This window comes from Saccopteryx leptura, chromosome 9, assembly GCF_036850995.1.
Source record: "Saccopteryx leptura isolate mSacLep1 chromosome 9, mSacLep1_pri_phased_curated, whole genome shotgun sequence".
NCBI classification, from domain to species: Eukaryota; Metazoa; Chordata; class Mammalia; order Chiroptera; family Emballonuridae; genus Saccopteryx; species Saccopteryx leptura.
Window position 1 is genome coordinate 86,795,960 of NC_089511.1, and position 72,089 is coordinate 86,868,048.

The following is a 72,089-nucleotide window of genomic DNA, read 5'->3' on the forward strand; positions in this document are numbered from 1 at the left end:
CCTAAGATTCCACCTCCCCTTAAAAAACTACCAGAACTGATAAATAAATTCAGTAGTGTAATAGGATACTAAATAAATATCCAGAAATTGGTTTTATTTTTATGCATTAATAATAAATTATTAGAAAGGGAAATCAAGAAAATAATCCCATTTGTTAACATATTAAAAAGTAAAACAAACTACACAGGAGTAAATTTAAGGATGTAAAAGATCTGTACTCAGAAAATTATAAGATGCTGAATAAAGAAATTGAAAAAGATACAAAGAAGTGGAAACATATACCATGTTCATGGATAGGAAAAATTGACCTTTATGGTCAATTAATATTTGACAAAGGTGGGGTAAAGATGGTTCATTTTATAAATGATGTTGGGAAAACTGGACAGATACATGCAAAAAGAAAAGAAAAGAAAAGAAACCAGACCATCTTCTTACACTATACACAAGAATAAACTCGAATCATTTAAAGACTTAAATATTAGAGTTGGAACCATAAAAATCCCAGAAGAAAACAGGCAGTAAAATTTCTGACATTTCTTAAAGCAATATTTTTTCTGATGTAGCTTTCTGGACAGGGAAATAAAAGAAAAAATAAGCAAGTAAGATGACATCAAACTATAAAGTTTTTTTGTACAGCAAAGGAAATCATCAGCAAAATGAAAAGAAAGCTCACTGAATGAGAGAACATATTCACTAATAATACACCTGATAAGGGATTAAGATCCAAAATTTATAAAGAACTTAAATAACTCAATTCCAAAAAAACAAACAACCCAACTAAAAAATGGGCAAAGGACCTGAATAGACATTTCTTCAAATAGGTCATGCAGATGGCCAATAGATATATGGAAAAATGTTCAACATCACTAATCATCAGAGGAAGACAAATTAAATCCACATTGAGATATCATCTCATACCTATCAGAATAGCTATCTTTAATTAATCACCAAACAAGAGGATGGAGAGAAAAAGGAGCACTTGCAACTTGTTGGTGGGAATGCAGATTGGTACAGCCACTGTGGAAAATAGTGTGAAATTTCCTCAAAAAATGAAAAATGGAACTGTCTTATGACCCAGCAAATCTACTTCTGGGACTATATTCGAAGAAATCCAAAACACTAATTTGAAAGCATACATTAACCCCTATATTAATTGAAGCACTATTTATAATAGCCAAGTTTTGGAAGCAGCCCAAGTGCCTATCAATAGATGAATGGATTAAAAAAACCACTGTGGTACGTTTACACAATGGAATACCACTTGGCCATAAAAAAGAAGGTACTTTTTACCTTTTGCAACAGCATAGATGAAACTGAAGAGTCTTACACTAAGTGATGTAAACCAGTTAGAGAAAGAGAAATACCATATGTTCTCACCTACATGTAGAGTCCAATGAACAAAATAAACAAATAAAATAGAAATAGATTTATAGATACAGAGAACACGCTTGACAGCTGTCAAAGGGGAAGGGGTTTGGAGGTCTGGATGAAAAAGGTGTAGGGATTAAGCAGTAAAACAAAACAAAACAAAGAACCTCACAGACACAGACAACAGCATGGTGATTACCAGAGATTAATGGGATTGGAGGAGCTAGGAGAAGATAATGGAGATAAATGATGATGGAAGGAGACTTGGATTTGGTTGATAAGCACATAGTTCATTGTACAGTTGATGCATTATAAAATTGTACATTTGATACCTATATAATTTTATTAAATGTCACCCCAATAAATTCAATAAAAGATGATTGCCTCACAAAAGACATATACAGGTGGCAACTAAGCATATGAAAAGATGCTCGATATCATATATCACCTTGGATATGCAAATTAAAACAATGATATACCACTATGCCCCTATTAGAATGGCTCAAATCCAAAACACTTACAACACAAAATGCTGATGAGGATGTGGAACAGTGGAAGCACTCATCTATTATGATAGAAATGGAAAAATAGTGTAGCCATTTTGGAAGACAGTTTGGTCATTTCTTAACCAAAAGAAAAAAAATCCCAGTAAATATACTCTTACCATATGGTCTACTAATCATGATTCTTGGTGTTTACCAAAAGAATTTGAAAACTTATATCTACCCAAAGATTTGTACACTGATGTTTATAGTAACTTTATTCCTAATTGCCAAAACTTGGAAGCGACTGAGATGCCTTTTAGTAGGTGAGTGAGTAAATAAATGGGTACCTCCAGACCAAAATTTTAAAAAAAGCTATAAGCTATGAAAAAAGAGGAAATTTAAATGTATATTATTAGGTGAAAGAAGCCAGTCTGAAAAGCTACATAGTCTGTGATTCCAACTCTATGACATTCTAGAAAAGGCAAACCTGTGGAGACAGTTAAAAGATCAGGGGTTGTGGAAGGGGGAGTGTGTGTGTGAGAAGGGCAGTGAAACCATTTTGTATGCACTATGAGAATGAAAACATGACATGACATAATCATTTGTCCAAATTCATAGAATGGGCAATATCAAGACTGAACCCTAATGTCAGCGCTGGCCTTCAGGTGGTTATGATGTGTCAGTGCAACTTTGTCAGTTGCAGCAGCACGTGACCCCTCTGGTGGGATGTTGATAACAAGAGAGGCTGTGCGTGTGTTACAGGAGAGTGTGTATGGGTATCTTTGTATCTTCCTGTCAGTTTTTCTGTGAACATAAAACTGCTCTAAAAAATAAGTCTTAAAATAAAAAAAAAAAAAGTTGGTTGCCAGACTGCTGTACATAAGACGAGGATAGGACTGAGGCGGAGACAGAGCCCAGGGTCTGAGAATGAGAGGCTGGGTGGAGTAGGTGCAGTGGATGTGGGCCTAGGGTTAAAGCAAGTCAGAAACGGGAGTACAGACACAGCCCGGAGGCGTTTGAAGCCTTTTGCTGTGTAGTCTTGTGATGTAAGCCTGCCCGTCTCTCTCCTCCAGGCTAACCGCGGGTACACTCATCCACTGTACAAATTCTTCTGTGTGAGTAAATTCTTTAGGAAGGGGCTCAAAAGTTGCTGAATTCAATCAGTGGGTTGTCGTAGGTGAGAACTGGTAGTTTTATGAGACATAGGAGCCAGAGAAAGTGATGGTACGGGCTCCTGGGTTATAGTAAGAAACACATCTTATATGTCCTCTGATACTGCCTTGTCCCAGCCAGCTTGGGAACTGTGCACATGGGGGCTCTGCTGTCCTCTTGAGGACAGGTGCTCAGCCATGCTCACATGTTCTGTTTGGCGTTTGGTCAAGTTAGTTTCCAGTAAAGCAAGTGCACCCTCCCTACACCAACTCTCTGCAGATGGTTGTAATAGGTTGAAATGAGGTAATCTTCAGAATTGTATTCTTAAGGATTTTCATTGAGGTCCATGCTCTGGTTAGTTTAGAACAAAATCTTTTACAAGGAAGACCTAAAATTAGTTATTTGTATCATATTATTGCAGTGTTGGGTCCTAGCCATTCATGTTGAATGTTACCCAGCTAATTGTACCCAGTCATCCCCAGGTGACTCAACTGGGGCTGGTCCTGTGACCTAGTAGGGATGCAGTAAGCCTGTGGAAGGACAGTATGTTCAGATTATAGACTCAGCCCACTTTTCTGATTGATGGTGCATCACTGAATAAACAGTATTCTTAAAGAGCACTGAGATTTTTTTGTATTCTGACATTCCTAAGAACCTTGGGCTAAAATAGATACAGTTGTCCACTCTTGCCACAAGATCTCTGGTGACTTCCAGCTAGTACATGGCATACAGGCACACTTCTAGGTCTCGAGATTTATCTGAGGCCTGGAGAATTTTGTTCTTGGCTACTGACTGTCCTGTTGTCTGTCATGATTGATATTTTTCTAGAATCAAGCTCAAAATCATGATGGAAGGACACCATGTGTTGGGCAGATAAAATATATTATGCTTACTTTGTTAAAGATGGTGCTGCCCACGTGGAAGCCTATCACCCAGGTGATAATATTAATTGCCCTTCTTGCTTGAGATGGGCGTGATTATACTAATGTGTGTTGGGGGCGGGCTGTGGGCAGGCAGGATCCTTGTAGCCTGGGGCTTGGTTTTGGGACTAAGCCTTTCCCACCTTTTTTGATGTGGTGTGGTGCACTCTCATGAGGAATCCCATTATGCCTCAGATAAGTGACTTTGTATCAGAGACTTCCTTGTTTGTATATTAGATTAAAGGTTTTGGTTTCTACACTATAAAGTGGGGCATACCGGGAGCTTGCTCTCTCTTGGTTCCTGAGATTAGCATTAGAGAGGAGAGCAGAGAAAGACCACTTGGAGGAGGCCAGGAGAAGCAGCCAAGATGGTGGAGTGCTGAGTGAGAAGCCAGTTTATGCATAGTTTGTGCAGGGATTAGGAAGGAGATGGGGAACAGAGGTGAATAAGTCTGGTGAGCTAAAAATCTTTGATTTTAGGAAACTCGGATAAGTCAGTAGCTTTGTGAGCACTGAATGAGTGGATTTTTGAGCCCAGTGCGTGTTTTTACTTGTCCGCTGGGTATAAACTAGGATTAAAGGTAATGGCCTACCAGTTCTTGGCTCCATTGTTTCATTACCATCTGTCCGAATCTAATGCGAACCTGCATGGGCCAGGAGGTTGTGATGGTGGCTGTGGCTACTGGCTTTACACCATGGTTATAGGAAACCCTCCATTTCTCATCCAGCTATCATGTGGACTTTCTGCTCAGCTGGGCTCTTAGCAGCTCAGGCAAAAAGACTGGGACTTGGGCATTTAACAGCATTGGAGAAATTTCTGATCTCTCCTTTCCTGGAGCTCTTCCTTGCTCTGGTTTCTGGGATATTACACTCTCTGGCTTCCTCCCACTTTATTAATGTTTATTCACTTTCCTTTTGCTGGGACTTCTTCATTCTCTTAATCCCTAAATGCTGGATGCCCCAGGGCATAATCCCTGCCTATTTCTCTTACCATCAAAATGTGCATGCTGGGTGCCTTTATCTAGTCCTGTAACTTTAAATAATATTATCTATATACAAATGACTCTCATATTTTTGCTTCTCCTCTTGGAATGCTAGACATATATCCAACTGCATAGTTCACATTTCCACTTACATGCATCTTAGTATATCTCCAACTATACATGTTCTCAAACTGGACACTTGCTTTTCCTCTCCTGCCCTCCCTCCCCAAATTATAGCTCCCCAGTGTTCTCTAAATTAAAACACATTGCCTCAGTTTATCTGCTGGGTCAGGCTCTTTTATTTCTTCTCACACTGCACATTCAGTTGATCAGAATCACTCCAGAGTCTGACCACTGCTTACCAGGTCATCTGCTACCATCTTCCCTAAGACATTATGGCCTCTCACCTGGTCACTAGCCACAAACTCCACTGATCTTCCTGCCTTTATGCATTCTCTCTGCAGCCAAGGGGACCATTATAAGGTGTGAACTGGACTGTGGCACTCCCACTCGATAACTTGATATTACTCTTTGAGTAAAATTCCAAATATATATGAAGATTTCCAAGGCCTTAAATTATCTGGTACATGCTTTGACCAACAGTGTTGGCCTCCTCACTGTTTGTTCCCTGAACACAGAAAGCATTCTTCTGCCTTGGGGACTTTGCATGGGAGCTTTTCTCTGATGGCTTTGATCTTCTCAGATATACCCGTAGTTCAGCCCCTCACTTCTTTTAGGCTTCTGCTTAAATGCCCATCTTCAAAGAGCTGTCATCTGCAATAGCACCTCCCTTTGCTATCCATCCTTTTTTTCAGAGCAATTATTACCATCTGTGTTTATATTAAATATTGATCTATTCAGTTGTTTATACTGTATCTCCCTTTACTAGATTATATATCTGTTTTTTTTTTCATGCTTATATTTTCAAAACCTAGAGTAGTGTTAAAGTAGACTCTCCATAAATGTTCATTGAATAACTGAAAGTATAAGTATATTAGGGAGTCAAAAAGCATGTGGGCTTCCAGTATAAAGAACATACATACTCAACAGAATTGGATTCATTTAACATTTCTAAAAGCCAATCAATCTTTTGGGCAAGAGTTCCCTTTAATACTTGACAATTTCGCTGCATCTGAAATTATAGACTTTTGTAGTAGTGGAGACTTGTGGACAAGATGCCATAGAGAGGATCACACTTTTTCCTTTTTTTTTTAAGCTCATTCTAGAGTCTTTGGGGTAGAAAAGATTTAATGAGTATGATGCTTGACTCTGAAATGCAGCAGCTGTTTGTTCTCAAGATAGTCATGTAATCTTTCAGATTGTTTCTCTTGGTTGTGCAAAACTTAGCTTATGAATAGGGCACCCATCACACAGTTACTGTGTGGATCAGATGTTGCATACATAATATACTTAGTACTATGCCTGGCCCATGGTAAACACTCAATAAAAAGTAGCTTCTCAGAAGAAGAAGATGAAGGTGATGATGATGAAGCAGAAGAAGGAGGAGGAACAGAAAGAGAAAGAGGAAGAGGAGGAAGAGGGATCGTGATGGTGCCAATTGGTAGGCAGTATGGCTTGGAAAAAGATGGGAGTCTGAGGTCAGGAGACTGAGAGTTCAAGGAATAAATATATATTGGATAAATGATTTTCATAGTTAATGGTCTTTTTCTGTAAGGAGCTTTTCATAGCCTGACCAAGCATGGTGAGTACATGACTTTGCGTCACTCATAATTCCTGTCTGCAGAACCACTATCGGTGTTAATAAACAGCTCTGATTGTTTGATTCAAGGAAGGAAAGTATGTTAGACTCCCTCTCAGCTCATTCTCCTCTGTAAAAGTCTGTTGGCATCATTATCCTGGTCAATCATAAACCCAGACCCTTGTTCTCAATAGGGTCAGTGATTCTATAACTCATATTCTTTCTTGCCTCTTACTCACTGTCACCATTGGTCTCTTTCTCTGTGTGTGACCAACCATGTCTCTGTCTCTCCCTGCCTTTCCTTTTCTTTCTCCTTTCCTTCCTTACACTCTGTCTCCCTCCTTTTCCCTTCCTATATTTTCTTCCTCTTTTCTTTTCCTCTCACTCTCTTTCTACCCCACCTTCATTATCTCCACTGTACAGGGATAGTCCCCGAGATGTCCAGACTGAGTGTCTAGGTGGCTGGTCACTATCTGGGGCTTCCCAGGAGAACAGATGGCTCCACATATTCTGAAGGGAACAGCAGAATTCATCTCCTCTCTCCCTCTTTTCCATGCATACTATAAGCAGGCTATGGTCAGGGCTTACCAACCCTGGAAAATTCCAGGTGGTTAAGAGGGAAGGAGGGTTACTAATTTTCCTACTTGGTTTTATCTCAGGGGATTGAAAAGAAACATCCAATGTTGGTAGCCAATAGTAACAGACCTTCATGGGGAGAAACTCTAGTGAAAGGACACATATCTGGGCTCTGGAAATGATAATTTCCAGTGTTAAGCCTTCCAAATAATTATTCGTGCATTTTTGACAAGTCACTTTCCCTGTTTGGGTCTCAGCTCCTGCACCTGAGAAAGAGAGATTTCCAAATCTTTTCCAAGACAACTCTGCCTCTAGAACCCCAATAAGTTTAAATTAAGAAATGAAATTCTGTTTTACCCATGGTACCTAACACTTCACCCCATCCAGTATGGATCCTAGCACAGTCCTGGCCTCACCTCTTGTATCTGTGTTCATGTGGATACACCTCAGGGTACTGAGCACCTATTTTAGTGTGAACATTTGACCTTTGACCTCTCACCAGCACATGCACATATATTTTTGGCAAATAAACCTTCAGATTGGTCTTTGGATGGTTGTGCATGAACAAGGCCCATTCTTCCCTGTTACCATCACAGTTGAGGCTCCGTCTGCATGCACACGGCACAGGTAAAGCAGTGAAGAGTGTCCTTTCTGACCAATATCTTGCGGTTTTGGAGGGGTTGCTTTTCTCACTCCTATGATGTAGCTTTAATGAAGGGTGCCTATTAATATTCCCACCCCCATTCACACAGGACTGGGAATGTGACACAAAAATCAGCCAATATCCTTTCCTGGGCAGGGCTGTGGAAAAGACTTGCTTGTTTTGGCACAATTGTGGGACTGCCAGCAGCCATGTCCCTGTTCCAATGTAGAAATAAGTTCTGAAAAAGAGTGAGTCAAACAAGTTCTCAGAAAGAAGCAGGAACATTGGACGGGAAAAGGAATCCTGGTGACATATGAATCCTTGGTTCTGCATCTAAGGCCCAGATGATCCAGGTTTCGCCTCTCTGAAGCTTGGTTGTTGGTTTTTGTTGTTTGTTTGTTTGTTTTGTTTTGTTTGCCTTGTGAGAAAGAGAGACAGAGACAGACAGGAAGAGAGAAGCATCAACTCATAGTTGCGGCACTTTAGTTGTTTATTGATTGCTTCTCATATGTACCTTGACCAGGGGTCTCCAGGCAAGTCAGTGACACCTTGCTCAAGCTAGTGACCTTAGGGTTCAAGCCAGTAACCTTTGGGCTCAATCTACTGACCGTGGGGTCATGTCAATGATCTCTTGCTTAAGCCGGCAACCCTACACTCAAGCTGGTGACCTCATGGTTTCGAACCTGGGTCCTCAGCTTCCTAGGTCAATGCTCTATTCATTGCACCACTACTGGTCCTGTGGGTTCGTCTTTTGGTTCAGCTTGGCATACCCCTGAGAGAGCCCAGCAAATCTCCATTCATGCTTGAGCCATTGTGGTGGGGTCTCAGGTGTGCCCCAGTACAGCGGGAAGGCAATGAAGTTTGCTATACTAGCCAGAGTTCTCCAGGCAAGAGAACCAATAGGAGATCATTCCAGTTGGTGAAACTTATAAGAAATTGGCTCATACAGTTATGGCGGCTGAGAAGTCCCATGATCTCCCACCTGCAGATAGGAGACCCAGGAAGGCTGATGTGTAGTTTAATGGCTTAGAGCCAGAGAGCTGATGTGGGGTTCCAGTACTGTCTGAAGACCAGATAGGCAGGACTGCCAAGGGCAGGAGAAACTTGAGGTCCCATCTCAAGCAGTAAGACAGAGAAGGAACAAGCCTTCTTCCTTTGCGTTCTTCTCAGGGCCTCAGCATATTGGAAGATTTCCACCCATGTTGAAGAGGGGAGATGCTTTGCTCAGGCCTCCAATGCACATGCTAGTCTCTTTAGAAACACGCTCACAGACACACCCAGAAATGACGTTTAACCAGGGAAGACTGAGGATCCCGGGAATTGTGGAAATAACAAATTGGCATATTTCTCTCTCAGAAATATAATGTACAGTCCCTGTTTCATGTAACAGTTTCATTAGGCCAGGAAACAGAGTGAGGGGCATTAGATAGATAAGTGGTTGGGCCTGAGCAAGCAATATCTGCCCCTCCATTTGTGCACTGAAGGCATCTATGGTGCTACTTCAAGTATAAGAGTGTGATTTATGGCTTAGACTCTGGGCCAGATGGTCCTGGGTTTCAGCACCAACAAATTCTGTTCTCTGGTCCTTGAGCAAATTATTCAACCTCAGTTTCTCCATCTATAAAATGGGGATAATTATATGTACTTACCTCCCAGGGTTGCTATGAGAATGAAGTAAGTTAAAACACAGTGCCCAGTCCATGGCAAAGACTTAACATAAATGCACTTTAATATTTGTGCCAACCAATTTTACTTTGAAGCAATTATATAAAAGATGGATGAATCAGAGAATCTGAAGTGTGGTTTCAACTTAAGTTTCCAATTCTGACTATATTTTGTAGATATGAGCATCCTTTTTTCCCACTATATTGACATAAAGGGAATATGTACAAAAAAGACAAACAAACAAGCCAAACCACCCCTGGGTTTTAATATCATGTCTTGGAGCACTTTTTAAAATAACTTTAATGTAGGCCATTCTGTTGTTATGAAGAATCCTTGTAGAATTAGACCCTCCCTCTCTAAGTCCCTAAATAGGCATTTTAATAATTACCTACAGACTTTTTGGGAGACAAATTTCTCCAATAAATATTTTAAATAATTTCCATTAAGAACAGATGTCATGAGCTATTTTTAATGGAAATAGGAATATAGTCATAGCACTCACTCTCTCTGCTTGGCATCTGACGGGAAAATGGGCTGCCTGTTGGAGCAAACTAAATAAACATAACAGTGGTTTCTATGCAATGTTTCTATTATTTCTCTTTTACATAAAATCCTATAAAACAACCTTTTCTTGAGTGGGTACAGCAATTTAAAAGAAGAAAATAAAAAAGGTTTCAGAGGATGCAGCTATCTCACCAAATGAGAAACAACTTTTCTACTCTCCAATTATTTCTTTCACCCTAGTCTCCTCCTGTGTCAGGAAACTGTGAGGTAAAATACTCCTTACTTCAGCCTATTGTGGTGATTTGGATAATGACAACAATTATAAGAAAGAAGAAGATTTGACAAAGCAGCGCTTTTCTAATTGCCTGCTGTAGGAGTGATCAGAGAGAGTGAGGGAGAATGAGGACAAATGATTCCCACTAGGGTCAGTCTGTCACAGTAGCCTTTATCTAAAATCCTAGTAACCCAGTAAATAACAACCACTACAAATGAACTCATGCCCAAACACCGTGCTCACACATACAGGAAAATGCATGCACGTAAGTGTATGTGCATGTTGACAGTTATGTTGGGAGTTCTGAAGATTGTCCAGCCATGGCCAAAGGGAGACAACCCACAGTAGAAGGTCTCTGGACTGGAGCATGGAAGAGGTCGCCACCTGTGTGGACTAGTCCTACCCAGCTGGATTTTCACATCAGTGAATGGAGAAGTTGGGTGGGATCCAATCACATCTCTTCCTCTTTTAATCTTGCTACTGAAATGGAAGGTTGCTTTGGGAAGTTTGGCATGGCTAGGGCAGTGATGGCCCCAGGCTGGACTGATCTGCAGCAAGATGCTGCCCCTGGTGTTGGGGGGCATCACTGATAATACCCAAAGCCAGGAAACGGGGTGGCTTTCAGCCCCAGCGCTCCTCCTGGGGAAGGATGGCAGAAGGTTGTTCCCTTCAACTTCGATTCAGCAGAGAGAAGAAAAGCCTGTGTTTAAATTACACATTGGAGATAAGGCCAAGAAACACACTCAGGAGTTCGCACATGGATAATTGCAGGAGCCACTTCCAGGATCACAGCTTTCCTCAGAGCCTTGGGGGAATGAGACCCCAAACAGCTCTGGCCTTGCTCGCGGGGAGGTGACCAGTCACTGTCAGAGGGTTGGCTACAGGGAAATCTGGGATGGGTTGGGGCACTATGTCACAGCCTCTGCAAGGAGCAGTAAGTAGTAAGCAGTGGGGGCAGCCATTGCCTCAGACTCCTACTGTGAGTAGCGCTGTCATCCCACAGCCTCCCCAGGAGGGCCTCTCAAGGCATGGAGAGCATCTCTCGTATGATGTGCTCTGTGTCTGGGGCTACCTTGCTCCCCTTGGCACAGAGGTATGTGTGTTCCTCTGGGGTACAAACTGCTCACTGGAGATGATACAGTTTCTTTTTTAGAGTAGAAAGGATGAGTGGGAGCCCAGCTAACAGGTGAGACTCTATAGGCTCCTCCAGCTCCCTGGGGAAGGACCCATAGCTTTGAGAGACAATGAGAAGAGGGACATGGAGGAGGTCAGAGACATATAGAGCCAGGGAGAAAAAGAGTAAATGCAATGGGGGCAGCATGGGAAGAAATGAGGGAGAGAGAGATGGCAGGAGGGAAAGAAAGATGGTAAGAGAGAAAAAGAGAGAAGAAACAGAAGCAGGATTAAAGGAAAGAAGAAAGAAAGAAATTAGAGAAACCCAGAAAAACAGTATAAGAAAGTAGAAAGAGGCCTGAGAACTCACTTTGGGTGGCCACCAGTTGCCAGTGACAGCCATGTCTGTTCTTCTACCCATTGAAGGAAAGGGCACATGACATCACATCTATGCCCTTTCTTCCAGTTTTCTGGACCTAGCTCCTCCAGTACCAGGAGGAACTAGAATGCAGTCTGTGACTTGACTCATGGATGGGAACCCAATGATGTCCATCAGTGAGGACTTGTTTCTGTGAAACAGCCCTGCAAGCTGCTGTTCTGCTTTAGGTGTCCGAACAGGAGTAGGTGGGGCCAATGATGCTGCTGCAATTATAAGGCTCCTCACTGGTTAGCCTTAGGGAAGGTTCAAGGCCTATAGAGCAGATAGTGACATCTAAGTCAACTGGTTTGCTAGAAGAGGTAAGGCTCCAGGGGTTCTAGGCATTGTGAGTCAGTCATGGGTCAAGAACCCAGCAGATGACCCAAGGGACCCCCAGGAAGAGAACCCCAGGGAGAGAACACTACTCAAGTCTGACCACCTTGCTCAAATGGGTCTCTTCCCCCTTATGCTGAGCAGTTCTTTTTCCCAACCAGTAAATGAAAGAGCTGCAGTTTGAACCTAGAGCTGCCTGAAGCCAAAGCTTGCAATCTCCTTGTTGGACAGTGAAGTGTCCCAATGCTGGTGAAATCTGACAACAGAGAGATGAACAATGGGGACAATGAGGCAATGGGTCACCCTGGTGATTGTGCCTTGTGCCAGGTGAATGGCACTTGCAGAGAGAGCACATACTCAGCCTTGAGTGTATGAGGGTGAGGGGGGAAGCACAGTGGAAACCAGATTCCAAGGTTCCAGGGCGTGCAAGTCTGTAAGCCACCATGGCAACCCCAGCCGGGGGAACTGGAGGAGCGCACACTCACTGGGTGCTCCTCACTCGCGCTCCTCAAGGTGGAGGCACATCCCTGTTGAATTCCGCTCAGCACTTTCTCAGTTAGGATGCTTGCTCCTGACTCCACTGCCCCACAGTGCCTGATTTGGCTACCAGACAGGAGGGAATCCTTGAGCCTGCACTTCTCCGCCTGCCTGCTTAGGTGCTGAGGCTTTGTCCTGCAGATCCAGTCAGGACGTTCGCTTTCTCAGAGCACCAGCTCTCAGTTGCCATGGAAACATGTACTCTGGGTGGGGGCCGGGGCTAAGAAGGGCATTTAGGTGCTGTAGTCTTGGAAAGAAACCAGTGGATATTCCTCATTTTGTTTAGTGTGCTCCCCCACTTCACAGTGTGCATTAAACATCTCAGCACGCACTACTAGTTTGAACTAGGAGTCATGCAGGGCGGCTCCAGCAGCCTGGGCCCAGGCAGTACCAGCAGGGATAAAAGCTGTCTTCCCAGGAAGATTCTGTGAGTAATCCATGGTTACCCCTATCCTTCTGGTCCATGGGGAACCTGGGAGCTGTCCTTGCTGAGGTGGTCTAGTGAGCTGAGATGTGGGGCAGGGGCAGTTGGAGGAGGAAAGCCTACATTCGGGCTCCAGACAGGCACGGCTTCTGCTCACACCCCCGCCATTCAGCACCTGGCGCTTTTGTACCCTCATTTCTAAAGTGGGGTCCACAGCACTCTATCACACTACATGACTTCAGGAATTGGTGAGTATTTGCAGTTCTTTTGACAACTTGCTTTATTGGAATTCTCTGAGTCCAGGTTTATTTTTTTTAGTTAATTAAAAAAAAAAATTACTGGGTTGACATGGTTTGCCAAACTATACAGTTTGCAAGTGTACAACTCAATATAATACCATCTGCACCCCACACCATGCCCCTTGCTTGCCCCAAGTAGTCTCTTTAAGCCCCCTTTCCTGCCACCCATTGCCCTCCTCCCCTACCTCTACTCCTCTTTCCCCTGGCTATTGTTACTTATTGTCTGTATCTATGTGTTAAGTGCATATGTTTTTGGTTAATCTCTTCACTTTCTTTTTTTTTTTTTTTTGTATTTTTCTGAAGCTGGAAATGGGGAGAGACAGTCAGACAGACTCCCGCATGCGCCCGACCGGGATCCACCCGACACGCCCACCAGGGGCGACGCTCTGCCCACCAGGGGGCGATGCTCTGCCCCTCCGGGGTGTCGCTCTGCCGCGACCAGAGCCACTCCAGCGCCTGGGGCAGAGGCCAAGGAGCCATCCCCAGCGCCCGGGCCATCTTTGCTCCAATGGAGCCTTGGCTGCGGGAGGGGAAGAGAGAGACAGAGAGGAAGGAGGGGGTGGGGGTGGAGAAGCAAATGGGCGCTTCTCCTATGTGCCCTGGCCGGGAATCGAACCCGGGTCCCCCGCACGCCAGGCCCACGCTCTACCACTGAGCCAACCGGCCAGGGCCTCTTCACTTTCTTTAATGCAGCCCCCTCTCCCCTTCCCTCTGACAGCTGTCCATCTCTTCCCTATGTCTGTGCCTCTGTTTCTTTCTTGTTCCTCAGTTTATTGTGTTCATTAGATTCCACATATAAGTGAGATCATGTGGTATTTGTCTTTTCTTTGCCTGGCTTATTTCACTTAGCATAATACTCTCCAGGTCCATACTGACTATTTTGTAATTACCAATTTGTGCTTCTTAGTCCCTTTACCTGGTCCTGTTTCCACAGTTCAGTGGTTACCATGTTTGCCTCACACACAAAAAGTCCCTGGCCCCTTTTCTTCTAACCTTTGGTCACTTCCATATTGTCAAATGATTATTCCTTTAGATTAGAAGAGTACAGTAAGATTCCTGGCATTTCTGGCCCATTTAAATATCCTTTCTGGAGGACTGTCTGATGGATGGATAGGAAGAGGCAACCTTACAGGTTATATGATTTTTTAGACTTCCAGAAATGTTTGAATCAGGGTTCACGCTGGACTGGAGCTTGGCCAAACAGAATCTTGCTTCCAGTATATTAGCTAAGGTTACTGTGGTTCACAGTAGAATCAAAGCAAGATTAATTAACTGTCCCTTCTTACCCTCATGCAAAAGAAATCATGTACAACCATAATTTGAGAAAAAAACAACAGAGTTTTGAGATATTCCCTGTAGAACAGGGTTTTTCTACACTTTTAGACCTAAAATTTTACACTTGCCCCAGAAGGCACACATATACAATAAAACAAAAGTTCTATGAAACAATATTTATCCTTACTATGTAAAATATGCTATAATATTTTATGATATCATATATTTTATCCTATTTAAATTTTTGTGAAATGTTCTAGTCATCACACACTATTTCTATTCATGATCTATTAATGGGTTTTGTTCCACAATTTGGAAAATACTGCTAGTCTGGAATGCTTAGTTTAGTTTTAATTTAATGCATTGTTTAGTTTTAATTTTTTGTTCTAGATCTGAATTTACATTACAGAATTCTCAAGAAAAAGAATATGTTTAGTTCTTTTTGGATCCAGGGTCTTCCCTTATCCTACTGGTTGGATTCTAAACATGGCTTTTGATGCCCATGCATGTCAATCAGGAGGCATATTCAGTGTCTGGAAGCTGGACGGACACTTCAGATGGTATCTGCTACATGCAAATACTGGGACTTGAGACAGACCCTAAGCCAGTCATGTGATAATCAGGACCATAGCTCTAAGATCAGGTACAGCTGGGTCTAGACTTGAAGCCACAACAATCTAGACAGATACACATGCAAGAGGACTTTAAAGGGGAAGCGGAGATGTTAGAAATATTTACAGAACTGTTCAACAAAGAGGAAGGGAATAGAGGACAACCATGTGACTTTTCAGCTTGGCTGGAGAGTGGGATTTACTAACTGGGGCTGAATTCTGGATTTCTCTGTTAAGTGAGAAGTCACTCAGGGTGTTAGTTCTGATTGCCTCTCTTAATACTTGTAGAATTTTGAATTGCACCATAGACAAGAAAGGGAGCTTAAAACATTTTTTTGTCATAAATATTGAGTGAATAATTTCTCTAATTTTAATTAACCAATCTTTTCTCCCATAAGGTGGGAGTAAAGGACTCTGTGTCTGTGTAAGACAGAGTGTGAGAATGCACATTTTTTATGATCTTGGCTCAGTGATCCTCAGTGTCATTTTTTTTTTTGCAACTACATCTGTGGCAAGGTATAACAGTAGCCAGGCGTGCCCAGAAGACAGTCAGGTTGCCTTAGTATCAAGATCCCCCAGGGTAAACAAAACAAAATACTCCAAAGTCCTTTAGTGGTGGTAGTGAGGGCACAATGAAAAACAGTTGGCATGGTTTGGAAATCATAGTGTAGGCAATGAAATACTATGCAGCAATAAAAGGGGATGAACTATGAAGCCATGGAAAAGCATGAGTGGATCTGAAATGCATGAAGAAAGAATGAAGTGAAAGAAGCCAATCAGAAAAAGCTCCATATTGAATGAGTTCATATTGAGATAACATCCTGGGAAAGGTAAACTACAGAAGAGTTTTAGGAGAGAGATGATCAAAGTATATGGCTTTCAATTTGGAGAACTTTAAAATATGAACTCATTCTTAAAATATTAGAGATATACTCATGTTTAAGAAAAATAGATAAGAACTAGCATAGTGATTGTATAAGGCAGGGGTCGGGAATCTATGGCTTGCGAGCCAGATATGGCTCTTTTGATGGCTGTATCTGGCTTTCAGACAAATATTTAATAAAAAATAATAATAACGTTAAAAATATAAAACATTCTCATGTATTACAATCCATTCATTTCCTACCGCTCATGTTCATGGTTGCGGGTGGCTGGAGCCAATCACAGCTGTCCCCCGGGACAACACCAAATTTTTATTGGATAATGCTTAATGTACACAGGTTGTTGTATAATCTCTATAGACAATGAGGCTCAGAGAAGCTTTTAGTTTCAAGGTAGGTCTTTGAGGCTAGAGAAAGTATCTCAGTGAAAAAGAGAACATCTGAAGTATCCTCAACAGAACTCTTTTATGCCAATTGTAGAACACTCACATCTTGAGCAGAAGAGCAAAATGCCCATAGGTTCTCTGTCTCACTTCTCTTTGTTGTCTGAGAATATCTTAGTATCTTAAGAGAAAAAATGAATGACACTTAATATTGCCTTGGGAACCTTATTTCCTTCAAATGATTATAATATGCTTTAACCTTAATTGTCTTATTTTGTTTATCCAATTAGGAAATTACTCTTCCTCTGTGTCTCTTAAATTGTTAACTGCTTATTTTCATATTGTGTTAGATTAATTGTATTCCTTTCATCATTTAGTACTTCGTTTATGAATGTGTGATTACCGGTACCCCTCCTACTATTTACTCCTTCTTATCACTTTGTGCTAATTTCTTTCTTTCTTTCTCTCTCTCTTTTAGAGAGAATATTTACATAATGGAGAGAGAGAGAGAGACAGAGACAGACAGACAGACAGACAGAAAGGGAGAGAGATGTGAAGCATCAACTTGTAGTTATAGCACTTAAGTTGTTCATTGATTGCTTCTCATATGTGCCTTAACTAGGGGGACTCCAGATGAGCCAGTGACCCCTTGCTCAAGCCAGTGACCTTGGTCTTAAGCCAGCAACCATGTGATCATGTTGATAATCCCACACTCAAGCTGGTGACCCCTTGCTCAAGCCAGATGGGCCTGCATTCAAGCCAGCAATTTCAGGATTTTGAACCTAGGACTACAGTGTCCCAGCTGACGCACTATCCACTGCACCACACCACTGGTCAGGTTGTACTAATTTATTTATCCTAAGTTATCATGTAGTTATTTTTGCTGTCATTATTCAATGAAATCCATATATTTCAATATTCCAGTTTATGAATATAATAGGATCACAACTATCAAGCTGTTTTTGTTCCCAAGCTCAGCCTCCATCTGAAGAATAATTATAACTTTTACCCCCATCCTCTCTCCCAAATTTTAGCCAATTAGAACAGTAGATACCTATGAAGTGGCTTGTGTGTGCTTACAAACTCAGTCTTCTTGTATATATGTGGGTGATATTTACTGCTTTCCTTTTCTAACTGTGTCCTAGCGCTCCCCTCACCTGGGGGATGCCTTTGGCTGTTCCCATGCAGGGATATCTCAGCTTAATCTTGGATTCATTCCCAACCATCTCCGGCCTTAACTGGGATAAATGTGTTCAACCTCATGCGGAACAAGCTAGAAGTGAAGTGCTGTTTTCCCAATATCTTAAAGAGATTTCAGTGATGGAATTTTTAAAAAATAGTTTTTAATCTTTTTAATTTAGTCTCTTCTACGTTCAGAGGGGCTGGGTCATTGGAGAGGTGAAGAACAGCCATTTTATGGAACTTGGTGTTATTTCCACTTCAGTGTCCCCTGGGGCCTTAAGATTATTACATATTGCAAGATTCATGCTTCTGATACCCTTGTGATAAATACTTCCTAAGAGGCTCCTAGACAAAAGTTTCCTGGTGGAGCATGTCCTGCCATTCATCCACGATATACCACAAATGCATGTGCGTACACGCACATACACACTACAAAGACACATGCACACACAGACATAAATTTATGGCATTTTATTTTTCCATTAACTTGAGTCTCATTTTTTTTAAATGGATAAATTTTATTCTCAAACTATATAAAGACCTGCTGGAAGAATGTTACAAAGAGGTCAGGTAGAAGGGCAGTCTCTACTGGAGCAAAGAAGACCACATACTTGTTTTTTCAAGTTAACTGGGGTGCACTTGTCACAAATCCTCTGAACAGGTCTTCATTTTTCTGATAACAGGACATGCTGATTAAAGGAGACCCAGAGGTACTTCAATTACATATATAATTATAAATTATATATATTTAATAAAATATCTGAGTTGATGAATAAGTACCATAGTTTCAGATCTTGTATTTTCCCATACTTCCATGAGAATCTCTTGACGAAAAATATGTGATCCCTACATTACCCAATCAGTACACTATTCTTTGCTGAAGAAGGCTACATGACAGGCTGGTGGGTATGGGGGTTATACTTAGAAAAGAACTTTTAACATAATAATCATAGTGTAATTTTCTGAAGCAATCATTTTTGGCAGTTCTGATAATAGTCAGTGGGAGGTGATGCAATAGGCTTCTGAAATATTCATATTTTCACAATTTATACTTCTGACTCCAGGATGATGATGATTATCCAGTGAGAGGAGGAGAGGCAGAGACAGACTCCCAAATGCTCCCCAACCAGGATCCACCTGGCAAGCCCACTAGGGGACAATGCTCTGCCCACCTGGGTTGTTGCCCCATTGCCCAGCAACCAAGCTCTTCTTAGCACCAGAGGCAGAGACCACGGAGCCATCTTCAGTGCCTAGGGCCAACTCACTACAATCAAGCCATTATTGCAGGGGAAGGGGGAGAGATAGAAGAGGGGGAGGGGTGGAGAAGCAGATGGGTGAACCCCTCTGATTCTCCACCGCTGACTCGGAATCAAACCTAGGACATCCGCATACTAGGCTGATTCTCTACCGCTGAGCAAACTAGCCAGGGCACAGGATTATTTTGACATAAAGATTTTCCCAAATAAGAACCTCTTCTTAGTCCTATAGTTAATATAAATTTGGTAAGTTTAAATTGGACCCAATAGGTTTATTTTTTTAGATAAAACATTTTTTGCCCTCATTACAGAAAATAAGAAGGAATCATATATAGCCATATAACCAAGAAATGCTATAATTATATTTGAGAATATTTTTGTTACTTTAAAGTATTTAGACCTTGTTACTGAACACCTTTGGTGATACTAGAGAAGTGCCTTAAACTTTATGAGTCTTAGTTTCCTTATCTTAAGAATGGAAATAATTGAAACCTAATTGAAATAATAAGATTGCTGTGCCCATCAAATAAATCAGTTAATGTAAAAACAGTGCATGGCACATAGTAAATGCTCAGTAAGTGTTAGTTGTTAACATTATTATCATTGTTATTATGTTTATAGTTTTATTCTTTTTTGTATATTCTTTTTTACATAGTTGAATTCTTATTTTTATAATTTTGTGTTCTGCTTATTCAGAAACATTAAAAAATAAACACTGCCTGAAGTTATTGAAAACTATTTGTATATGTAATTAAAAATAGTGAAATAATATTCTACTTACATGGCAAACTTTAATTTACTTAACTATTGGATATATATGTTGTTCATAATTTTGCAATATTATGAATAATGAGACAAGAAACATCTGTATGTAAGCTGTTGTGCATGTGCTTAAGCTTGTTTCTTTGGAGTGGAATTACCAGTTCAAAAATAACACTTGAAATATATCATGTAAAATTATTTTCTAGAAGGGTTGTGACAAATTATATTCCCAAGAGCAGCATACAGTTGGTCATATTTCACTGCATTCTTGACAATATTTGAAATCCTTGTTAAAATTATTTATGAATTTTATAGGTTAGTGCATGTTAATGCATACAACACATTTTAAGGAGCCTACTGTGTGCCAGCCACTGTAAAAGACACTGAGATAAAGTGAGGAGATGACATACTCAGTCTCTGTTCTCATGAAAATTATCTATGGAACAGATTTAAATAGGAGAAAAGCAATAAGTTAGTCATTTAACTGTGTCCTTGAGGTATGCACATAGTAAAGAAATGTGTTACTCTGAGAGATTCAGGAAGCAAACTGACTTAGTCTTAAGAAATCAAGAAGGCTTCTCTCAGAGAGTTACACTTCATTTGATACATAAGAATGAGTGATACTATCCTAGCCAAGGGCAGATGCAGGGAAGGGCCTTCCAGACAGGGAGAATGAATTATCCAAACACCTGGAGAGGAAGGAGAACTTGGCTTCTGGGACATACAAAGAGACAGCCATTGTGGTGGGGCACTGAGGGGAGGGGAGACATCCAGGGGCAAGATTGGATTGAAGAGGTAATGAGGAACAGGACCTTATATTAAGTATCATCATAACCAGGTCGCTTGATTATCAGCAGGAAAGCTACACTAACACATTAGTGTTTTAAAGAGACCTGTTTGACGATAACATGTACAAAACAGTTTGAAAAATGGAGGGAGCAAAGACTCTTAAAGTGTATCAGTGGAGGTACAATGATAACTTGAGCTAAAGTGGTTGCAGATACAAACAGGGGTTATATACAGTGTGTCCGTAAAGTCATGGTGCACTTTTGACCGGTCACAGGAAAGCAACAAAAGACGATAGAAATGTGAAATCTGCACCAAATAAAAGGAAAACTCTCCCAGTTTCATACCTATTCAGTGCAGTTCGATGTGGACTCATACACAGATTTTTTAGGGCTCCTTAGGTAGCAATCTGTATACCCTCTACAGCAGGGGTCCCCAAACTACGGCCTGCGGGCCGCATGCGGCCCCCTGAGGCCATTCATCCGGCCCCCCGCTGCACTTCCGGAAGGGGCACCTCTTTCATTGGTGGTCAGTGAGAGGAGCATATTGACCATCTCATTAGCCAAAAGCAGGCCCATAGTTCCCATTGAAATACTGGTCAGTTTGTTGATTTAAATTTACTTGTTCTTTATTTTAAATATTGTATTTGTTACCGTTTTGTTTTTTTACTTTAAAATAAGATATGTGCAGTGTGCATAGGGATTTTTTTATAGTTTTTTTTATAGTCCGGCCCTCCAACGGTCTGAGGGACAGTGAACTGGCCCCCTGTGTAAAAAGTTTGGGGACCCCTGCTCTACAGACTCATCACTGACTGATGGCCTACCAGAGCGGGGTTTCTCCACCAAACTGCCGGTTTCCTTCAACTGCTTATCCCACCAAGTAATGTTATTCCTCTGTGGTGGCGCTTTGTTATAAATGTGCTGATATTCACGTTGCACTTTGGTCATGAATTCGAATTTAGCAAGCCGAAGAACACACTGAACTTTCCTCTGTACCGTCCACATCTCAACTGGGATGGCCGTGGGCTGTTCCGCTGTATACACGGTGTTACGCCACCATCTGTGCATGCGCACATGCTGCCACATCATTCTACAGAAACTGGGAGGGTTTTTCTTTCATTTGGTGCAGATTTCACATTTCTGTTGTCTTTTGTTGCTTTCCTGTGACCGGTCAAAAGTGCACCATGACTTTACGGACATACTATATATATATGCATGTGTGTCTGTGTATATATATACATATGTATATATATGTGTGTGTATACACCAAGAATCCTTAGGAAGTAAAATGGTCATTGGTTGTCTCTGACAGGTCAAAGAGAAAAGAAGCATATGTTGAATATTATTTTCATGTTTCTGGTATGGAAAATGCATAGATAATTGTAATAATTATAATTCTATGTATATATGCAGGCCCTTTAAATTATGAACATTGATGATATCACTTAGGGACAAATATAAAACTGAAGAGAAAAGAACCTGGAATAAAGTCCTAAAAGATTCCAAAGTTTAAGTATCAGACAGAAAACAAAAGCTAGAAAAGGATGAAGAAGAGGTAGCCAGCGATGAAGAAGATAACAAGGTCTGGAAAAGGGAAAATGGGGTGAGGCCCAGGTCCTGGTATAACAATTGTCTTCAAACAAGAGAACGGACATTTCCTTATTGTGTCAGGAGGGTGGGAGGAGAGAATAGGTTCAGTGCTATCAAGTTTATAAAACTGATTTTGCAAGCTTGAAGAAGGCATATGCTGGCTTAAATAATCTCAGTAAAGTTTGAGGCAAAATGATCGGCTGAGTGGGGCAGAGACAAGTTGGACATTTGTGGAATACTGAGAAGACCCTTTAAATGCTTTTCATGAAAACATCTTTGGGTGACTAAGTGGTAATATGTGGTGGTTATGTGTTTAGTGATGCGAACTTGCCTACAGTGTGAATTTGTTAATCAAGATTGGCTATGGATAGACATGGAGAAAGTGATGGTTTCATCAGTATTTGCGGTATTCCCCAGGGGCTCTGTGGAAGGAAGAAGGAGTTGGGGTTTAGAGGTTCTGAAAGAAAATGATGGACTGTGGGAGCCAAGTTGGTTGAGGAGAAAGATGGAGATACAGGGTTGGGAGAGCATAGAGGGATCAAGGGGTTGAATATCATGATGGAGGCAAAGCACAAGTGCTGTGAAAACTGTTGAGCAAGGGGGAAGAAGATTACAGACTTTTCATTCGCTATCTCAGAGAAGGTGTTGTTAGAGGACAGCCAGGGTGTATTAGGGAGCATGTGGACTGAAATGGACTTGTGGGAAGCATTCTGTGGAAATAAGGTGGTTGAGGAAGGAAAAGGCCATGGTGTTTAGTAAGTGGAACATCCCGTGGAGCCTTAGGAATGGCAGATGTTAATAACCACGCCACAGAAGGAGCAGAAGGAACAGGTGCTTTGGAGAACCATGGAGATGATAATCATGAAACAAAAAAGGAGATGTATTGCAGCCAGAACTTACCTTTATTATTGCCATTTCTAAATTTTTAAGTGAAACATCTTAAAGGTGTACAGTTGTACATTTTAAAGTTAACCTGGCTCCATGAGTTCACATGTGTTATCTATTCAATACATTACATTAGCCTGTTGTGACAAAATTTTCTGATCGTAGCTTTTTCTTATTTATCTATTAGAGTTCCTACTTATTTTTTTGTGTAAGTAATTTAAATGTGAAGATTAGTCAACTTTTGCCTGCTATTTGTAGCCAATTTTTTTAAATTGTGGATTTGAGAAGTTATTAATAGAAATTAGGGTCAAGTACAAAACTTGTAAGTTTTAAAGCAGTATATCTATATGTGTCTTTCTTTGTTATTTCCTTCATTAATTTAAAATTTAAAGCATTCTCTCAGAGCCAAATATTTGATGAAAATGTATTATGTTAATTTTTATTATACATTTTAAAGAAATTGTGACATTTTGTATGTAACGTTTTTTATTTCTTCAATTTTCTCTTGTATGTGTGGTGGTAGTAACAGTTTCTATAATTTTCTTTCCAAAGAGCCACCATGAGGAATGAACTTTCCAGTGTTTCCAAGCTACCAGTATGACCGCAGTCAGATCATGGAATTTCTGAGAATACACTACTGCGCTCTCAGAGCTGGTACATGTGGCTGCACACACTGCTCTCTGTCTGGGTCATTATTCTCTGTGTAGAGAACTTCATCAGGATTCATCTTTGACTTACATGCCTTGATAAACCTTGAAATAATTTCATCAAGTTCCCCTTAATATCAATCAATTGTATGATAAGAATACAATTAAATCAATATATTAATCAAATACTACTTAAAATTTTATAGTATTAAGCTTCCTTACCTCAAGAATTTTTAAGAATTTCTACAATATTGTAAACTTATATTTTTCATATATTTCTCCACATTTCTCTTTCTAGGGTATTTATAATGTTGTTCTTTTTATTTTTATTGTTCATGCAATTTCATGAAGCCAGGTAGTCCTTGATATAAGGTATAACTAGAATTATCATATATAAAGCCACTTTGAAGGATCAATGCTTACAAACTCATGGAACTTGTTATTGAATCATAAAACCAATTCAGCATTCACAATTCATTTGTGAAGTTCTTTTCTCTCATTTATGGCTAAAAATATATTGCAAAACTACCACGGAGAGTTTTCATGTACTGTTCCCCCAGATTCCCCCAAGGACAAGTTTTTATGTAACTATAGTACATCATTAAAACTGAGAGATTGATGTTGGTGTAACTCAATCTAGACTATTTGGATTCACAAGCAGTATTTCTTTAAAATAAAATAGAAGTAAATAGAATAGACTAGAAAGAATACATCAAGAATAATAATAGTTTGTAGTTTTATGAAGGTACAATGTCAGGGCAATGACAAAAACCTTTGAAAAAAATTAAGCAAGTCTCTCCTATTAATTATAATAATCCTTTAAAAATTTTACTGAATTTTTTTGAGTGACATTGGTTAATAAAATTATGTAAGTTTCAGGTGTGTAATTTTATAATAAATCATCTATATATTATATTGTGTGTTAATCACCCAGAGTCAAGGGTCCTTCCATCACCATTTATCTCCCCTTTACTGTCCTCTACCTCCCCTCCCCTCCTCTCCTTTCCCTCTGGTAATCATCATATTATCGTTTGTGTCTATGGGATTTTTTTTTCTTAATCCTTTTACCATTTTCACTCAGCCCCCCACCTCCTCCCTTCTGACAGCTGTCAGTCTGTTTTCTGTATCTATGAGTCTATTTCTATTTTGTTTATTTGTTCATTTTGTTCATCAGATTCCACATATAAAACTGAGATCATATGATATTTGTCTTTCTCTGACTGGTTTATTTCAGTAAGTGTATTACTTTCCCATTCCATCCATGCTGTTGTGAAATGTAATAATGTCCTGAAGTGTCTGGGTATGTTTTGAATGAGAGAGTTGTATCTTTGCTATTTTGAAAAGATTTGAAAATAGGCATCTTTGTTCTATTTAAAAGACATTAACCTCCAGGAAGAAAGAATATAATTTCATAATAAATGCCCCTGTATCACTTTGCATCCCTATCTATCAGTCTGTCTGTCTGTCTATCCATCTATCTATAAATGATATTTTAATAGTCACTAAATTATTGTTTATATTGCTTTCTAAATATGTTTTTATTGAAGTATAGTTGACATACAATAGTATGTTTGTTTCAGGTATATAATGTGATTCAACATTCATATGCCTTACAATGTGGTCACCATAATAAGTGGTAACTGTCGATCACCATACAAATTTAGTACAATATTAACTATATATATTCCATATACTGTGCATTATGTCTCTGACTTATTATTTTATAACTGGAAGTTTGTCCCTCTTATTCTTCTTTACCCTTTTCATCCATTGCCTCCCCTTGACTCCTGCAATCATTAGTTTGTTTTCTGTATCTATGAGTCCTTCCATTTTGTTTGTTTTGTTTTTAACTTACACATATAAGTGAATCCATATGGTATTTATCTTTCTCTGTGTTATTTAGGTCCAACCATGTACTCACAAATGACAAGATTTTATTCTTTCTATTGCTAAATTATATTCCATTGTGCGTGTGTGTGTGTGTGTGTGTATACACACACACACACACACACACACACACACATCTTCATTATCTGCTCCTTTATTGATAAGCACCTAGGTTGCTTCCATATTTTGGCTATTGTAAATAATGCTGTAATAAATATAGGAGTGCATATATCTTTTTGAATTAATATTTTGGTTTTCTTCAGATAAATGGCCAGAAGTGAAATCGCTGGGGTATGTGGTAGCTTTATTTTTAATTTTAACAGAAATTTCCATACTGTTTTCCATAGTGGCTGCACTAATTTACATTCTCACCAACAGTGTAAGAGGGTTCTCACTTCTCCACATCCCCCTCAGTATTTGTTGTTTGTTGACTTTTTAAGAATAGTATTACTGACAGGTGTGAGATGATATCTCATTATGGTTGCGATTTGCATCTTTTCATATCTCTGTTGACCATCTGTATATTTTCTTTAGAAAAATGTCTATTCAAGTCCTTTGCCCATTTATAAAATCAGATTTTTTTTTATATTGAGTTTTATATCAAAGAGTTTACTATGTTTCCTTCAAGGAGTTTTATGGTTTCAGGTCTTACATTTAAGTTTAATCCATTTGGTCTTACTTCTATATACAGTATAAGAAAGTAGTCCAGTTTTTTTTCTTTTTTTCACGTGTCTGTTTCGAGTTCTGAACATCATATTATGAAGAGACTTCTTCTTCCTCTAGTACAGGCATGGCCAACATATGGCCCATGGGCCAGTTGCGGCCTGTGTAATGAGTTTATGTGGCCCACGATTAAATTTTTAATATTCTCCACGACTTTATAATGTCAGCTACTCAGAAGTGGAAGCTTCTTTGATTATTGGAAATTGAGATATTTAAGAAGATAGTGATATGCAGAAAAGAATTCTGCGTGTGACTAATCTAGGGTTAACTTCCAATAATTGGTCGAATGCATTCACGATACTTCTTTATTTTTTTAAAAAGTTCCATTATAAAGATCTACAACTTTTGTACTCGTCTGTACTCAATATGAACTGTTTGACATTTAGTGGCAATGTGAAACCCACATTCTTTTAGGCTGAGTTTGCCAGTGTGCACCAAAGGTCAAACAATTCGTTATTTTTGTGGTCAAATGTGCTGAATCAAGTGGCATTGCAGCATAGACAATAGTTGCAGTAAATAACTGAAAACGTGTCCAGGCTGTTTGTAGAACGAAATAATTGTTTTATTTGCAATATAATCCCTTCAAACTCATTCTATTAATTAAATATTGTTTTGATTGATTGCGATACAGTTTGGATATTTATATGGTATATAATATTATTTTTATTAAAATATATTTTTATTAAAATAATATTGTATATTAAAATTTTTTCACTCACTTACATTTATTTATAAACAAATTATGTAATAAAATTTTGTTTACTTAAACAAATCATTTTTGTATTTAACATTTTTTAATTTTAATATTTTGTCTGGCCTGTGAAAAAGTTTTCTTTCTAATTTGGCCCGGGGGCAAAAACTGTTGGCCACACCTGCTCTAGTATGTCCTTGCCTCCTTTGTTGTATGTTAGTTAACTATATAAACATGGATTTATTGCTGGGCAGATTTATTCTGTCTTATTGATATATGTGTCTGTTTTTGTGTTAATACTATACTTATTTTGACCACTATTAGCTTTGTAGTATAGTTTTAAATCAGGAAAATTGGTAACTTCAACTGTGTTCTTTCTCAAGCTTTCTTTGGCTATTTGATGTCCTTTTGTGGTTCCACATATATTTTGGGGTTATTTGCTCTAGTTCTATAAAAAATGCCACTGCTATTTTGATAGAGATTGTATTGAATCTGTAGATTGCTTTGGGTAGTATGGATCTGTTAATGATATTAATTCTTCTTATCCATGAGCACAGTGTAGCCTTCCATTTATTTGTATCTACCTCAATTTTCTTCTACAATGTTTTATAGTTTCCAGGATACAAGTATTTTACCTCCTTGGCTAAACTTATTCCTGGGTAGTCTATTCTTTTTTATGTAATTATAAGTGAGATTGTTTTCTTAATTTCTCTTTCTGATAGTTCATTATTCATATATAGAAACACAACAAATTCCTGAATATTACTTTTATATTCTGCAAGTTTACTAAATTTATTTATTAGTTTAATAGTTTTCTGGCAGAATCTTTAGGGTTATATATATACACACAGTATATATACATATCATCTGCTAGTAGTGCCAATATTTATTTATTTATTTATTTATTTATTTATTTATTTAGTCTGAGTACTATGCTAAAACTTTTAATACTTCATTGAATAAAAACAACGGTAGTTGGTATTTTTGTCTTGTTCCTGTTCTTCAAAAAAAGCATTCAACTTTTCACTGTTGACGATAATGTATCTGTGAGTTTGTCATATATAATCTCTATTATGTTGATGTATGTTCCTTTTCTACCCACTTTGTAGAGAGTTTCTCTAATAAATGGATGTTAAATATTGTAAAATGCCTTTTCTGCATCTATTGATATGATCATAGATTTCTATCATTTGTTTTATTATTGTAGTATATTACATTGATTTGTGGATATGAAACAATCCTTGCACCCTTGAAATAAATCTCCCTTGATTGTGATGCATGATCCTTTTAAAGTATTGTTGAATTCAGCTTGCTAATGTTCTGTTGAGGGTATTTACATTTATATTTATTAGGATATTGGCCTGTAGGTTTTTTTTTGTTTGTTTGTTTGTTTTATTTTTTTTTGTAATGCTTTTGTCTGATTTTGGTATCAGGGTAATCATAGAATCATTTCTTTCTCTTGATTTTTTGGAATAGTTTGAGAAGAATAGGTATTAATTCTTCTGTAAATGTTTGGTAAAATTCACCTGTGAAGTCATCTGGCCCTGGACCTTTGTTGAGAGTTTTCTAATACCTGATTCAATTTATTGCTAGTAATGTGTTCAGATATTTGTGTCTTCCTAGTTCAGTCTTGGAAGGTTGATATTTCTAAGATATTAATCTGTTTCTTCTATGTAGTCCAATTTGTTGGCATATAATTGTTCATAGTATTTTTTATAATCCTTTGTACAGTTGTCCCTTGAACAATACATGGGATAGAGGTACCAACACCCTGAACAGTCAAGAATCTGTGTATAACTTAAGGAAGGACACCACATCTGTTAATTCCCAACCATGGATGAAAATACTTTTTTTGATTGGTGGTTAGTTGAATCTGTGGACACAAAATTCAGGGACATGTAGAAACAACTATATATTTATTAAAAACATTTCACATATAGGTAGGCCCATATAGTTCAAACCTCTTTTGTTTAGTCAGCTGTATTTCTATGGTGTCTGTTGTAACTTCTCTTTCATTTGTGAATTTGTTTATTTTAGCCTTCTCTTTTTATTTTTGATGACTTTGGATAAAAGTTTATCAATTTTGATAATCTGTTGTTTTTAAACACTGATCTTTTCTACTGTTTTATTTTTGTCTCTTTTGTTTATTTCTACTCTAATCTTTATTATTTCCTTCATTCTACTCACTTTGGGCTTATCTTTCTTTTTAGTTTCTATAGGTGAAAAGTTAGATTGTTGATGTGAAATTTTTCTTCAATTTATTTTTCAGTGATAGTTGACATTCAGTATATAAATTTCAGATGTATAACATAGCAATTAGATAATTATATAAATTAAAAAGAGATCTGTCCAATAATTCAAGTACCCACCTGGCACCACACACAGTTACTATAATATTATTGTCTATTTTCCCTATGCTGAAATTTACATCCTGTGACTACTCTGTAACTACCAGTTTGTACTTCTTAATTCCTTTCTCTTTTTTACCAAGACCCTAAACACCCCACCCCTCTGTAAACCATCAGTCTGTTCTCTGCATCTATGAGTCTGTCTCTGTTTTGTTTCTTTATTTTGTTCTTTAGATTCCACATATAAGTGAAATCATATGGTAATTGTCTTTTCCTTTTGTACTTATTTCACTTAGCATAGTATTCTCTAGGTCCATCCATGTTGTTGAAAATGGGAAGATTTTTTTTTAATGTCAGAGTAATATTTCATTGTTTAAATGTACCACCACTTTTTTATCCAGTCCTCTATTGATGAGACACTTGGGTTGATGCCATATCTTTGCTATTATAAATAATGCTGCAATGAAAGAAGAGCATATATTTTTCCAAATTAGTGTTTTGGGTTTTTTTTTGACATATACCCAGAAATAGAATTGCTGGGTCATAAGGCAGTTCAATTTTTATTTTTTTTGAGGAAACTCCACACTGTTTTCCATAGCATCTGCACCAATTTTTACTTCCACCAATAGTACACAAGGGTTCCCTTTTTTCCACATCCTTGCCAGCACTTATTGTTTGTTGATTTATTGATGAGAGAATTCTGACAGGTGCAAAGTGATATCTCATTGTGGTTTTAATTTTTATTTCTCCGATGATTAGTGATATTGACATCTTTCCAGATGTCTATTGGCCATCTGTATGTCTTCTTTGAAGAAGAGTCGTTTAGCTCCTCTGCCTATTTTTAAATTGAATTTTTTTGTTTTGTTGTCGATTTGTATAAGTTCTTCATAAATTTTTATATTAACCTCTTTTCAGATATATTATTGTCAAATATCTTCTCCTATTCAACAGGATTATCTTTTTGTTTTGTTGATGGTTTTCTTTGCTGTGCAAAATATTTTTATTTTGATGTAGTTCCATCTCATTTATTTCTATTTTTTCTCTTTGCTTGAGGAAATATGTCAGAAAAATATCGCTAAGAGAAATGTCAAAGATTTTACTACCTATGTTTTCTTCTGAGAATTTTATAGTTTCAAGTTTTACATTAAAAACTTCGCTCCATTTTATTCTTGTATATGGTATAAGAAAGTGGTCTAGTTTTATTATTTGTCCCATTTTCCTAACACCATTTTTAATAGACTGTCTTCGCCCCATTGCGCGTTGTTCTTAAATTATTTGTCAAGTTTTAATTGTCCATCTGGACATTGGTTTATTTTTAAGCTCTCTGTTCTGCTTCAGTGATCTATATGTCTGTCTTTTTTTTGCCAGTACCATGCTATTTTGATTATTGCAGCCTTGTAGTATAGTTTGATATCAGGTAACATGATACCTCCAACTTTGTTTTACTTTTTCAAGATAGTTGTCTTCTATGGGTCTATATAAATTTTTGGATTACTTACCACATTTCCCCATGTATAAAATGCACCTTTTTTCAAAAAATTTGGGATCTAAAAACTGGTGTGTTTTATACAGTGGTTGTAGTTTTTTTTACTTGCATTTCCCACTTTTGTGTGCTTGTTATTGTGCTCATTGTTGAAGACAGTTATTTGTCATCAGACACAGATGAGGACAAGCTAATGGATGAGAGTTTTGACAGTGATAAGGAGTTGTATGAATTTTATGATGAATAAAACTTGAGTTTAATAACTTTGTGTAATACATTTTTTTAAATTTTGGGCCCCCAAATTAAGATGCATCTTATACATGGGAGTGTCTTATACATGGGGAAATATGATAATCTGGTCATATGTTGGGGAACCATTTCTATTTTGATATGGGTTACACTGAATCCATATGTTGCTTTGGGTAGTATGGATATTTTAATGATGTTAAATCTTCCTATTCATATTCATGAGCATGGTGTATAATTCCATTTATTTATATTTTTCAATTTTTTTCTTCAATATCTTTTAATATTCCAAGTATAAGTATTTTACTTCCTTGATTAAATTTATTCCTTATCATTTTACCTTTTGATGCAATTGAAAATGGGATTGTTTTCTTCAGAAAACTTCTCTCTGATAGAAAACTTTCTATCAGAAAGCTTCTCTTTCTTATAATTCATAACTGACATCTAAAAATGCAACCTATTTCTGTGTATTTATTTTATATATTGCTATTGTTCTGAGTTTAGCAGTTCTAGTAGTTATTTCTGGTGGAATCATTAGGGTTCTCTATATACAGTATCATGTCATCTGCAAATAATGACAGTTTTACTTTTTCCTCTTCAGTTTGGATGTCTTTAATTTCTTCTTGTCTGATTGCTGTGACTTGGACTTCCAGTACTATATTGAGTAAGAGTTGTGATAGCTGACATCCCTGACTTGTTCCTGATCTCAAGGAAAACACTTGTAGTTTTTACCTATTGAATATGACAGTGGCTATGGATTTGTCATATATGACCTTTATTATGTTTAACTATGTTTCCTCTATTTTCATTTTGCTGAGAGTTTTTGTCATACATAGGTGCTTGAGTTTTATCAAATACTTTTTCTATACTATTAATATGATCATATTATTTTTATTCATTTTGTTTATATGACATATCATGTTTATTGATTTGTGGATATTGTATTTACCTGGATATTATATCTACCTTACGATCCTCGGATAAATCCCACTTGATCATGGTTATGACCTTCTTAATGAATTGCTTGATCCAGTTGGCTAATATTTTTTGAGGCTTCAAGCATCTTTGTTTATCAGGGATATTAGCCTGTAATTTTCTTTCTTTGTAGTGTTTTATTCTGGTTTTGGAATTAGGATAATGCTGATCTTTTAAAATAAACTTGGGAGTTTCTTTTCTTGAATGTTTTGGAATGGTTTGGGAAGACATAGGTGTTCATTTTTCTTTGAATGTTTGGTAAAATTAGCCTGTGATGGCTTCATATCCAAGACTTTTATTTTTTAGGAATTTTTTGATCACTGGTTCAATTTCACTGGCTTTAATCTGTCTATTCAGATTCTCTGATTCTTCCTGATTCAGTTTTGGAAGACTTTATGTTTCTAGGAATTTAACAATTTTATCCATATTGTCCAATTTTTTGGCAAATAGTTTCTTATAATATTTTTTACAATTCTTTGCATTTCTTTGGTGTCTGTTGTTAATTCTCTTCACTCATCTCTAATTTTATTTATTTGGGTTCTCTCTCTTTTTTCCTTCATATGGTATAATTAAAGATTTGTCTACCTTTTTTATGTTTTCAAGAAACCAGCTCTTGGTTTCACTGGTTTTTTGTATTTTTTGTCTCTCATTTATTTCTGCTCTGATCTTTATTATATCCTTACTTGTACTTTGGGCTTTGTTTACTGTTCTTTTTCAAGTTCCTTTAAGTAAAAGTTTGATTGTGTATTTAAGATTCTTTTTGCCTCTTGGGGTAGGCTGTCATTCGTACATTTCCCTCTTAACACTGCTTTTGCTGTGTCCCATAGATTTTGTGTTGTTGTGTTTTCATTTTTATTTGCCTAAAGGTATCTTATTTTTTTTTATTAATTTTAATGGGGTGACCTTGATAAATCAGGGTACATATGTTCAGAGAAAACATCTCTAGGTTATTTTGACATTTGATTATGCTGCATTCTCATCACCCAAAGTCCAATTTTATTCCGTCACCTTCTAACTAGTTTCTTTTGTGCCTCTAACCTCCCCCAACACTCTTTCTCTCCTCCCCACAACCCTGTAAACCCCACTCTCTTGTCCGTGTCTCTGAGGCTCATTTTTATGTCCCACCTATGTATAGAAATATATAGTTATAAGTTTTTTCTGATTTACTTATTTCACTCAGTATAATGTTATCAAGGTCCATCCATGTTGTTGTAAATGATCTGATGTCATCATTTCTTATGGCTGAGTAGTATTCCATAGTATATATGTACCAAAATTTATAATCCAGTCGTCCACTGACGAACACTTGGGCTGTTTCCAGACCTTCGCTATTGTGAACAATGCTGCCATAAACATGGGGGTGCATCTCTTCTTTTCAAACAGGGCTATGGTGTTCTTGGGGTATATTCCTAAAAGTGGGATAGCTGGGTCAAAAGGCAGTTTGATTTTTAATTTCTTGAGGAATCTCCATACTGTTTTCCACAGTAACTGCACCAGTCTGCACTCCCACCAGCAGTGGAAGAGGGATCCCTTTTCTCCACATCCTCGCCAGCACTTATTCTGTGTTGTTTTGTTGATGAGCCGCCATTCTGACTGGTGTAAGATGATATCTCATTGTGGTTTTAATTTGCATTTCTCTAATAATTAGTGATGTTAAGCATTTTTTCATATGCCTATTGGCCATCTGTATGTCCTCTTTGGAGAAGTGTCTATTCATTTCTTTTGACCATTTTTTGATTGGATTGTTTGTCTTCCTGGTATTGAGTTTTACAAGTTCTTTATAAATTTTGGTTATTAACCCTTAATCAGACATACTGTCAAATATATTCTCCCATTGTGTAATTTGTCTTTTTATTCTGTTCTTATTGTCTTTAGCTGTGAAGAAGCTTTTTAGTTTGATATAGTCCCATTTGTATATCCTGTCTTTTATTTCACTTGCCCATGGAGATAAATTGGCAAACATATTGCTGCGAGAGATGTCGGAGAGCTTACTGCCTATGTTTTCTTCAAGGATGCTTATGTTTTCATGGCTTACATTTAAGTCTTTTATCCATTTTGAATTTATTTTTGTGAATGGTGTAAGTTGGTGGTCTAGTTTCATTTTTTTGCAGATAGCTGTCCAATTTTCCCAACACCATTTATTAAAGAGGTTGTCTTTACTCCATTGTATACTCTTACCTCCTTTGTCAAATATCAGTTGTTCAAAGAGCTGTGGGTTTATTTCTGGGTTCTCTGTTCTGTTTCATTGATCTATATGCCTGTTCTTATGCCAGTATTAGGCTGTTTTGAGTACAATGGCCTTGTAGTATAACTTGATATCTGGAATGGTTATTCCTCCCACTTTACTACTCCTTTTCAAAATTGCTAAGGCTATTCGTGTTCTCTTTTGGTTCCATATAAAGTTTTGGAATATGTGTCTATATCTTTGAAGTAAGTCATTGGTATTTTAATCAGTATTGCATTGAATTTATAAATTGCTTCAAGTAAATAGGCATTTTAATGATGTTGATTCTTCCTAACCATGAGTACGGTATATGCTTCCACTTGTTTGTATCTTCCCTGATTTCTTTTATCAATATTTTTAATTTTCCGAGTACAAGTCTTTAATCTCACTGGTTAAATTTATTCCTTGGTACTTTATTTTTTTGGTTGCACTGGTGAAGAAGATTGCTTCCTTAATTTGTCTTTCTGACAGTTCATTGTTAGTGTATAAAAATGCCTCTGAATTCTGAGTATTAATTTTATATCCTGCCACCTTCCTGAATTCATTTATCAGGTCTAGTAGTTTTTTGACTGAGACTTTAGGGTTTTCTATATGCAGTATCATATCATCTGCAAATAATGATAGTTTCACTTCTTCTTTTCTAATTTGAATGCCTCTTATTTCTTTTTCTTGTCTAATTGCTGTGGCTAGGACTTCCAGAACTATGTTGAATAAGAGTGATTAAAGGGGCACCCCTGCCTTGATCCTGATCTTAAGCGGATTGCTTTTAATTTTTGCCCAGTGAGATGATATTGGCTGTGGGTTTGTCATAGATGGCCTTTATCATGTTGATGTATGTTTCCTGTATTCCCACTTTGCTGAGAGTTTTGATCATGAATGGGTGCTGGATTTTACCAAATGCTTTTTCTGCATCTATTGAAATTATCATGTGGTTTTTCTCCTTCCTTTTGTTTATGTGATAAATCACATTGATTGATTTGCAAATATTGTACCAGCCTTGCCTCTCCCAAATAAATCCGACTTAATCATGGTGTATGATTTTTTTCATATATTGCTGGATCTGGTTTGCTAATATTTCATTGAGGATTTTAGCATCTATATTCATCAGGGATATTGGCCTATAATTCTCTTTCTTTGTGTTGTCTTTGCCTGGTTTTGGAATCAGAATTATACTTGCCTCATAAAAGGAGCTTAGAAGTCTTCCTTCCTCTTGAATTTTTTGAAATACCTTGAGAAGGATAGGAGTTAGTTCTTTGAATATTTGGTAGAATTTACTTGTGAAGCCATCAGGTCCAGGACTTTTCTTTTATGGGAGTTTTTTGATAACTGTTTTGATCTCACTTGTTGTAATTGGTCTGTTTAGGTTTTCTGATTCTTCCAGATTAATTTTGAAAGATTATATGTTTCAAGGAATTCATCCATTTCTTCTAGGTTGTCTAGTTTTTTGGCGTACAGTTCTTCATAGTATTTTCTTACAATATTTTGTATTTCTGTTATGTCAGTTGTTATTTTTCCATTCTCATTTCTAATTTTATTTATTTGAGTCCTCTCTCTTTTTTTCTTGGTGAGTCTGGTTAAAGATTCATCAACCTTGTTTACCTTTTCAAAGAGCCAGCTCCTGGTTTCATGGATCCTCTGTATTGTTTCTTTACCCTCTATGTCATTTATTTCTTCTCTGACCTTTATTATTTCCTTTATTCTACTACCTCTGGGCTTTACTCTCTGTTTTTTTCTAGTTCTTTTAGATGCAGGGTCAAGTTGTTTATTTGAACTGTTTCTAGCTTCTTGAGGTATGCCTGTAATGCTATGAACTTCCCTCTCAGGACTGCTTTTGCTGTGTCCCATAAATTTTGAGTTGATGTATACTCATTATAGTTTGTTTCTAGGAATTTTTTAATTTCTTCTTTGATCTCATTGTTAATCCATTCGTTATTTAATAACATGCTATTTAGTTTCCAAGTGTTTGAGTATTTTTCAGTTTTTTTTGTTGTGGTTGATTTCTAGTTTTATGCCACTGTGATCAGAAAAAGTGCTTGATATGATTTCAATCTTCTTAAATTTGTTGAGACCACTTTTGTGCCTTAATATGTGGTCTATCCTAGAGAATGTACCATGAGCACTTGAAAAGAATATATATTCTGCTGCTTTAGGGTGAAAGGTTCTGAAGATATCTATTAAATCGAGTTGATCTAGTATGTCCTTTAAGTCTGCTCTTTCTTTGTCAATTTTCTTTCTTGAGGATCTATCTAGTGATGTTAGTGGGCTATTGAAATCCCCACTATTATAGTATTGCTGTTGATATCACCCTTTAAATCCATCAAAGTCTGCTTTATATATTTAGGTGCTCCCATATTAGGTGTGTAGATATTTATAATGGTTATATTTTCCTGTTGGATTGCTCCCTTTATTGTTATGTAGTAACCTTTATGTCTTACTATAGTCTTTTTTTTTAAGTCCATTTTGTCTGATATAAGTATTGCTACCCCAGCTTTTTTTTTATTTCCATTTGTGTGAAATATATTTTTCCATCCTTTTATCTTCAGTCTATGTGCATTCTTTGTTTTAAGATGTGTCTCTTGTAGACAGCATATGTATGGGTCTTTTTTTCTTATCCATGCAGCTACCCTATGTCTTTTGATTGGATGATTTAATCCATTTACATTTAAGGTTCTTATTGGTATGTAATTATTTATTGCCATTTTATTTTTTCCCCCATGTTCCCCCATTCACAATACAGACCAGACAAAGAGCCAGGGCTGAGGTGTAGATGGCTGGGTTTACTCTGCCTCCTCTTTCTGTACAGTCAGTGTAAGAACACAGCCTGTGGTAAGCATTGGGAGGCCTTATTCATTAAAACTGTATTCCTCTTTTGCTATATTCTTTTTCTCCTTCGAACTGTTTACAACAGGCCCCTTAGCATTTCTTGCAGCCTTGGTTTGGTTGTGGTGAATCCCTGGAGTTTTTTTTTTTTTGTTTGTTTGTTTGTTTTTGTCTCGAAAGCTTTTTATTTCTTCTTCAATTTTAAATGATAGCCTTGCTGGATAAAGTAGTCTTGGTTGTAGGCTGTTGTTCTGCATTACTTTGAATATTTTTTGCCATTCCTTCTGGCCTCAAGTATTTCTATTGAGAAGTCGGAAGTCATTCTTATGGGGGCTCCTTTGTAGGTGATAATCTTTTTTTCTCTAGCAGTTTTTAATATTTTCACTTCATCACTTAGCTTTGGTATTCTAATTATGATATGTCTTGGTGTAGATTTCTTTGGGTTTCTCTTTAATGGAGTTCTCTGTGCTTCTTGAACTCATGAGATGTTTTCCTGTCTTAATTGAGGGAAGTTTCCAGCTGTGATATGTTTGAACAAAGTCTCTATCCCTTGTTCTTTCTCTTCACCATCAGGCAGCCCTATGATGCAGATGTTAGGTTGTCACAGAGCTCTCTTAGAGTTTCCTCCAACTTTGAGTCTTTTTTCATTTTTCTTCTCTGCTTCTGTGCCTTCATTTATCTTGTCCTTTAACTTGCTGATTCAATTCTCAGCTTCATCCATCCTGCTTTTAATTCCTTCCATTGTGTTCTTCATTTCTGATATTGTATTTGTCATTCCTGACTGATTCTTTTTTATTATTTCAATGTCTTTTTTATTTTTGCTATTTCTTTATTTAGGTGTTCATAATGACCATCTATTGTTTTTCTAATAGCTTTGAACATTCTAAGAATCATTATTTTAAACTCTGCATCTGGTAATTTGGTTATATCTGACTCTTGTAGGTCCTTTTCTGGTGATTTCTCTTGATTCATTTGTGTTGCATTTCTCTGCCTTCTCACTTTGTCTGTGTAAAAGAAGCTTTTGGCCACTGGAGTCCACTGGGTATGGCCTCTGTGTTCCCTAGGTGTGGTCTGTCTGCAGGCCTGCCACCCCCTCTGCTGTTGCTGCCTAGGGTGTTCGGGTATGGGCATTGCCAGTGCCTGCCCACTGGGGCTTTTGCTGTGGTTTCCACCTCTCCTTCACAGGAGTGGCAGTGATCACGTGCTTGGGTGTACAAGCCTCGTTGCCCTTGGCCTTTGCCCTACCCCCGCATGTGGCATTATGCTCGGCCCTGAGAGCAGGGGTGAGCACCTTTGCTCAGCTGGGGTCTCCACCTGATTCCAGGCTTTTGCCCCGCCCTTGCAGGAGGAGCCTTCTCATTGGATGGCTGCAAGCCTTGGCTCCACAGGCTGGGCGGGACTGCGTGCCCATGCTCAGTAGCGGGACTCCGCCTGTTTTGGGCTTTTGGCTCTACTCTGTGGGAGGAGCCGGCTTTCATGTCAGGCCACAAGCCTGGGTTCCACGGGCGGGGCAAGGCTGTGCTACTGCACCCTTGCACAGGCGCAGGTCTCCACCCCTTTCAGGGCTCCTGCCTTTCCCCTGCAGGCTGGATTGCAGGTGGTCTGCAGCCAGGCTTGACCACTTTTGCACGTCTCCTCCTCCCCAGCCAGGCAAGACTGAGCTCACACCTGGGCCTCATTTGTGGCCAGCTGGCTTCCACCCTTGCTGACAGAACTGCGCTTCCATGTCCTGCTGCTGCTTGCCCTCTGGTAAGCCCTCAGCCGTGTGGGTGGGGGCACTGCAGCTCAGACCCCAACACTCACTACTGTAGTCCCAAAAGCTCCCTCCTTCTATGCGACTCTATTCTGAGTACCGCAGGAGAGCTTTTTTGGCTGGTGTCCTGCTTCCCTTTGCTGGTATTGCTGTTTCTAGGGAAATATTCACTTTAGATTTGAGGACTGACTCATCCCTGGGGTTAGGGTGGTTGTCTCCCAAAATGTTTCTTTCTGTGCCTCCTAGATTACACTCTCTTCCTGCTACTCCGGACCTCTCCTCTCTCCCCGTTTCCTGGAGCCCCGGGTGAGTGGTTGTGAGAGAAGTTTTCTGCGTGGTCCCTTTAAGAAGAATCCTGGGTCTGAGAAATCAGTCTCTTTCTCACAAACAGTATCCTATCTTATTTCCAGTTAAATACTGTCCATTTGCCTCTTCTAGGCTCTGAGGCTGCAGGCTGGACTCAGGACTCTCTCCTCTCTGCTAAACTCACTTCCCACCATGCAAGTCTCTCCTGGCTGCTGTTTGCTCTGGGGAGCTGGGCAGCACTCTCCGCTTTTCTGCTTTTCCTACCAGTCTCGGTGTGGCTTCTTCAGTGTTCCTTGGTTGAAGAGTCCTCTTAGTTTAGTCCAAAGTTGGTTGTTCCAGATGATGGTTCTTAAAATTAGTTTGTAATCCACTTTGGTTCTGGGAGGTGGAAGTTGGTACGTCCGCCTAGTCCATCACCTTCTTGTCTCTCTTATTATTTTTTCTTAATCTCATTGCTAATTTATTCATTTTTAGTAACAGTTTATTTATCTTCTATGTGTTTGTGTGTTTTTCAGTTTTTTTATGATAATTGATTTCTAGTTTCTTCATTTTTTAAAAAATTTATTTATTGAATTTAGAGAGAGGAGAGACAGAGAGAAGGGGGAAAGAGTAGGAAGTATCAATTTGTAGTAGGTGCTTCGTGTATGTGCCTTTACTGGGCAAGCCCAGGTTTTCAAACTGGAAACCTCAGCATCCCAGGTTGACACTTTATTCACTGTGCCACCTCAGGTCAGGTAATTTCTAGTTTCATACTTGTAATCAGAGAAGATGCTTGCCATAATTTCAGTTTTCTTAAACTTATTGAGATTTGTTTTGTTACCTAAAATGTGGCCTATCCTGGATTATGTTGCCTGTATACTTGAAAAGATTGCGTTTTCTGTCCTTGCAGGTGAAATACTTCAAAAGTATCAATCCATCTGGGCTAATGTGTCATTTAAGGCAGTGGTCCCCAACCTTTTTTGGGCCATGGACTGGTTTAATGTCAGAAAATATTTTCATGGACCAGCCTTTAGGGTGGGACATATAAATGCACAAAATAAAATTATGCGACTGGTGTAAAAACTGTGGTATTTTTAAGTATAATTGTTGAACTTATGAGACAAGCGTCAAGAGTGAGTCTTAGATGGATGTAACAGAGGAAATCTGGTCATTTTTTAAAAATAAAACATCATTCAGACTTAAATATAAATAAAACAGAAATAATGTAAGTTTTTTATTCTTTCTCTGTGGACTGGTACCAAATGGCCCATGGACTGGTACCAGTCCATGGCCTGGGGATTGGGGACCACTGGTTTAAGATCATTGTTTATGTGTTGATTTTCTGTCTGGAAAATCTATTCAGTAAAGTCAATGAAGTATTAAAGTCCCCTGCTATGACTGTATTACTGTTGATCTCTCTCTTTATGTCCATCAAGATTTGCATTATATGTTAAGTGCTCCTATGATGGGTGCATAAGCATTTACAAGGGTTATATCTTCTTTTTGGATTGCTCCCTTTAGCATTATGTATATATTCAGTTGTTTCTTTTTTTAATTTTTTTATTTTTATTTATTCATTTTAGAGAGGAAGGAGGGAGAGAGAGAGAGAGAGAGAGAGAGAGAGAGAGAGAGAGAGAGAAAAGGGGGAGGAGCAGAAAGCATCAAATCCCATATATGCCTTGACCAGACAAGTGCAGGGTTTTGAACCGGCAACCTCAGTGTTCCCAGGTCGATGCTTTATCCACTGCACCACCAGAGGTCAGGCACTCAGTTGTTTCTTATTACAACCCTTGTTTTAAAGTTTATTTTGTCTGAGATAAGTATTGCTACCCAGCTTATTTTTTTCTTTTCATTTGCATGAAATATTTTTTTCCATCCTTTTACTTTTCATCTGTTTGTGTTTTGATCTTAAGTGAGTCTCTTGTAGACAGTATATGTATGGGTCTTGTTTTCTTATTCAGCTACCCTGTGTATTTTGATTGGAGCACTTAACCATTTACATTTAAAGTGATTACTTATATATACAAATTTATTTCCATTTTATTATTTATATTTATGTTCATTTCCCCCCACCCCACCCCCTTCTTATTAAAGAAGTCCCTTTAACTTTCTTGTAATACTAGTTGGTGGTGATAAACTTTAGCTTTTTCTTGTCTTGGAAGCTCTCTATCTCACTTTCAAATTTTATTTATTTATTTATTCATTTTAGAGAGGAGAGAGGGAGAGAGAGAGAGAAAAAAGGGGGAGGAGCAGGAAGCATCAACTCCTATATATGCCTTGACCAGACAAGTGCAGGGTTTTGAACTGGCAATCTTAGTGTTCCCAGGTCAATGCTTTATCCACTGTGCCACCAGAGGTCAGGCTCACTTTCAATTTTTTTTTTCTTCTTCTTTTTTTTTTTTTTTTTTTTTTTTTGTATTTTTCTGAAGCTGGAAACGGGGAGAGACAGTCAGACAGACTCCCACATGCGCCCGACTGGGATCCACCCGGCATGCCCACCAGGGGCGATGCTCTGCCCACCAGTGGGTGATGCCTGCCCCTCCGGGGCGTCACTCTGCCGTGACCAGAGCCACTCTAGTGCCTGGGACAGAGGCCAAGGAGCCATCCCCAGTGCCCAGGCCATCTTTTCTCCAATGGAGCCTTGGCTGCGGGAGGGGAAGAGAGAGACAGAGAGGAAGTGGGGGTGGAGAAGCAAATGGGCGCTTCTCCTATGTGCCCTGGCCGGGAATCAAACCCAGGTCCCCCACACGACAGGCCGACGCTCTACCGCTGAGCTAACCGGCCAGGGCCTCACTTTCAAATTTTAAGTGGTACCTTTGCTGCATAGAGTAGTCTTGGTTGTAGGTCCTTGCTTTTCATCATTTTGAATATTTTGTGCCAATACATTCTGGCCTAAAAGTTGCTGTAGAGAAATCAACTCATAGTCTTAGGGAAGTGCTCTTGTAAGTAACTATTTTAATTTATTTTACTCTTTGCTTGTTTTAAAATTACCCATTTTTAAACTTTGCCATTTAAATTATGATGTGTCTTTGTGTGGGCCTCTTTGGGTTCATCTTGTTTGGGACTTTTGGTGGTATTGGTCAAATAAATTTGTAAAATATGATTTTTATGTTTGCTAGCTTATAGTTTGCATTGAGAGCTGGGCAGTGCCAGGTATATGTGTGTCGGGAGCCGATCCACTAGTGCTGCCTAACAAGGTCACAGCAGAAGAAGATCCACAACTGCTGGTTGACAAAGTCACAGCAGAAGAAGACCAATGGCTGCTGGTTAATAAAGTCACCGCAGTGAAGACTAACAGCTGCGGGTTGACAAAGTCACCGCGGAGGAGAGGCACAACGATACTTCCCCCTTTTGACCTTTTTGAATTAATCTGGCCTTATATCCCCCCTTTTCTGGGTGTGTGCTATCATTTATGGCACAGGGATAATAGTACCGTGCTTTCCCTGTAGATTCATAGTAAGTTCTTTGGAAATGAGACAGAGGGTGTGAGTTCCACAGAAAAGCCTGTAAGTCCCTTGAACTGGGCTCATAGACATAAGAGGCTGGCTATGATATCCCTCATAAAGGGTTAAGTTGGTAGGAGAACTTCTTCTTATTAATCATGTTAGAAAGAATAGATTGTGACTTATGAATAGGTAGGAAACAGTAACTATACACAGAGCACCTTTCAGCCTTCACTTAATTCATCACTTTTCCTCCCTAGCCTTCTCATGTGGTAGAGTAAAGAAACTTTCCATTCTTCTTGCATACCTGACCTGCAGGTGGTGGAACACTCTGAGAAAAGTAAAGTTAGAACTTAATTAGTGTATGAATATAGTAATAAATAAAATTTGACTAGACAATAGTATCCTAGGCAAGGTAGAGTTATTAATCAGTACTGACCTTTTGGAAGTTTGTATCAATATTGTTATTGCTGTTCAAGTTATTGTATAATTGTACTTTGAATGACTTACAGTTTATAGAAATGAATTAACTGTTACCTAGAAAATGTAACCATAGTGAAACAAAAACAATGATTAATCAATGTATTCTGAATACCATGTGATTGTAACTTAGTGTGTGTGCATAAAAGGAAAGCTAGACCAGCATTTGGTAGAGATGCCTGGCAGTAAATGCTAACCGGAGAATAAAGAGAAAGAAAAGAATTCGGCTCTCTCACTCGATTCGTGCCGACGCCGTCTCTTCCTGTGGGACCCCTGGATCCTTCCCCCCGGGGCTGGACCCCGGCATATGTGGTCTGTGAAATTGCAAATTATCTTCCTACTTGGGAAGGGCTATTGTTTTGCTAATGTTTGCTGGTGAAGAGGTTTTCATGCCAGAAAGTTTTGAAAAGAGGAAGAGAAGAAGATTGAAGAGAAAGAAGCCATGTTTTTCAGGGAGAGCAGAGAGAATGTAGAGTGCTTAAAAAAAAAAGCCAGTTTGTGCAGAGAGGAGAAGGTGAGCAGTTGGGGAACCAGAGCTGAGGGGCTTTGTGAACTCTGCCAGGACTGGTGGTGCCCTTGATTCTAGGAGAAATCAGAAAAAATTCTCCTCATTTTGGAACTGGAGAATGTGGCAGTGGCTTTGGGATCCCTGTGTGTTTGCTTGTCGGCTGATGGAAGACTTTAATAAAGGAATGGGCCACCATTTCTTGGCTCCATTGTTTCTTTACTGTCTGTCTGAATTCAGTGAGAACCTGCATGTGAATGGCCATGAAGGCAGTGGCCCCTGGCCTTTTAGGTGCTTCCTCAACTTGTGTGTCATTTCCCTTCATCAGATTAGGGAAGTTTTTAGTCATTATTTCTTCAAATAAGTTCTTAATCCCTTGCTGTCTCTCTTCTCCTTCTGGTACCCCTATGATGGGAATGTTGTTTTACTTAATGTTGTAACAAATGTTCCTTAAATTGTCCTAAGCTTTTAATTATTTTTGCTGCTTTGATTGGGTGTTTTCTGCTACCTTGTTTTCCAAATCACTGCTTCAGTCCTCTGTTTCATCTATCCTGCTGTTGATTCTTTCTAGTGTATTCTCCATTTCAGATAGTGTATTCTTTATTTCTGGCTGGTTCTTTTCTGTAGTTTTTGTGTCCTTTTTTACACTCACTATGTCTTTGTTGGGGTTCTCCTTGAGTTCCTCTTTTTCCCCCTAACTTCTTTGAGCATCTTTGTAACCATTATTTTGAACTCTCTATCTGTTTGATTGTTTTTCTCTATTTCATTTAGTTATTTTTCTGGAGATTTCTCCTTTCTTTCATTAAGGGCATGTTTCTTTGTCTTCCCATTTAGGCTACCTCTTTATATTTGTTTCTAGTTTTATTTGTATTAGGTACATGCACTATATCTCCTAGTCTTGTTAGGATGGCCTTATGTTGTATGTGTCCTATGGGGCTCAATGGCATAGTCACCCTGACCACCAGAATTGGGTGCTCTAGGGGTATCCCTTGTTTGGTTTATGTGTCACCTCCTTTTGTGGTTGAGGCTTGATTTTTTTCTGGCAGGTCCATGGATAGGTTGACTCTCATTCTTGCTGGTTGTGAGGATTGGCCATGACCACAGTGTACAAGCTGCTGTGCAGTGACTAACACCACAAATTTAAATTCACCTCAGCAGGGACTGGTTCCTGATGAGATCTCCTTTTGGATTTGTCACTTGTAGAGCTAATTGGGTAGTGCTACGCTGTTGTCTGGATCCATCCCCTTGGTGTATTAGTTCTGGGATCTTTTGAGATGGACTGCAATGCAGGTCAGTGTCAGATACTGCCTGTGACCAGCTTGGGGCTATCTGTTAGGAGATACAAAGCAATCCGTGTTTGGTAGCTGCCTCTTCTGTGCCTGGGTGTACCTGGGAGGTGCCAATCTGTGAACTGAGGCAGCTGCCAATAGTGCTGGGAAAAGGCCCAAGGCACCCTGAGACTTGTCACTATCCACCAGCTGACCATTAGTCTCAGCCACTGAAAGAGGCATAGGCAGTATGTGAGTTGTATGAGCCAGGTTCTCAGGGAGTCACCATGTTGGGGCAAGTGGTATTGAGTGGGTTAATACAGTTTCAAACTGGGACCCAGTGCTATGTCTGAGATAGCTCAGCAAAAGTCTCAGGATACACTGAGATGGTGGCCACCAACCTGGCTTTTACAGTGTGGCCTGGTCTCAAGAAGGAATCTGGTGAAGCTAGAAGGGCTCACCAGGCTAAAACTGATTAAGATTTCGCCATGGAGAGAGAGAGCTTAACATGGGAAACATGGCACCTGCCAGCCATGCAGAAAGATGTCTTTTACCCTGAAGCCACACAATTTAGTTTCTCCCTGAGTTTCTCTGACAATTCCGCCCTTACCCTTCTTGCTTGACCAAAATTTCTTGAGAACTTTTCAAGAAAGACCGCAACATGGTCCCAGACTGTCTGCCACTGATAGGGCCCCTAGCCCTTTGTAAATTGGCCAGTCTGGGGCCCCAGGTAATCATCAGGGCAGAGGTAGTGTAGCTTATCAGGCTAATGCCATGTGGCTGGGAAGTGCTTACCCCAAGAAAAAAGGTGCCCATAGTGATGTTGTAGGAAGACTCAACACAGGAACATTGGAGGCTATATCTGAGCCCTCACTCTGAAGCCACATAATTCAGTTTCTCCTATATTACTCTGTAACCTTCTGTCCCTGCAAGCTGCTATTTTCTTTACCAGAGCCCAGGGTGAGTACTCATGAGTGAGAGTTTGTGTGCTGTACCTTTAAGAGGATACCTGCATTTCCAGCAGTGTTCTGTTTTACTTGTGTGAATGGAACCCCTCTGATTTTCACAGCCAGATATTATGTGAGTTCTTCTTCCCAACACTGGTACTCTGGGATAGGAAGTCTATTTTGGGCTGAGGCTCCTTACTCCTAAGGGGGAACTCCTGCAGTTGAAGTATTCCTCCAGATTCTCAACCACCACATGTGGATAGGACAACTGACTGTCTCACATCCCCTCCCTTCTACCCATCTCAATATGGCTTCTACTGTATATTCTTGGTTATATGACTTCTGTTTATCTAGTCTTCAATTGTTATCCAGGATGATTGTTTTATAATTTAATTGTAATTTTGATGTGGTTTTGGAGGAGGTTAATAAAGCTTCTACCTACTACACCATCTTGGATCTTCTCTTCATGTTGAACTTTTCTTATTTCTTGAAGTAAGCCTGTATTACTATGAACTTTCCTCTTATAACTGATTTTGTTGCATCCCATAGATTTTTGGAAAGTTACATTTCTGTTTTCATTTTCCTCAAGGTATTTTTTAATTTCCTTTTTGATTTCTTCACTGCTCCACCCTTGGGTTGCTTAGTAGCATGTATTTTAGTCTCTATGTGTTTGTGTGGTTTCTTTTCTTTCAGTTTTCTTTTTGTAATTAACTTCTAGTTTCACATTGTTGTGGTTGGAAAATATGCTTCATATGACTTCAACCATCTTATATTTATTGAGGCTTGTTTTGTGGCCTAATATGTGTTCTATCCTGAAAAATGTCTTATGTGTACTTGAAAAGGGTATGTATTCTGCAGTTTTTGGATAAAATGTTCTGTATATGTCTATTAAATAGATCTCATCTAATGTACATTTTAAGGGAAATGTTTTGCATAGATTTTCTGTTTCGATGATCTATCAATGATGTAAGTGGGGTATTAAAGTTCCTTTTTATTCTAGTAATACTGTCAATTTTCCCCTTTGTGTCTGTTAATATTTGCTTTATGAATTTAGGTTCTCCTATTTTGGGTATGTAAAGTTATATTCTCCTCTTGGATTGATCACTTTATCACTGTATAATTTCAGACTTTGTCGATTTTTACAGTCTTTGTTTTAAAATCTATTTTGTCTGGCTGGCTGCAGCCACACAGCTCACAGGGTGTGCCCCACAGTGCACAGTAGCACACCTCATGGCCTGCTGTCCTTTGTTCCCTGGAGCTTGCTGTACAGTCTGTGAGACAAGAGCTATCAGGAACCAGGAATAAGCCATTTCCATGCCCCATTGAATCTTTGGATTCTGTATAACCAGAAAAAAAGATATTCAATTTGAATAAATTGGACAATTTAAGATGTGAATGCTTACCATATCCTATCAGAATTCTCCTGGAGGTAGCCATTCAGAACTGTGATCAATTTGGGGGGAAGAAAAATGACATTGAAACTATTCTAAATTGCAATGTCATATAGCATGTGAACATAGAAGTTCCATTTATGCCTGTCTGCATCATCCTGTAGGATTTTACAGGTGTGCCAGCTGTGATTGACTTTGCTGCAATGTCTGACACTGTGAAAAACTTAGAAAAAATCAGAGAAAATAAAACCTGTCTGTCCTGCTAATCTTGTAATTGATTATTTCATCAGGTGGATTTCTACAAAAGGGCAATTACAGAAGAATAAAAAAATGGAATTTGAGGTAACTAAAGAACAATTTAAAAATTTTAAATGGGGTTCTTAGGCTTTTTGTAACATGTAAATTATTCTCTTGGATCAAGAATTATCCACCAGGTAAATCTGGCAAGAGTGGTATTTGCCCAGGATGGATATTATTACCCAGACAGCCTTTTGGGCATGGATTTATACAGTACATACTTGATGGTTTGAGAATTCTCAGGTAGGGTATGAGTGGTATCCAACTAGAAGCTGTCACGCAAGGTTACCCAATGAGCATGGTGCTTCCCAAGATGATTGGCTATTCTTTTTTATTCTTTTTTATTCTTCTGTAATTGCCCTTTTGTAGAAATCCACCTGATGAAATAATCAATGACAAGATTAGCAGGACAGACAGGTTTTATTTTCTCTGATTTTTCTAAGTTTTTCACAGTGTCAGACATTGCAGCAAAGTCAATCACAGCTGGCACACCTGTAAAGTCCTACAGGATGATGCAGACAGGCATAAATGATGGGAAATTCCTATACTGTGATAACATCTACTAACATCATGTTAACCATTACCCAGCACCTCTGCCAGTTTTGGGTAGTGGCAGATTTGTTGAGTTCTTCAGGCCAGGAATAGCCCAGTTGTCCATTTCTGACCAGGCTACAATTGCCCACATCTATCCAGAGTGTGGAGAAACTGCTCCCTTTTTCCTGGTTGGGCACCTGGCACAGACAAGTTGTGATGAAGAAAAGTAAAGCATATTAAAAAGTATCTTCAGGCTGTTGGAATGTTACAGAATTTCAATGACCCATCTCAAGACCCAGACTTTGTCCAAGTTGTAGGATTAGATTTGAGAACAATGGTGCTTTATGCCAATGAACCCAAAAGGTCATATCACAAAGTCACCAGGTCCAACATGAAAAGGACTTTGAGAAGTGCCTTGGAGCCAAGCAAAGGTTTTAAGAATTCTAGGTTGATCCAGACCATCGTATCAACCATATGACATTTATCTATAATAATAGCAATTCACCCTTGCCCATGGTCCTGTGGTAATTGCTGCTGTTATTAGCTGAAGAAACATCAGTAATCTGTCTGTGATGTTAGGAGCAGGATTGTTAGCAAAAAGAAAAAAAACCCAAAACTGTGGGTGCTGTTCTGAATTTGAAACTTTACCTCAAAACTAGCCTGTTTCCTGGGTATGGTGTGGTCACCTATTTCCTGAAAGAAAGTGGAATCATGCCTTATCAGTCTGAGCTTAGATTTTTTTTTTACAGAGACAGAGAGAGAGAGTCAGAGAGAGGGATAGACAGGGACAGACAGACAGGAACAGAGAGATGAGAAGCATCAATCATTAATTTTTCATTGCACATTGCAACACCTTAATTGTTTATTGATTGCTTTCTCATACATGCCTTGACCGCGGGCCTTCAGCAGACTGAGTAACCCCTTGCTCGAGCCAGAGACTTTGGGCTCAAGCTGGTGAGCTTTTGTTCAAACCAGATGAGCCCTCGCTCAAGCTGGTGACCTCAGGGTCTCGAACCTGGGTCTTCTGCATCCCAGTCCAACGCTCTATCCACTGCGCCACTGCCCAGTCAGGCTCAGCTTGGATTTGATATGGTGCATTATGGTTGCATAACCTGCATGGCAACAGTGGGCCCTTGCCCAAAGCTTTGTTAGAAGCCATCATGCAGGAAGACCTTCTGTCGGGAGCCAATTCACTAATGCTGGCTAACTAGGTCACAGCAGGAGAAGATCCACAACTGCTGGTTGACAAAGTCACAGCAAAAGAAGATAGAGTCACCGCAGTAAAGACCAACAGCTGTGGGTTGACAAAGTCACCGCAAAGGAAAGGCACAACGATACTTCCCCCTTTAATCTTTTGAATTAATCTGGCCTTATATTCCCCCCTTTTCTGGGTGTGTGCTATTATTTATGGCACAGGAATAATAGTACCATGCTTTCCCTGTAGATTCATAGTAATTTCTTTGAAAATGAGACAGAAGGTGTAAATTCCACAAAAAAGCCTGTAAGCCCCTTGAACTGGGCTCGTAAACATAAGAGGCTGGCTATGATATCCCTTGTAAAGGGTTAAGTTTGTAAAAAAAATTTCTTCTTAATCATATTAGAAAGAATAGATTGTGACTTGTGAATGGATAGAAGGCAGTGGCTGTGCGCAAAGCACCTTTCGGCCTTCACTTAATTTATCATTTTTCCTCCCTAGCCTTTTCATGTGATAGAGTAGAGAAACTTTCCTTTCTTCTTGCTTATTTAATCTGCAAATAGTGAAACACTATAAGAAGAATATAGTTAGAATTTACTAGTGTGTGAATATAGTAAATAAATAAAGTTTAACTAGACAATAGAATCTTAGGTAAGGTGTAATGGAATGGCCTGTTGCATGGCTTGGAATGGAAACGCAGTCAGCAAGAAAAGAATGTTTTTCTAAGAGAATTGTTTTATGACTGAAGGCAGTTGCTGGGCTTTCTCAGTGAGACACTCTCATGAGGTTTGTATACTCCCCAAATTTCTTTCTTCAGATAATGAGAGGTATGGGGGGGCATCCATAGAAGCAATAGCAATTAATGTCTTCTGAAATTATGTTGCTACTAAGCTATCTTGCAAGTGCACTCTATATATCTTTAAGTAAAATTTTTCTTAATGTTATGTCAATTTCTTAATGGGCAAGCCTTTTGTTATCTTGTGAGAAAAGTTAGGACACTGCATAAACTCAAGGCCACTTGCCTGAGCAAGCGGTGGTCCTTTGCTAATCCCTAATGATTTTGTCTGTTAATCTCTCTCTGCCCCTTGACTCACAACAGTAAAGTTGAGTTATTAGTTAGTACTAATCCTTTAAAAGCTTTTACCGATGTTATCGCTATTCAAGTTATTTTTTAATTGTACTTTGAATGATTTGCCACCTGATTTGTAGTTTATAGATATAAATTAACTGTTATCTGGAAACATGTAAACATAGTGAAACAGAAGCAATGATTAATACCATGTAATTGTAACTTGGTGTGTGTGTATAAAAAAGGAGCTGTACTAGCATTTGGTAGAAATGCCTGGCAGTAAATGCTAACTAGAGAATAAAGAAAAAGAAAATAATTCGGCTCTCTCACTCAATTTCGCCAACGCCATCTCCTCCTGTGGGACCCCTGGATCCCCCCCGGGGCTGGACCCCGGCATTTGGCGCCCAAACAGGGACCTACAGGTAATCCCCCCTCGTTGTCTCGGGACGGCTAGGACTCCACTCAGGGTGCTGCAGACCCCCCTGTAAGAAAGACAGGGTGAGGATAGGTGGAGAATTTCAGAACTTAAGATTTTGAGAAGTCATGGGCCATACTGAGTCTAAAGAAAGAAGACTCTTTATAAAAGTCATTAAGTATACACTTTCCCAAAAAGGAGTTAATGTTTCCACTCAACAAGTAGCTCGTTTTATGAAATTTGTACAAAAATGTTCTCCATGGTTTCTAGATGAGGAAACGCTTAGTTTCGAGAAATGGATTAAAGTTGGAGAAGATTTAAAACGTTATTATGAGCTATACAGACCAGAAAAGGTCCCAGTTGATACATTTGCTTTATGAAGCTTGATTAAAGATGCCTTAAATCCAGAACATGAGATGCATAAATTTTCTAAGGCAACTGCTCCTCCAAAAGAAGAGACTCCGTTAATTAGAAATAGAAGGCAGTCTCAAGATAGTACAAATCATGCTATGGCCTCTTTAAAATTAAGTAAACATCAGGATGATAGTGAAAATCATTTATCTCCAAAAAATGAGGCTGAATTAGAAGATGAGACAGCTAAAAATAATAGAAATAATGAGGATTGAAAGTCAAAAACAGTCTTGCCCATATTATATTCCTCCAAGACTGACAAAAAGGATGAAAATAAGGCTATTAAAATGTCTTTGCCTCTACCAGTACAATCACCAGATGTTAATGAAAAGAAAAAATCATCAGGGTTAACAGGGTTGCAGAAGGCAATTCAAGCTTCTTGCGACCAAGGGAAAACTGATTTGGCATTATGTTTTCCTGTGGCTGTGGCTGGTGAATTTGATGATGAGGAGACTCCTACATGGAAACTGCTTCCTTATAAATTATTAAAAAAGTTGAAAATGGCTTGCAGTCAATATGGACCCTGGCAACCTTCTAACTATTGGACTACTCTCTGGTGACAGGAATTTTGAAAGTTGAGTACATGCCAATACCCAGGAAAACTATCCTCTCCACCATTTGTAATAGCATATGCAATGGTTGGAACCATCAAGATTGATTTTGAGAAAGATTCATTGGTCAATGCAGAGGGACAACAGGTATTTTTGAAATATATTTGGTCAACTAGAGAGGAGATCCAGGTACTGGAGTCAATATGTCATCCCTGGGATGTTTATGGAGGTCCATCAGAAAGTAGAGACCAAGTGAAAGCTGGACTGCATAGAAGCCCCATCAGATAAGCTGTATTACTGTAATCTCAAATTTATAAACATTAAGTCACCACTAGTCCTGAAACCAGACTTTGGATCTTCAGCCCCTTAAATTCCTGACTCAATGCCCCCATACCGATCCCATTATGGCATGGGAAACATTTGCCAACACTTGTTTATTAAACAAAGTTTTGAACAAGCAGGCACCACAGACTCTATATCAGCCTTCTGGAGAAATTCTTGATGTGTTCAATGCTGCTAAATGGTACCAGAAGATGGACTGTCCCCTGATCATTCTGGTGCAAAGAATATGTATGACTCAGGCAGCTCCCAGGACTGGGCAGCCAAGGGCCTTTTACCCTGGACTTAAAGCTGTCTTGGGTGAGTTACCAGCACATTCACAACAGTAACTCCATCAGAGTGGGTGTGATCCCCCTCGACTACCTCCTTGGGGAGACTGCAAATATCTGGGTAGTACACAGGATGGCAGTAATACACTATCAGCATTTCAGAAAATATCACACCATGAATGAAAGTGCAGGTCAAGTGGGATACCAGGAAGACCTTCCAGGCTGTCATGGGACTTGACACTGAAGTAGAGCTCACTTCCAAACCAGGGACATACTCAGCTATGTGATCCACAAGATGGCCAAACAGGCCTGTTTCTCACCAGCCCGCTGAGCCCCAGGCACAGAAGTGTCCTGGTGCCTCCATAGGGTTCCACTTTCCAGATGGAGCACGTGAGCACTGGAATTGCAGTGCCATTCCTCCAGACACAAAGTCAGTTTCTACATTCTCTATTTTTATTAATCTTTTAATTGTTTTCTATAAATTGGAAGGTAGAATGCTGGAAATGTCAATAATGCCAGAAAGAACTGAGCTTGTCTTTAAACTTACTGATTGCAGGACGTTGATTTTCTCTTAGCCTGTTAATGCTCAGCTGATCACAAATCAGTCTTCTCAGAAGGTGTCTCCTGTCCTCTTCTTTGTTCCTCTACTATCAGCTCAATGAAACCCTTCCCCAGATGGTCATTCATAGTTGCATATGACACCAGTGTCAACTGACACAGGTAGATATGAACTTCTGTACACTTCAGATCACAGGAGAGATTGTGATTCTCCTCTCCCCTCTTTTTCTGAATGAATGATCCAGATACCTTGTTGACAAGTCAAATGTTGAAACTTTGATTATATACCTTTTTTGATGGATTAATATGAAAGAAATGTGAAAAACTTTTTACTATCTTCAAAACTTTTCTCCTGAAAATTGTTTATCTTTCAAGAGAATAACTTTGTGTAGAGGTGGTTTGGGAGACACAGAACATTTTTAATTTAAATGAAATTAAAGCTATTTGCAAGGGGAAAAATAATGTCTATTTTGTCTGATACAAGTATTGCTACCCCAGGGATTTTGTTTGTTTCTTTGTTTCTATTTGCATAAAACATCTTTTTGATCCCTTCACTTTTAGTCTTTCTGTGTCTTTCAATGTGACATAATTTGTAGGCAGCATTTTTTTTTGTATCCTTCTGAAGTTAGAAGTGGGGAGGTAGTCAGACAGACTCCCACATGCACCTGACCAGGATCCACCCAGCATGCCCACCAGGGTGTGATGCTCTGCCTATCTGGGGTGTTGCTTTGTTGCAACCAGAGCCATTCTAGCACCTGAGGGGGAGGCCACAGGGCCATCCTCAGCACGCAGGCCAACTTTTCTCTAATGGAGCCTTGGCTACAAGAGGGGAAGAGAGAGATAGAAAGGAGAGGGGGAAGGGTGAAGAAGCATATGGGCACTTTTCCTGTGTGCCCTGGCTGGGAATCAAACCTGGGACTTCCATATGCTGGGCCGATGCTCTACCACTGAGCCAACTGGTCAGGGTCTGTAGGCACCATATTGATGTTTTTTGTTTTTTTTTTAATAAATTCATTCAGCCAACCCAATGTCTCTTGATTGGAATACTTAGTCCATTTACATTGAAAGTAATCAACAGATATGTTCTTACTGCCATTTTGTTCATTGTTTTTGTAGTTCTTCCTATAATTTAGCTATTTACATCTCAGGTTTCAACTTGACAAGCTATATAGTTTTATATGTTTTAGACACTGAGCAATTAGGATGATTCTTTCAGAATGTATTAATTTCAGAATTGGAGTATCTGTGAGACAAAGTAGACAAAGAGAGTAAGGTAACTTGTCAATGTTAGATAGGCCTTTCTGATTTTGAAATTCATATTTTGGCATGTAACAGTGTTTTAATTAAACCTACAGTTTCTCTGTTTATAGGGTGTAAAAACTCAAGGATAAAAATCCTTAATTTTTCCCCTGGTGGTTCTCAGCAGGGAAGGCAATTGTATATTTAAAACAATGGCTCTCGTGAGATTTAGTGGTTATTAGGGAGGGATATACGAGTGTTACAGGAGGTGCACAAGGCAGAGAGTAGAAATGGACTTGGTGGTGGCCTTCCAAGCTTACGAATGACTCCTGACCTGGATGTTCTGGGCCATTGAGGAGTGTGCAGGTGGTGAAGTGTGGACAGCACACAGACTGAGGACAGAGCACAGAAAAGTGCTCAGAGAAATGAGGGACTGTGGCATTGGGAAAGTAAGGGGACACTGAGACACTTCTTCTCTTCACTGTGTAGTTTTCAGAAAAAGTTATACAGATGGTGAAGACACTACACCTCTTTTAGTGTGGAAAAATGGAAGATGGACCCTGGAACTCAAAGAGAGGGTGGGCGGGCTGTGGGTACTGACCTTTGAGGCATCCAAACATAGCTTTGTAACCAAAAAAAGGAAATCTGGTGATACAGAAGACCCATAAACCTTTAAAATATTATAAATGAATCATCTTATTGTCATCAAATATGTAATTGGGAGTGTGCAGGTCTGCCCTCAGGGCTCTGTGCCTGATGGCAGAGCTGTCCCAGCTCTGGCTTTATTAAGCCGCTGCTTTTGTGTTCTCTCCACTGCCTCGGTCTGTCATCTGGCAGCCAGCATCAATCAATAGTGACCACCCTGGGCACAGGGATTATTGGAGGTTTGGCTTGCCATAAGAGCAGAACAATCCCCAGACCACAGGCATATGCACAACCCAGACCAACAGGTTTCCTTGAAGCCCAGTGCTCTGTGAGGGCTGTGGGAGAGAAGTAATAAATCAATACTCACTCTTTAATCCTCACCACCTGCATCCTCTAATATCTCAGACAGTAAAGAAAGATGGGCGCTGTTGTGGGAGGAATTCCAGTGAAGCCATGTGCCCTAATGGCACAGTGAGGTCCCCCTGCCCTCTCACAGCCAAAGCTCAAACCTAATGGGTTGGCTGTTGATACGGTGGGTCACAGCCAGACACCATCTTGTGAGACAGACCACTCAGAGAGCATACTCTTCTTCACCTCTTCCTAGAACTTAATCCAATTTAAACTTGGATTGGGATATTTAAAAAAGGAAAGAAAAGAAATACTTAAGACTTTACAATTATAGTGAATGTTGTTTCACAAAATCACTTGAGGAGAACTTGCAAATGCCAAAAGATCTAAAAATACTCTGTAAAATCCCCTTGGGAATATCTTTGGGGAATATTGTTTTTTTTTTTGTCCGGATTCTGGAGGTAGTCAAGGACCTGGGAAGGAAGCACAGGACTGTAGATGACCCAACCCCTCCCTCTTGGACCAATGACTCTGTCACCAGAATTTAGCTCCTATTCTTCTCACTTGAAGGATTGAAGACCATGGTGCTTGTGTTCCTTATATTTCTCTCCCTGAAATTCACCCCATGCCAAGGTCTTGGCACTGAGGGAAGGTTTCCCTCCATAGCACCCAAGGCTGCAGAATGGTACTTTGCAGGATGTAGACCAATACTAATTGGCTGTACAGAGTCTGGGGGAGGGGAGGAAAGAAAATGGTTGGCCCTACTCAGAGAAATTTAAGGTTTCTGTGAGTCCCTTCATCTTCACTTAGTAACTGGCTCTTAGATTTTGCCACCCAATCTTATTTCTGCCACTCTCATGCAAGAGTCAGCCACCTTCATAGGGCCAGACCTTCCTTTCTTCCTCTCGATTTGAGGGTAAGGATCTCTCTAGCCATGATAGAAATATTTTGTTTATGGACTAATCATTGGAGCCTCCTATCTTCAAAACTCAGGTTTTAATGTCAAAAAACCTCTTAACTCCTTTTCTGGTGTACCATTTTTTCCACAGAACAATGCCACAGCTGGCTGAAGGGTGTAGAAAGTGCTAGGAAGCGGTATAAATAACTGCGGGAGGCTATAATTTAAAATATCATGCCACAACCTTTACATGACAGAGAGTACACTTCTAGGTGCTTGGATGCCCACAATCCCCAACAGTGGTTGATATTGTCTTATACAATCTTGTAATAAGACATGAAAAAAAAAGTGAGACATAAATATTGAAATAAAATAAACAATTGATTTTTCTGGTGATGTGAGCACATAGAAAATGTAATTTGTTTAACAACTGTTATTATTATCTTAAAAGTGTGGAAGAATAGCATAATAAAAGATAGACAAAAGTAAATAATTTATTTTTACTGTAACCACCATCAATAATGAAGATTTAAAATCCACCCCCACCACCAATAAAAATTCTATTCAAAGTAATAAAAAGTAATATGGGTGCACACTGGTGGTTTCAGGGCTTCATTTTTTCCCTCTAAACTCTCATTTGGAACATGCAGTATTATCTCTGTTGCTATCTTCTTTATAGCAGTTTTGAACATCAAAAAGCCATTTTGCTGCTAAGTTACCATGCTATCTCATCTTGGAACCAATAGAGCAATGGCATCTAATAGATGCATACATTCTAAAAACAAAACAACCCCCCAAAAAAAACAAAAAACAGTTTATGTACAAGGGAACATAATAAAATTGAGAGCAAAAGGACTACCTACTTAGAAAATGTTTATGTCAAATCTGACAGGTTAAGGAATAAAGATAAAGGGTTTAAAGAACTTATTTTTATTATTTTATTCAGTATGAGGCAGGGAGGCAGACAGACAGATCTCTGCTTGTGCCCGGACCAGTATCCACCCAGCAAGCCCACTAGGGGGTGATGCTCTGCCCATCTGGGGCCACAACTCCATTGCTTGGGCAACTGAGCTATTCTAGTGCCTGAGGCAAGGCCATGGAGCCATCCTCAGTGCCCGGGGCCAACTTGCTTGAACCATTTGAGTCATAGCTGAGGGAGAAGAGAGAGAGAGAGAGAGAGAGAGAGAGGGGAAGAGAGAGAGAGAGAAGGAAAGAGGTAGCAGACGGTTGCTTCTCCTGTGTGTCCTGACCAGGAATCAGACCCAGGACTTCCACATGCCAGGCCAATGCTCTCACTGAGCCAACTGGACAGGGCCTAAAGAACTTATTTTTAAATGTATAAGTGCTCTCAAGTACACCGTAGTTTGATGTGAAAATGTTAATGAGGTATGTATACAATTAATAAAGATATGATTAAGAAGTGTCCATTGTTCATAGCATTCAAAGAATAGCTCATGTAAAAGACCTGTAGAACTCAATTCTCAGCTGTTTAAGAAATTCAATGAAAATTTATGAGAATAGAATTTGGAGTTAGTTGCTACTATGGTCCTACTGGCATGATTATTTATTGCTGGTGGAGTTTGGAGTACAAAGAACTCTTTTGTACTGTGTTGTGGAAATATTTAGTAAGTAAAAATATTCATAGTTATTGACCCAAGAGTTTTCAGACCTTATGAATTTATTCTAAAAAAATACTTGCCAGGAAAAAAAACTCCAACCACATTTACACAGATAGTTGTTGTTTTTTTTTTCTTCAGAGAGGGGTGTGGTGGTTCAGCGTATATCCTGAAGAATCAGATGACCTTGGACTTCTGGGTGAGCTTTCCTTCTCAACTACCTGGTGACCTTGGGCAAGTAATGTGACTTCCAGTGCCTCAAATTCTTCATGTGTATAGTAGTGTTGCCGCCTAAATTATGGGTTGTGAGGATCAAATGAGTTAATAAATGTGGAGCACTTAGAAAATTCCTGGCATGCTGTATAAACTATAATTATACCAAAATATTTTTAAGAAAAGAAATCAGGTACTCCACATTAAGAGGATTGTTTTAAAATTACATTTCCTCGACATGATGTCATTTTATAAAACCATGAAGATGGCATTTTGAGGATTCTGAAATAAATTTACAATAAAATATTCAGTAAAAGAAAGACTAAGAATTCCGAGTTCACTGCAATCTCAGCATTGTAAACTATGTCTGAAGTGGGGAAGAGGGAAATTGGGTTGTGGGTGGCTTGCAGAGTATTTTCTTTAACCTTACGTTGTCTTTTTGAATTAAAAAAAAGTAATAAAGCAATACCATAACAAAACTAATGCCTTTTAAACACTGCCATTGGCTTTAACTGCACTGGTGTGTAAAATCAAGCACACTTGGAATGAAGCCATGTGGGAAATCGCAGGGGTGTGGCCGGCATCTGGGTGCTGGCAGCTGCCCCGCACCTGTGCTCTAAAAGCCCCGTTCCCTGCAGTGTGGAGTCACATGATACCTCCTGTCAGATCACCTCCCTCTCAGTCAAAGTGAGATACTTTGTTGTTCTTTTTTAAATTTGTTATAAAAACTTTATGGTTATTATGGTTGTAATGTCTTTTTAAAAACTTTTTTATTTTGAAATTAAATTTGATAGAATGTCTTCTTTAAATACAGCTTTATTTAAGTGTAATTGATATATAAAAAACTCCCCATATTTAATGTATGTAATACGATAAGTTTAGACATATGTGTATACCAGTGAAAGTATCACTTCAGTCAAGGCAATAAATATGTCCATCACCTCCAAACGTTTTCTCCTGCCACCCTTTTAAAAACTATTGTGGTAATAATGGGAAGGAGTATGGGGAATTGTTGATCAACAGGTATAAAGTTTCAGTTACACAATTAAATAAATTCTAGAAATCTATAAACATAGCACTTATCATTAACAATATTAGATTATATACTTCAAAACTGTTACAGAGGGTGAGTCTTTGTTTTCCATTGAAAAGGTCTTAAGAGCCTGGGGAAACTGGTATTGATGGAAGTTTAGAGTTAAAAATCTAAAGTGCTTTTTCCTGAGGAAGAGGTGGGCAATGAGATGATGGAGCTGTGGGTCATTGGTTCTGACCTCATTGGGGGTGAGGTGAATTCTTCTCAGAATGATGACTAAAATTGGAGGAGTAGTTTATAAGAATAGTTAAGGGGAAGATAGTCTAGAAGAGTTGTCAAAATGCTGATATTTTAGATTGTAATGGTCTGCTTACTGGTCTATTACTTAGTTGTGTGCCTGGGCAAGTTCCTTTCCTTATATGTGGAATTGGGGTAACAAAGGTACCCCAGTCTATGAGTATTATAGAACGAAAAGTCACAACGGAAATGATGACAGTACCTGGCATCCAGAAGTACTCAGTACAAATGCCTATTTCTGATGTAGTCTCAAAGGACCTTCGGTTTGCAAGAACAGGACACTCAGCAGGAAATGGGAGGGGTGGGCAGCAGCTCAAAGCCAGGTTGTTTATTAATGAGGTAGTTTGCTCATTTCAAGGGTCTTCGTGTATCAAACTGCCTCACTGTCATTCACAGTAAAATTAGCCTGATCAAAGCAGTCATTTCTTCTTCAGCTCCTCCCTCTTGATGACATTCCTGTGGCTGTCAGCTCATCAGTCCACGCAGTGTCACTAATTTTCAGAAAGGCTGTTTTCCACTGAGGCTAATGAGGTGACACACAGTGAAGAAGTCTGACTGCCAGGGAGACTCAGCTGCTGGCTTCCCTGTCATGAGCAGATCTGAGTATTTGTCACTTCTCAGGGTGTCCCTTGCAGCTCCAGATACAGCTGTTGCCAGTGAGGACAATGGTCTTGGTCCTACTGGGTATCAGAACATATTTTTCAAAAACTGGGAAGCTTCTTCCATTAAAGTCACAGTATCCAGAATGTTGGGGTCCCTTTGGCCAGACTGAGTTGACTTTTGTTAATTTTCCATAGCACTGATGATAGTGGAAAATACACTTTCTAAGATGATTGGCTGACGATGAAAAGATTGCATACAAGCTCTACACAATGTGGCTTCCCGTCCTGGAGTTCTTTGGCTATATATAGACTGAAACAATTGAATGCAAGATGGATGAGAACAGAAAATGCATGACAAGAATGCAGAGCCACTCCCAGGACCTGTGGCCGCCAGCCGTAAGCGCAGCTTCTCCAGCCAGTGGCGCGATGGGCTGCGGGAACTCCACTGCCACCAGCGTGGGCTCAGGCCGAGGATCTGAAGGAGCAGCTAAAGATGTCACAGAAGAACCGATAACAGAAGATGATAAGAGGAGAAACTATGGTGGAGTGTATGTTGATCTCCCATCTGAAGCTGTGAATATGGTATCCAGTCAAACAAAGATTGTTCGAAAAAATTAGAAGAAAATATCATGACTCAGTAATCAAGAGCTTGCTCATCAAGATTTAGAAGTCCAAGGCTCTGTAACTACAAACTCTTCCTGGCCACTGAGTCTCCTATTCTACTTTCAAAAGGTTGCAGCAGCTCATGATGTTAATTCTATATTATTTCAAGGACTTGTGACTGATGGTTACTGGAGTTATTTGGCAAGTTTTTAATATGATAATGACCATGTGTATCCACTTAGTACTGCAATGTAAATTTACTCAATTTACCAATGAATTTCAACAATTATTTTAAAATTAAAAGGAAAAAGAGGCCCTGGCTGGTTGGCTCAGTGGTAGAGCGTTGGCCTGGCATGCAGGAGTCCAGGGTTCGATTCCCAGCCAGGGCACACAGGAGAAGTGCCCATCTGTTTCTCCACCCTTCCCCCTCTCCTTTCTCTCTATCTCTCTCTTCCCCTCCCGCAGCCAAGGCTCCATTGGAGCAAAGTTGGCCCAGGCGCTGAGAATGGCTCCATGGCCTCTGCCTCAGGTGCTAGAATGGCTCTGATTGCAACAGAGCAATGCCCCAGATGGGCAGAGCATCGCCCCCTGGTGGGAATGCCAGTGGATCCCGGTCGGGCGCATGCGGGAGTCTGTCTGACTGCCTCCCTGTTTCCAACTTCAGAAAAATACAAAAAAAAGAAAAAAAAAAAAAAGAAAGAAAGCAGAGCCAGAGCCCTTTGGCAGGACTGGTTCTAGGCACATAAATCAAATTGGGATTAGGCTTGAGGCCAGGCCCCCCTCTTTTTTTATCCCTGAGATGGACCTGCATTGCAGCAAATACGCTACAGAAGGGGGCCTTATATTTATTGCTTAATGTGTTAGAATCAAGATATGTGGCCCCTACAATATTTATTGAAATGTTTCACTTACTCACCTAACAAATAAATGGGTCCAGGCTCTGGGAATATAGTGAGGGCAAAGACCATCCACATCCTCATAAAAAGAGCATTTTATTTGGTGGGACAGACCAAAGATCCAAAAAGATGACATGTATAATTACACATGTAATTTCAGGTACATAAACTATGGGGAAAAAGAAAGGATAAGATAGAGTGATAGGGCCTGGGGACTATCAGAAGGAGTGTTTGGGGAACCCCTGGAAGTATTGTATTTGGACAGAGGACTAGATGAAGAAAGGAAGTGAATTATTAGATCTAGGTGAATCACTTCAGGAAATTAAGTTGGCTCTATCTTTTAAATATATCCAGAATCCAGACACCTCCACAGCTAATTCTCTGGACCAGGTCACCATTGATATCATGAGTTACGTAGTAACTTCCATACTGATCAGCCCTCTTTATCCTCCCCATACCAAACAGTCTGATCTCAACACAGCAGCTTGAGTCCACCTGTTAATAACTGGGCATGAATGTGTGTCCTTGGGCATTTCTAAAACCGCCACTCTTGCTCAATTATATGGACATTTTCTTCATCGGTAAAATTTCCCTTTCTGATTACCCAGAGGAATGTCTGCACGATGATTCCTGGAGCTCCAATACCAACCCTTGTACCAATTTTAGATATCAGGGCTTCGCCTTTTAGGCCTCTAATTGTTGGAGTGCACTGGAGTCAATCATTGAATCCTGTGACATAATAAAAATTATATATTTGGTCTCCACCCAGGGGATAGAGCTCCTAAAACCTTGTAATTGCCTACGTGATAGGGATGAAATGGAACTCAATCACAGAGCTTCTAAGGCCCCTTGGAGTCTTCTGGGTGGTAAGAGCATCTTTTGTTCTAATGAGGTGGCTCTTGGGCTTCTGGATAGCTGCAGGGTTGGGGCTGGTCACCAGAAAGACAAAGCCATGATTGGAAGTTTGAAACTTTCTACCTTACCTCCCATCCTCTGGGAAAGCAACAGGGACTGGAGACTCTATAAGAATAGTTAAGGGGAAGGTAGTCTAGAAGAGTTGTCAAAATGCTGATATTTTAGATTGTAATGGTCTGCTTACTGGTCTATTACTTAGTTGTGTGCCTGGGCAAGTTCCTTTCCTTATATGTAGAATTGGGGTAACAAAGATACCCCCGTCTATGAGTATTATAGAACGAAAAGTCACAACGGAAATGATGATAGTACCTGGCATCCAAAAGTATTCAGTACAAATGCCTATTTCTGATGTAGTCTCAAAGGACCTTCGGTTTGCAAGAACAGGACACTCAGCAGGAAATGGGAGGGGCGGGCAGCAGCTCAAAGCCAGGTTGTTTATTAATGAGGTAGTTTGTTCATTTCAGGGATCTTCATGGATCAAACTGATTTAATAATTGATCGTTCTGACGTGATAAAGCCTCCATCAAAATCCCTAGATGCTGGAGATGTTTGGAGAGATTCTGGATTGGCAGATACATCTATGTGCCAGAGGGTGGCGTGTCCCAACTCCAAGGGGACAGAAGCTCCTATGCACAGTGCCTTCCTAGACCTTTCCCTGTCTACTTCTTCACTGAGCTGTTCATTTCTAGTCTTGATGATATCCTTTATAATAAACCAGTGAATGTTTACAATAAATGTAAGTAAAGTGTTTCTCTGAGTTCCGTGAGCCTCGGATTATAGCCAAGTTGGACAGAACACACAAGTGTGGGTACCCTGGGCTCGCTGTACTTGTGTCTGGCATCTGCATTGGGGGCCAGTGTTCTTCTTGCACTGAGCCTTTCACCTGTGGGATATGCACTCACTCCAGGTCATCAGTGCCGGAGGTGAATCAGATTCTAAGACACCTAGCTGGTGTCTGTGGAGAACTGGAGAATTGCTTGCTGTGGAAGAGACACACATTTGGTGCCAGACTTGTTATGAGAAGATAAACAGATTCTTTCAGACAACGTTGCCACTCCATCAGTACCGACACACTTTTCATGTCCTCTAATCCTCTGGCTGGAAACACTATCAAAACTCTGACCTCATGCATTTTTGTTCCCATTCTGACCCCTCTTCTAGACCCTGGGTTGGAGTGTGGTGTCTGGCTGCCTGTGGTACACCTCTTCTTCAACCCTCTCCTTTGTCTGGACTTTTGCCAAGATTTGCTGATGGGTTTCCTTGAATTGTCATGTAGCTGATATGTCTCTCTATAGAATATTCTGGAAAAAGTCCCATTTTTCAGAACTGTTCTAGACCCACATACACTCTCCTTTGGGGGGCCTAGACCTCCAGGGTCTGTGTAGGAGTGATTTATGCTGAGCCCTCATGCCCAGGTAGTCTGGGCCATCCTACTTCTTCACGCAGCTGGTCTCCACCAAACCAAATCTTTTGTGTTAAAGCCACAGGATAGGGATGGTTCACATCTTGGAGGAACCTCGGCACCTCGCACTATCAAAGTCTATCACCAAACTTTAAGGATAGTTCCTGTTTTTAACTTTGGGATAACTTTGGCAGGATACACTGGTCATATGTGATAAGCTAGGGCCACAGTGAAGATGTTAAGCTCTCTGGACTGAGGTTGGTGTCAAGATTCAAAAAAAGTCACCTAATTCTAGCACTGAGATTTTCCAGTTTCCATTGAGCTCATCCATATGTCCCATTACCTGAACTTCCTCATCTGACCCATAGTCAAAAGCATTCTCGAGTCTGGTTTTCCTCTGAGGCTAAGATAGAGCAAGGGGTTTCCAAGGTCTGCGGACAGGTCCAATTAGATTAAAAGACAAGTGACATGTCACATATGAGTCTGTGAATCAGAACTCATTACTGGGGTCACAGAAGCAGGACTCATTTAAAAATAAGGGAAAGGGGGAGAAAACAGGCATGTCAGTACTTCCTAGGACATGAGTGACCAAGTAGAAAGTGAGCTGGGATCTCAGACATAGGATGAAGGGAGACATAAACAGAAGCCCAGCTGAACAAGGAGGAAATAGGGCATGAGTCTTAAAGCAATAGCCCAGTTTTAGATCAGAATGGTAACAACATCCAGAGTGACTTGATAGTGAAACCCTTAAACGTGTCAACATTGCACCTAATTAAGTTTTCAGAACCAGGTAGATGGAGACTGGTGCCTGCAGCTGCCAGCTTCCCTATTTTAGATGTGAGTTTTGGGCAGGCAGCCTAGAGGACAAGAGGCAAGGAGAAAGTGGCCCTCATTCTTTTGCTCTGAGTCAGGCCCAGTGTTTAGTGCTGCACAAGCAGTTTCTCATCAATTCTTTAAGAACAGCCTGTTAGGGAGGAATTATTATCCCTATTTTAAAGGTAGGAGAAGGAAATGAAGTGACATCAATCAAATCATCCAGCCACACAGCCAGTGAGCTGTAGATTCTGGGTTTATACCTTGTGTTTCTGATTCTACAGACCAGTCTCTTAATAAGAGCACTGCTTTCTTGACCGCGAGTCCTGAGGCTGGAGGAGCAGTTGCGTCTAAGTAATCAGACAGTGAACAGCTTGAGGGCAGGTACCAGCTGTTTCTTCTGCATGCCGGTAGCATCCAGCACAGCTCCTTCTAGATGCTCAGGGAAAATGCACCAAATTAAGCTGATTTCATGTTCTTTCAAATGATTAAACACACCTGAGGATAATATGAGCTCTAATATTTTGAGAATGGATAATAGAAATTTATGTGTCCATTTTTATCAGTTCATTTTTACTTCAATGAACCCAGACTTCCACTATTATCCTGCATCTTATACTTTCTACATCTCACCATCAGACCCTTAGCAGTATGATTCAAATAAACAAGCTTACCTTCTGTTCTTGAAAAATCACCAGCCTTGTTTTCAGGATAACTAGCATCACCCTGAGCATCAAAGTCCATTGTCATGGTGACTACATCACAGGCATAAACCCCTGCTGCCAGGCTCTGTGTCCTTAAAGGCACAGGAGAACTCAGGGTCCGACCATGGTTGGATGTGGAGAAGCTTAATTTTTTGTTACATGAAACAGAGCTCACTGGTGACAGAACCTGTGTCTGCATTTTAATGATCATGATCACTCACAAAGCATCCATCTCCATCTTAAGGGGAAAATGGGCAGCCTGATAGAATCTCAGCATTAAAGAAAAACGCTTTTTGTTATAAAATAGCACATATGTGAGCCATGCAAAACATAGTGTCCGAGTCTCAACTTAAATATGCATTTCACTGGCCCTGGGGAGAATGGAAAAACCTTGCACTGTGTCCTCTTTGAGGAGCTGTTGTGCCCTGGTTTCTGCTTCAGTCACTAATGACAGTCAAGGACTTTGCACCCACATCTAACTTTCCAGGATCTCTAGGCACTCTCAGGTGTGGTAAAAAATAAGGGGAGACTGTATGCCAATTCTCACCTTGTTTCTGTTCACCAATGGCAGGAGCTGGGGGAGACAGGTGTCTCTTTCTGACCCAGAGGAGTTTTAGGATACCTTGCCTTCTTTCTTGGAAGGCTCTACACCATTTTCTCCTTTCAACCCACAGACTCTCCTTTCTTCAAAGAGCAAAGACTGTTTCCCAAAGGCCAACCCTGCAGACTGGGGGGACTTCAGATGTGGTCCGTGGACCATCAGCATTGGCATCATGTGGAAAATTGTTGGATGTGAAAATTTTCAGTCCCCATCCCAGATCTACTACACTGGAAACCCCAGGACTTAATAATCTGTGTTTTAACAAGTCCTCCAGGTTATTTTGATACATCTTAAGGTTTGAGAACCACCATTTTAAGCTCTGAAAAGTTCTTTATCTTTTTTTTTGTGTGTATTTTTCCAAAGTTAGAAGTGGGGAGGCAGTCAGACAGACTCCCACATGTGCCCGACTGGGATCCACCCGGTGTACCCACCTGGAGGCATTGCTCTGTCTGTTTCAGCCGGAGTCATTCCAGCACCTGAGGCAGAGGCCATGGAGCCATCCTCAGCACCTGAGCCAACTTTGCTTCAATGGAGCCTTGGCTGTGGGAGGGGAAAAGAGAGACAGAGAGAAAGGAGAAGGGGAAGGGTGGAGAAGCATATGGGTTCTTCTCCTGTGTGCCCTGACTGGGAATCAAACCCAGGACTTTCACATACTGGGCTGACTGTCTACCATTGAGCCAACCAGCCAGGGAAGAAGTTGATTTTGATATATAGAGGACTTCATGATAAAAGGAGAGGCTGGTATTGAATTTTTGCTTTAAAATCTCTCTTCGCCTGTCCTCATTACTCAGCATGGTCAAATCCAGCTTTCAAACTGCCTTCAGCTCCCTCCAAAGTTTGAAAACTGAGCCTTTGCCCTTGGTGCCCATTATCTTTATGTTTCTTGGAGAAATGTATTCTATGATTGTAGGCGAGCTCTGATGCCTCCTCACTTTATTGACAGGTCCTCCACAGAGTGTGGGGACATGGACTAGTCTTTGATGCAGGAGCTGGGGAATTAGTGGAAGCATGGGGCAGGAGTTAAAGTAGCCAGAGAGTGGGGAGGAGGGAAAATAGTTCAGTTTGGATTGGAACAAATGCCCTTGCCCTGGGACAGTGGGTGAGTGCACACTCAGGGGCCATATGATGTTGGTACTGCAGCAGGCAGCTGCACCCGCCCAGGATGGGGTACGCAATGCCTCCAGCACTGGGGTGCGTGGGCTCCTGAAGCAGAGCGGCCATCACACAGGAGCATGGTGAGGACATTCCTGACAATAGAACCTTAGGGAGGGCGACAGGGAGTTTAGGCAGAGGTGGCTGTCATGGGAAGATGAAGGCAGCAACTGTGGAGGTGAAAGTTGATGGAGAGGGGTCAGCACAAAGAGCATCAGCACTTATGAGCAGGTAGGGCAATATTTGCTATGCTGACTCTGCCGAAGGCAGTACCAAGGAGCATCCCATGCCTCTTCCTTCTATTTGGTATGCTGTTATGAGTGTGGGCAGCATGACGGGTGGGATGTCTTTAATGTGGAGGGACCAGAATCCTATCAGGTAAAGGTGAGTGCTTTAGCAGACAGAACAGATGTACTTGTACTAAGTGAGGAAGAGAAATTATTCATTCCATTAACAGGAGCTCCATACTCACCATGAATCAGGAAGCATGTCTTTGCTAGGGCCTGGGTAGCAAGTTCTATTTCTAATTTCTCTCTGTACTTCTAACACATCTTTTGCTTTTCCCCACCCTCTCCTGCTTCTTGGATCATGTCTTGTTAGTATTTGTTGATTGCTGTAGTAGGAGGTACCTCCTGTCAAGCTGAGGTTTCCATAGAAACAAATAGAAACCTTGCTTTCTGAGTCTTGTAGAGACTATTTCTGGCAATTTATCAGGAATTGCAGTATGTTCTTTTGGGCAAGGCATTTGCACTCCTTGGAGAAAAAACATAATAAAGCAGAACATTATCCTAGAATGAAGCTGTTCCATATTACTCTTCTCTGTTGTTTTGTTTTTGTTTTTCCTTCTCTATTGTGCCATGTTCTGCCAACTCACCTCCAAGTGCTTCCTGAGCATCTCCAGGGAAATCTGTGGAACTTCAAATGCTACTTATCCTAGTCTGGCACCCACTAGACTCTTCCAGACACAGTCCAGAGGTGTCTAAGGTTGAAATGTAAGGGGAGGTGGGAAGGAAAGGGCATTGTAGGGCTAGTAGCCATGACCACCATCACAGCCACCTGGCCCATGCAGGTTTAGGTTTGCATTTAATTCAGACTGATCATAGAGAAACAACAGAGTCAAGAACTGGTGAGCCATCCTCTTTAATCCTATCTCACAACCAGCAGACAAGAAAATACACACAGTGGGAAAACACCTCCCTTTCCATTCAGGGCTTCCAAAGCCACTGACATTTTCCATTTTCTTTCTAGAATCAAAAGCCCTCACTACTCTTATTTACCTCTGTTCCCAATCTCCTTCTCCTGCATAAACTGTGTTCTCCCTCAGCATTCCACCATTTTGGCTACCTCCTCTCCTCCATGTGGCCTCTCTTCCCTGCTACAAGCTGAGCTACTCCTCCCTACGACAACGTGGTCTCCTCTTTCAAAATGGCCTTCAAGCTCCTCCTTTAAAAAATTTTTGGTGCAAAATTTCCTCCTCCAACACACATTAGCATAACCAAGCCCTTTCCCAAGATGAAAGGCAATTAGCTATATCACATGAGAGCATCATCATGTGAGCAGCAGACATCTTTAACAAAGTGAGCATAAAACTTAAGTATACACTCTTACTCATCCAACAGGCATCATTGCAGGCATCTTTTGGAACAGATTAAGAATGTGGTGTGCCCTCAGGGCCAAGCATAATGCCAGCCACGGGGGCAGGGTGAAGGCCAAGGCCACCAAAGCTTATACACCTGAGCACGTGATCACAGCCACTCCTGTGAAGGAGAGGTGGAAACCACAGCAACAACCCCATTGGGCATGCACCGGAAACATCCATACCTGAATGCCCTAGGCAGCAACAGCAGAGGGGGTTGCAGGCCTGCAGACACACCACACTTAGAGAACACAGAGGTCACACCTAGTGCACTCCAGTGGCCAAAAACTTCTTTTAAACAGACAAAATGAGAAGGCAGAGAAATGCAACACAAATGAATCACGAGAAATACCCAGAAAAGGACCTGCAAGAGTCAGATATAACCAAATTACCAGATGCAGAGTTTAAAATAACAATTGTTAGGATGCTCAAAGATATTAGAAAAACAATAGATGGTCATTATGAACACCTAAATAAAGAAATAGCAAATATAAAAAAGGACATTGAAATAATAAAAAAGAATCAGTCAGAAACGAGAAATACAATATCAGAAATGAAGAACACAATGGAAGGAATTAAAATCAGGATAGATGAAGCTGAGAATCAAATCAGTGAGTTAGAGGACAAGATAAATGAAGACATGTAAGCAGAGCTGAAAAAAGAAAAGAGACTCAAAAAGTCTGAGGAAACTCTTAAAGAGCTCTGTGACAACATGAAGAGAAATAACATCCACATCATAGGGCTGCCTGATGATGAAGAGAAAGAGCAAGGGATAGAGATTTTGTTCAAACATATCATAGCTGAAAACTTCCCTCAATTAAGGCAGGAAAATGTCTCACAAGTTCAAGAAGCACAGAGAACTCCATTAAAGAGAAACCCAAAGAAATCTACACCAAGACACATCATAATTAAAATACCAAAGCTAAGTGATAAAGAGAAAATATTGAAAGCTGATAGAGAAAAAACGACTATCACCTACAAAGGAGCCCCCATAAGGATGACTTCGGACTTCTCAACAGAAACACTTGAGGCCAGAAGGGAATGGCAAGAAATATTCAAGGTAATGCAGAACAAGAATCTACAACCAAGACTACTTTATCCAGCAAGACTATCGTTTAAAATGGAAGGAGAAATAAAAAGCTTTCCAGACCAAAAAAAAACTCAAAGAATTCACTACAACCAAACCAATGCTGCAAGAAATGCTAAGGGGCCTGTTGTGAGCAGATCAAAGAAGAAAAAAAATATAAAAAAAAGGAATACAGTTTTAAAGAATAAAATGGCAGTAAACAACTACATATCAATAATAACCTTAAGTGTAAATGGATTAAATGATCCGATCAAAAGACATAGGGTAGCTGCGTGGATAAGAAAACAAGACCCATACATATGCTGTCTACAAGAGATGCACCTTAAAACAAAAGATGCACATAGATTGAAGATAAAAGGATGGAAAAAAAATATTTCACGCAAATGGAAATGAAAAAAAAAAAAGCTGGGGTAGCAATACTTATATCAGACAAAATGGACTTTAAAACACAGTCTATAGTAAGAGATAAAGAAGGTCACTACATAATGATAAAGGGAGTGATCCAACAGGAAGATATAACCGTTATAAATATCTACCCACCTAATATAGGAGCACCTAAATATATAAAGCAGACTTTGATGAATTTAAAGGGTGAGATCAACAGCAATACTATAATAGTAGGGGATTTCAATACCCCACTAACATCACTAGATAGATCCTCAAGAAAGAAAATTGACAAAGAAGCAGCAGACTTAAAGGAAATACTAGATCAACTCGATTTAATAGATATCTTCAGAACCTTTCACCCTAACGCAGCAGAATATACATTCTTTTCAAGTGCTCATGGTAGGTACATTTTCTAGGATAGACCACATGTTAGGGCACAAAAGTGGTCTCAACAAATTTAAGAAGATTGAAATCATATCGAGTACTTTCTCTGATAACAATGGCATAAAACTAGAAATCAAACACAACAGAAAAACTAAAAAATACTCAAATATTTGGAAAATAAATAGCATGTTATTAAATAACAAATAGGTTAACAATGATATCATAAAAGAAATTTAAAAATTCCAGAAGCAAATGATAACGAGCATACATCAACTCAAAATTTATGGAACACAGCAAAAGCAGTCCTGAGAGGGAAGTTCATAGCATTACAGGCATACCTTAAGAAGCTAGAAACAGTTCAAATAAACAACTTGACCCTGCATCTAAAAGAACTAGAAAAAGGACAGCAAGTAAAGCCCAGAGCTAGTAGAAGGAAGGAAATAATAAAGGTCAGAGCAGAAATAAATGACAGAGACTAAAGAAACAATACAGAGGATTAATGAAACCAGGAGCTGGCTCTTTGAAAAGGTTAACAAGATCGATGAACCTTTAACCAGACTCACCAAGAAAAAAAGAGAGAGGACTCAAATAAATAAAATTAGAAATGACAGTGGAGAAATAACAACTGACACAACAGAAATACAAAATATTGTAAGAAAATACTATGAAGAACTATATGCCAAAAAACTAGACAACCTAGATGAAATGGACAAATTCCTTGAAACATAATCTTCCAAAAGTTAATCTGGAAGAATAAGAAAACCTAAACAGACCAATTACAACAAATGAGATTGAAACAGTTATCAAAAAACTTCCAAAAAAGAAAAGTCCTGGGCCTGGTGGTTTTACAAGTGAATTCTACCAAATATTCAAAGAAGAACTAACCCCTATCCTTCTCAAGCTATTTCAAAAAATTTACGAGGAAGGAAAACATCCAAGGTACTTTTATGAGGCGAGCATAATTCTGATTCCAAAACCAGGCAAAGACAACACAAAGAAAGAAAATTATAGGCAATGCCCCTGATGAATATAGATGCTAAAATCCTCAATGAAATATTAGCAAACCAAATCCAGCAATATATGAAAAATTCATACACCATGATCAAGTGGGATTTATTCTTGGGAGGCAAGGCTGGTACAATATTTACAAATCAATCAATGTGATTCATCACATAAACAAAAGGAAGGAGAAAAACCACATGATAATTTCAATAGATGCAGAAAAAGCATTTGATAGTATCCAGCACCTATTCATGATCAAAACTCTCAGCCAAGTAGGAATACAGGGAACATACCTCAACATGATAAAGGCCATCTATGACAAACCCACAGCCAACATCATACTCAATGGGCAAAAATTAAAAGCAATCCCCTTAAGATCAGGAACAAGGCAGGGGTGCCCCCTTTCACCACTCTTATTCAACATAGTCCTGGAAGTCCTAGCCAAAGCAATGAGACAAGGAAAAGAAATAAAATGCATCCAAATTAGAAAAGAAGAAGTAAAACTATCATTATTTACACATGGTATGATATTGTATATAGAAAACCCTAAAGTGTCAGTTTATTATTATTATTTTCTTTTTATTGAATTTGTTGGGGTGACACTGCTTAACAAAATTATACAGGTTTCACAGGTGCACAAAAGGTAATCAATCAAAATTCCTTAATGATCGTGTCAGAAGGACTTAGAAAGGAGACCCCAATATTAGCATTGGGATCAGTAATAGCATTAGGAGCATATATTAATAGGAACAAGTCTAAAGTCAGCAGATACTCCAGACCAATTTGACTTTTATGTGCAACCCATCTGTCCCTTTGGACAGCCTTTGAACAGCCCACATTCAGTTATCTGTGGATGGTG

At 39.5% G+C, this 72,089-nt stretch overlaps 1 non-coding gene and 2 pseudogenes across 1 annotated transcript; 2 read left to right on the forward strand and 1 right to left on the reverse strand.

Moving 5' to 3' along the window:
• The first annotated feature begins 13,326 nt into the window (after positions 1 to 13,326).
• Positions 13,327 to 52,530, forward strand: LOC136381523 (cytoplasmic aconitate hydratase-like; annotated as a pseudogene).
• On the reverse strand, positions 36,940 to 37,070 carry LOC136381664 (small nucleolar RNA SNORA51). Its single transcript, XR_010747142.1, has one exon. It is a non-coding gene; the product is annotated as a small nucleolar RNA SNORA51 (small nucleolar RNA).
• A 7,526-nt stretch (positions 52,531 to 60,056) lies between the features above and the next one.
• Positions 60,057 to 60,503, forward strand: LOC136381069 (overexpressed in colon carcinoma 1 protein pseudogene; annotated as a pseudogene).
• The last annotated feature ends 11,586 nt before the right edge of the window (positions 60,504 to 72,089 follow it).